Source organism: Paramormyrops kingsleyae, chromosome 2 (genome assembly GCF_048594095.1).
Source record: "Paramormyrops kingsleyae isolate MSU_618 chromosome 2, PKINGS_0.4, whole genome shotgun sequence".
NCBI lineage: Eukaryota > Metazoa > Chordata > Actinopteri > Osteoglossiformes > Mormyridae > Paramormyrops > Paramormyrops kingsleyae.
The window spans coordinates 26636239-26688803 of NC_132798.1; the positions used below are offsets into that span (position 1 = coordinate 26636239).

Genomic DNA, 52565 nt, shown 5'->3' on the forward strand with positions numbered 1-52565 from the left:
CGGTTGGCCTTCCTTGGACCACGTTTGGTAGGTACTGACCACTGCATACCAGGAACATTCCACAAGACCTGCTGTATTGAAGATGCTCTAACCTAGTCGTCTAGCCATGACAATTTGGCCCTTGTCAAGGTCGCTCAGATCCTTACACTTGCCCATTTTTTCTAATTCCAACATATCAACTTCCAGAACTGACTTTTCACTTTCCTGATGTTTCCTTGACAGGTGCCATTGTATGAATATAATCAATGTTATTCTCTTCACCTGTCAGTGGTTTTAATGTCATAATTAACAGGTGTATGTATGCAGTGGGCTATCCGCCTTACTTGGATGTCTATTAGGACAAATGAAATGTGTTAATGTAACAGAAAAAAATACTGCATGAGCAATAGAGAATGCAACTTTATTTTGTACACACAACTGCTTTGAAATAATACCACGAAGAGTTTTTTGGCAAATAATTTTATACCCACTTCTAATACTTTATAGAACTGTTCTGTACATCATCTCCATCCCTTGGCTGGCATGCTCTCTCACAAACACACATTCTTTTCAACAGAGAACCAAGACAGAGAAGCTAACAGGAATGAAACATTCACATTTTATCAAATTAACATTTTTTTTCCGCTGTTCGAAAGAGCAAGGAAACACGTACACAGAACACCAACTAAAACAGGTACTGTAAACGCATGCACGGCTTAAGAATCTGGCGAGAATGCCTTCAGTTATTTCAGTGTAAGTACAGATGAAGACTGATGGAGCCCTGTGAGGTCTGCAGTTCCACGAGTTACCCATAGCTTATAAATAAATGAGAGTACAAATCAATAAATGAAACCCTTGAATAAAGCAGCCCCCAATTGAAATTATTGATGGCGTGGTATTTTTTTGTATGACACACACTGTCTTGCAGGCTTCGTTCCTATGTAAACTAGGAGTACAGTACAGTCACGTCTGAGTTGGGATTTGAGCTTTTTGTGAAACAAAAGTGGGTCTGCTGTAGCTGTGTAAACCAACATTGCTTGCAGCACTACAGCAGCAAACAAATATTTGATGTTACTTGGGTCAAAATACAACAGCTTTTTGGTCATTGCATACAAGTCTTATTATATTGAAATATGTTAAAATTATTTAAATGTGTTTATTCAAGCAATCCGTTATTAAAGAAAACACATGACTCATGCTCCATGTAGTTTTATATCTGTAGCAAAAGGTACCTTATGTGGTGAACTACAATTTTTATAGATGAGGTATTATTTGCAAAGAGCCTGTAATCTAAGAGGCAGTATGTAGTCTTGTGGTTCAGGATGCTACTTTTAAGATGCAGCATAGTGAAGGAACAGTACCCCTGAACTTCTGTCTGTAAACAGCTAGTTAGACAGCTGTGCATTGTTCTAGTGCTGTAATATTGCAAGAGGGTTTCATCAATGTTCTTTAAAGCAGTGTTTCCCAACCCAGTCCTTGGGGGAATACCGGCCAGTCCACGTTTTTGCTTCCTCTCAGCTCCCAGCGCACCTGTGCCAGGTATTCGGTGTTCCTGATTGGCTGGGAGCTGGGAGGGAGCAAAAACGTGGACTGTCCGAGGTCCCCAAAGAACTGGGTTGGGAAACATTGCTTTAAAGCATATAAGGAAATTATGTCTAACAGTAACCCTTATTGCGAGCTTCTATTTAATAAAAAAATGAAATACACAAATGCTGACACTAAATGATATTGTACAAGTGCCATCTTAAGATACAGTATATATCTCTTAGTGCTGCTTCTTAGATAGCAAATATTGTTATCATGGACCTCACTACATAAACACAGAGCAGATGGAAAAAAGTATGTCCAGTGATTTGATTTAAAACGTTACTTTTAAAAAAATGTCACTATCAATTTTTCCTGTAAGACATTCATTCATTCATGATTTACTTACTTGCTTACTGGTAACCCTTTACTTGATGGGGGTAACTTAGTAACTCAGTCAATACTCAAGTACAAGTTATGAACAAATATGGTAACTGCATGAAAGAACTGTTATGACTGATTAATGATGATTATACCACAGTTAGTTCCGACCAAGAAATCTGATTAGACAAGAGGTCACAGTACAACTGCACTCGGACATTTCATATCAGCTGTATCACTCCGGTTTTCAGGTGTATCTAAAAACAATTACTTATTTATTTCAATTGTGCAAAGTAGTTGGGCGGCAAGTGAGCTGTGTTGTGATGGAATGTTCATGTTGCTTGGCAGCAATCAACAGTTGGCTGGTGGGAACAACTTTTTTCTTATTTGTGGTGGCCCGTAAATGTTTAAATAAATAATCAAGCAAAGTATTATCTGTTATGTCTTATAACTGTTATCTTAGAAACGAGACTCGATGAACTGTTGTATAAAAGTAATAGTATACTCAAAGTCGTGTGGTTGTACTCCAATATATCATGGCTGTGATTATCTTTGGCTTACGACTGAATCACAGCCATGATATATTGGAGTACAACCGCACTCCCTCTTGTATGTTATTGCTTAACCGAACATGGGATCAGTACATAACTAACACTTTCTGATTACTGAATATGTTAATTAACAGAGTACTACTACATCATTTGTGCCCCCTCAAGTGAAGTGTTACCTGCTTACCTACTAATTTAGGTCAGCTTCCTTGTCTTTTAACGAGACACGTGTCTGTCCAGACACATAGTTTTATGAACACTGTCAAAATCCGAGGAGAAAGACATTTTACTGAAGGAGATACTGTAGATGTTTACAAACATGTTGTAAAATGTTGCAGCAGTGGAGACTGACATGACAGGACCCCACCTTTCACAGCATGTGCCACTGGACAAAACTAAGGTCCTTTGTGTACAGCATCAATTCATCAGGAAGAGAAACAAGAAAAGAAAATGTATTGTTATTCCAAAATTGTTAAATGAATGCCAACAAAAACAGGAAATCTTGTTACAACACAGAAATATGTAACCCAACATTTCACTATGCATCTACACATTAATAATACTTGAAATATAATATGTTTTTAATGTAAACTGGTTTTAATGGCTTAAAATACCTATCTTCCTATTGCTTAATGTAAAATGCTCAAAATGCTAGCACACATCAATAATGTAACATGGAACCAGTTCACACTCACATAGCTGTGATAAGCTATATCACAGTCTTCCTCATTCAACCGAGCTGGTCTGCTGTTGCAGCCAGGCAATAGCCAAGTAGTAAAATAACGGATTTGAATCCCCCCCCCCAGCATTCAGGCACCTAGCCGGGTAGTTAAAGAAATGGAGTGTTGGCGGACCCCCCTACAAAATTTATTTCTACCTACAGGCCTATTTTGCAGCAAATGCAATTCTGATATTTTGTCAGATTCAGAAAAGGAAAGCGAGCTGCTTTCGATCAGAATAAATTATCATAGCTTATGTGGATAAACAGCAGCAGCTTCTATGACAATGCACGGAAAGCTCAGTATGGTCTGTTTTCAAGTTCTTTTCAGGCACCGCTGCTGTCCCAGCTGCTGAGTAGCCAATGCAGTCACTAGCACATTTGAAGAAGAGGCAGGGAAAGCATGTTATCAGTATGGAATAGCCATGGATTCGTCGGAACCACACTATGACGCACTGATTGCTAAGTGCTGCACTGGCTGTGTGGCAACAAAATGAAAACATCAATAAAGAGGAAATAAATAAGCAGGTATTTAGTGACACGGATACTGCCATGCTTCAGGTCATTCTGCCGCTCCATGCCATCTCCGCTGCAGAGAGAGGGCCCGTCTTCACAGCCGGTAGCAGGTTACATGAGGACGTTGGGTCTGGTGTCTGGCAGCCGCAGCCCCACCAAGCCCCCACAGACCAGCACGGAGGAGGCCAGCAGGATGGGGATGGCTTTGGTGATGCCCACGAGTGACCCGAAAATCAGGTTCCCAAGCACTGCTGCAAGCTTACACAGCGCATTACAGAATCCAAATCCAGTCCCCCTACCACACAAAAGGAGAGAAGGTGAGAGTCGTACCCCAGTCTTTGGAAGAAAATAGCTTTTTATTTACAGGCAGCCCCCAGGTTATGACGAAGATCCGTTCCCTATGTCTGTCTTTAAGTCAAATTTGTAGGTGAGTTGGAACCGGTACATATATGGTTCTGATTTAGCGTCATTTAGTCAAATGTTTGTTTTAGTATGTGTTTTACTTTTCGGTGCAAATAAAAAAGTTGAGAAACACTTACAAATACACTAAAACATCTATATTAATAATAATAATGATAATATAGTAATAATAAAAGTAACTACATATCGTACTGTATTGTACCTCAAGTCCAGGAACCGCTGAAGTGTCACAAAGCAGTGTGTGTGTTTGTTATTACGAACCATGTATTTTTTTATATAATAGGCTTTATGGCATTCTGTAAGTCAGATGTAATTAACTGTCCGTAAGTCAGATGTAATTAACCCAGGGACTGCCTGTATATCAAGTATATCAGAGAGCTGTGAATCTCAAAAAGCAGCTGTTGGATTTGGCAATATCATTATAAATCAGACGGTCCTGATTCTCAAGTTTCTTCGATACTGTTAAATGTTACATACATGTTATGCAAAACCTGATTCTGGAAAAAAGAAAAATGAGACAACGTATGTGTTGTATGTTGGCACGGGTGCATGTAGACAGACCTCCTATCTGTAGGGTAAAGCTCCACAGTGACCACATCCAATGAGTTCCAGGCAGAGATGCTTAGACCATTGTAGAGGCATAACATGCCAATCATCATGGACTCACTGGTCCCGAACCAGAGGAAGAAACAACTGATTCCTGACAGGATCATAGAGCCACCTGTCGACAGCAGAGAAAAAGCCATTACAGAAATCAGGAACAGGAACGGAAACTGGGTTTTGACATCATAGTTCCTGCATTTGGTAAAAATTTTAGTTGAACCTGTTAATATGTAAATGCCCATGTCATGTTATTCCTTGCTTCTGTTTTGATTTTGGATTATTTTATTGCTCTGAAAGTCATGCTGTAGGAAACTACACCCATTTCTGAGCCTGTTTCTCAGTATAGTTCAGCCAATACATGCCTTCTGACAGGAAGTTCTCCTGGTGCAATAAGGCAGAAAACTGCTTCACAGCCAAAAGGAGGTAACATGAAACTTAAAGCTGCCACATATTAACATTCTGGAAAAGTGTCTATAATCTCTAAATGTGAAAAATAGCCATCCGAGGGTGGGGGGTGATGCTTGGATCATATCCCATATGGGAACAGCCTAGACGGGATGCTAGCCTATCGAAACATCACAGTCTTACTGGAAGTGATGGTAACACTGTGTTTTTGGTCATTTATAAACACATTCATGACAAATAATAATGCATTCATGAAGATTATAAACATGGCTGTAAACATTCATCAAAAGGCATACACATTATAGCTATGTTTATCATGCACTATGAATGCTCTATGTGGCCTTCGTCTATAATGTACTATAGTTACCTTTACAATGCATTATAATGGTCAGTATAAACATTAAGGATGCATCTATACTGCATTGTAAAGGTATCTATAGTGCATTATAGATGAGAGATTCATAAGGCAGTCATAATGCATAATAAACATGGCTATAATGCGTTATGCCTTTTAATAAATATTTGTAGCCATGGTTATAATGCTTTATGAATGTATTATAATGCATTATGAATGTGTTTGAAAATTACTACATGGCCTTAAGTAAACTGTTACCGAAGTGACTGTTGTAATTAGGTTTATGCCATTTATTATGTCATATGTTAGAGATGGGTTTATTAAAACACTCCTATGAAATTTTATTTATAGTATAGAAGATGGATGGATGGATGGATGGATGGATGGATGAATGGATGGGATACCGCAGCAATTGAAAGTAGATGTAGTGGGTTGGACTGTTTAGAATCATAGAGGGAGATATGCTGCAGTGTTGCTTTCCACCACTCATACCGCACATTTGCATAGGCCCCTAAGCTTTACTGGCCCCCAGTTGGCTACAAACTGTCAGAACACTAAGTGAGGCAGGGACCCAAAGTGACTTTTTCAGTGGGGTTCCAGAAACACAATGGTGACACAATCACTACAGCTTGCTTAGGACATAACTGGATGTCCTTTCTTCAGGCAATAATACCAGGTTTTACAGTTTATTCTCCACCATCCGTACTCCAGCACAGCAGATGGCGCTGTGCACCTTTTAAAAATGTCAAAACCATAAAGATGATGAAGAAGAAGTGAAAACAGGCATGGATATTTTTTGGATCCCATTTTATCTGCATATGCAAGATTATCGTGTTTAATTACCTGTTAATGGAATCTGATGATTATATGAGCAGAAGCTCATTACCAGAATAATTCAGAAATAGTATCATATTTTCATAAATTTTGTAATTTTTGCCATAGCTGAGGCTGAGTATTCAATACTCTGGGCAGCCTGGTGACTCAGCGGGTAGTAAAGCTGGGCATTCAAATCGCAGCTCTGCTGGAGTTTGCATGTTCCGCCTGTGACGTGCGGGTTCTCACCAGCTGCTCTGGTTTCCTCCCACATGTTCTTAGGCTAAGCAGCATCTTTAAATTTCCCACAGTGTAGACCTGCATGTATGTGCCCTGAGATTGAAGCATCAAACCAGCTCGTTCCTCAGACTTTTGCTCCCTTCCGCCTGAAAAAGGCTTCAGGCTCCCCATCAATTCTGACCAGGATAATTGGTTGGATGGATATACTAACCTCAATGTAAAGTCAACGTGTCTGAAACGTTTACCAGGTACAGAAAAAAAGAAAAATAAACTCTTTTCATAATGGTAATAAACTCAAAGTTGCATAACAATGTAAGGAAATGCTCATGTAATGGGGTGTGTGTTTAAATGAAACTGAAATTTCACTGATAAGCTTCTTCGTGCCATTGTCCTTTAGTTTTTGCAACTACTGTACATTCATTGCTTTTTTATCATAGTAATAGTAATTTGGAGATGTCATTCATATGACAAATGATACAACTTGTCCAGCAGAAATTCATAGGTTCTAAAAGAAAAATATGTTTAAATCAAGGAAAATATAAACTGCATATACATATAAACATAAACACATGCACTGCAACATTATAAGAAATATTGGACACTCGGTATTGCAAGTCTCTCCATTTATCAATATAGAAGCTATGGACGTGAAAGCGTGAAGCCTGGTAAAGGGTGCTACACAAAAAGCCAAGCATAAACCAATATGCAGCTGCTTTTCTAAGCTGATCACATTACAAGCAGCCAAGAGAGTGAAACACACCCACCACCTGCAGAGCTCATGAAGCTTACCTAACATGGTCAGGCGGCCTATTTTGTCCATGAGCAGTGCAGATACTATATTTCCTGGTAGAACAGCTAACGTTCCCAGAAAGTTGACAAAATAGACCCAGTAGGCACTGTAGTCATCGTCAAATGTCATCTGACAGCCCGTCTTGTTGTGATGGAAGGTGCTGTTAATCACCTCTGTGTTAATCAGCTTGCTGTCATCAATATCTATAATGAAGCAGGAAAAAAGAGGAAATAGATTAAATGACTCATAAGAGCATTCTGTTATACTGTACTTGATCTGCACATTAGGGAAACAAAATGGTGAGTGAGCAGGGAATTACTTTCAGTGTTTGATATGCAATAATGCCTTGTCGATCCATTCATGTGCAAAGTTTCACTGACAGCTGCTGTCAACACTCACAGTCAATATAGTACAGCAATAGTTTTGTAGATATATAGTAAAGTAGAATCGTAAAATGGCCAAGGACCAGCATTGAGCTGCCAGACTTGCCTGAGTTGTAGAAAAAGCCTTCGATAAAAGTGCAGTTCTTGAAGTAGGACCCTACAGATGTGACATCATCAAAGTAGCAGTTTCGGAAGGTGGAGTCAATGAATGTGACCGACTTGAACTTCATGCTGATGAATCTATGGGATGATATTAAGGGATTTAATACAGGCCAGTACATTCACTGTTAGGGTGAGAAAAAGCTGAGTCAGAAAAAGCACAAAAGAAATGGTAAAGTACAATCTGGACTGGATGCCAGCCCACAGCGTCTAATAATGGTCATTTTGAATCACCAATATACCATAGTGGCATATTTTGGTTGTGAAAGGACATGGAATCACATAACTCATTTGGGAAATTGCACAGGTACAGCTAGGCATGAATTCACCGGCAAATCTCTGGAATAATAATGCAGTAGCATCATGCCACAATGATTAATGGTGGAATGAGTCACGGGAAGCATGTATTGATTTAAATTAACATATCTTTATTCTAAACAATACGGGTGTATATATAGAGTAAACAATAGAGTGCTATATATATGTATATACATCTATAGCACACACTTCTAGACCCTTCTGAAATACATCAGCCATTACTGTCTGATTTCTTTCTTTTTTTTTCCTTTTTATGGCTCATTCTGTGAACCAATAGTGCAGTATTATTATTTTATTGGATTATTTGCTTGCCCTGATGATGAATGTTTATATATTGACTTGATGCATACCGCCTACAGGAAAATACAGGCTGCACAGCTACAGCATGCTAATATGCTTTGCTGTCAGACCTTGTGGAGACCTGAGAAATGCCTAAGTGTCTAAAGATGAACCAGACAAAATAAATATTTTAAGTTTGTGGCCTGCGGTTCCCACCTGTCATTGATGAACATCCCATTGGTGTGAATCTGGTTCTCCAGGGTGAAGTTGAATGTGAAATCCTCTATGCGCTCATTGTTGTGGGTCTTCACTTTGGATGCATACTCATCTGCCTGTAGGTGCTTGATGACATCTGGAAACCAGACAGACAGGCCATAGAACCTAGAGCCCAAAATAAGAAAAAAAACAAGCATAGTCTGGGGTTAAAATGGGCGAAACCACTCAGATTGGCCTGATAATATCTGATAACGATAATAAACAACTTTGTTACTAGTTTATGTATTTACTATATTGTACTTTTTATTTTTATTTTAGATTGTACTTTCTATTTATAAAAAAGTTTATTGTAGCCGAGGTGTGTAGCAGGCTGTACCATCTAGCTTTGTGTCAGTACACTCTGTGATGCTCATACAACAACCAATCACCTAACAACACATTTTTCAGAATGTAACCCTGTCATTAAGAGACACATGACTGTATACACTAAACCCGAACAGTGCACACAAATCGTGTTACCTAGGTAAAAAATAAAAACAATAAATCATTAACAATCATTTTTAATTCATGAATCTTTTTTTTCTTATTGCGCTCTAGAGCAACACATGTACACACAGGTATATGCACATACATGCAGCATCATGTGTGATTCTGCAGGTTAGACCTCTGTGTCTATGATAGGAAGGTTGCTTGCTTGACTCCTGCAGTCAATGGTGTATTCATATCACCGCTGGGCCGGGCAGCAAGACCCTTAACCCCCCCCCCAAAATGCTGCAGGGGTGCCAGATAAATGGCTGCAGTCTGACCCTAAGTTTCATTCCTACCTCTATATGTGTTTGTCTCAAAGGAGAGCAAGAGGAGAACAAATTCTTATATACTAGTACAAACCTTGAATAAAATATATCCATATCCAATAGGGGTGTAGAAATGCATTAATGTATCGTGATGAATTAATAATTTAAGGTGGCGATTCAATGTATCAGTTTGTTAAATATACATAATCCTATTTTTGTGTTGTATGCTCATGTGCTCCAAAGTAGCAGTGCCAGTATGCAAATGTCTGAAACATAGGATGGGAGGGGAAGGTTAATTAATATTCATAAAAGAGGTGCTACCTGATGATCTCTGTGTTACGATACTTTTGAGAAATGTTTCTGTTTTGCAGTGCATAAAGTTGTTCTTTTTGCTAGATACGGTAGCAATAGTCAAGACCCTGAGGTAGATAATTAGCTAGCTATGTAAAAAGTAATGTTAGCCTTAGAGATGCACAACTCATTTATCAAAATAGTTATATATGCCATCGAGTAATGCTGTCTTCCACTTACGTTGGAGGTCAGAAGTTGGAGCTGGGAATGACATCACACCCTAGTTAACCACATTCCAGTACAAGTCAGATTTAAACAGAGGTGGAAATTTCAGGTCCATGAAGTAAAAATCCAGACCAAGATTTTGTTTCAACTATCCAGTCAAGTACTCTGTGACTCTTTATACTCAACTGACTGGTTGAAACAAAAACTTGGTGTGGATCTTTACTTTCTGGACCTGAAATTTCTACTACTGGATTTAAGGTACCTCAGTTTAAATGGCCTTTATCTTCATTCACTTAATTACATTTAGCCCAGACTACCTTAAATCCGACAAGTTACACTGTTAAGCAAGAAATCCTGCTTTCCAAAAAAGGCCACAGTTGTAGCCAAGTTCCTTGTTAGACATTGTAAGAAATACTAGTTGATAACAAGGCATTAAGCGGCATTTTACGCATACAAACACCCTAGCAACAAGTCAACAGGTAGCGTTTGTTAAGTACTGTCTGTTTGACTAATTTAATGACACACAAATGATATCTAAGTGCAAATAAGCAGTATATAACTACATCTTTCACTTCTGAAATGGCAAAGCCATCTTGAATTTTGAGACTGGGGTTGCAGAGGTTCCTCAAACTTTCTGAGTTCTGACTTCAGGGGGCAGTCCAGTTGAAATTTCTGCCTAGGAACTTGGAAATTCTGACTTCCCAGTTCAAATGGAATGAAGCACAAGATATTGCCATCAAATTTCTTTGTAGAATAAATGCAGCCGTTAAATGAATTGGAAGCATCTTTACAGCACAAATGTGCGTCCACCACAGAACTGCAAAGGCACCAGCTTTTAAGTTCCATCTACTGTTTAGCTATCAGAAGAGACATGATGAGATATTGAACTCTGAGCCGTTCAATGTCAACATTAAAGCATGTCTGATTAAAAGGTTCTGAAAGTTGCTTTTATTTATGGCAGTGTCGTTTCCATCCATGACGAAGGAGCCTTTGATCTGCTGATGAAAACACACCGACAGAAAGGGTAGGCCGGCTCAGAGATGGCTCCCTTTCACTGCAGCCCACAGCAAGGTACACAGGATGTACAAGGGCTGATGACAGGAACCCCCTTTGGGCCACGTAAGCAGGATCAAAACTGGGAATCTATTTCAACACATTGCATTCATCTATTGAGCTGTGAGATCACATGTCCATGCTTCACATATTATTCGCTAATTAATCAAGTATACTTAAGATGAGTGCAAAACCATATTGACACTGACTGGGCTTTTCCTTTAGTGGGATAGATAAAAACAATATCATATTATGCCCTCAATTTATCAACATCACCACCTTCATCATGACCATCATCATCATCATCATCACTATATTATTATTGTTGTTGATGTTAATAATAATAATAATAATAATAATAATAATACCAACAACATTAATAATAATAATCATAATAATTATAATGTTATTGTGATGCACTGATTCACATTCACGTTTTCACTGTGGTGTTTCACCTCTCTTGTGTTCATTTAGCCTTAAAAACAGAGAGCTTGAGATGTGTAAAGGTCGGCACATTCATCTCCTGTGGGCCCAGGTCAGCCCAGAGGCATCAGGTAAATCAAGATTGAATTCCATTCACCAGACAGTTGATATGATGGAAAATGTGCCTTAAGACAAATGCTGCAGAAAGTGTCGTCTCTTTGCTGATATTTTGGCATTTTCAGCAAATATGATTGGAGCTGCTGACTGCTATCAATTTCAACTACCTTCCATTCATTGCCAGCCAGGATGTGGTATTGTAATAATACTGTTTGAATGGGAAAACCATCTAAAGTGCTTTTCAAGTGCAGAATTTTTATACCCATCAACAAATTCATGCAACCTTGTCGGCTTAACATCCAGTTCCTGTACTAAACAGTCAGATGTAAAATCATTTGTCTGTCTTTTTGTCTTTCCTGGGTGAAGTAAAAAAAGAGTACAATTAGGTTCTGTAATAAAATATTGTTTTAAGATGTAATTTTGAATGTAAGTAAAGCTAAAAATCACCTTAGTGGCTTGTCCAATCAAAACATCACTATGATTAGGTTCACACCAACTGGCAGCCAAGCTTCTGTGATACCAGCCCTTCAGACAATCCACACATTTGTTATTTGACTGATTTTCACGGCATAGTCAGAATCTGACCATCCACAGCATGAGTTCTGTGTCAGCAGCCCATTTGCCTGATCTGATCACCCCAGATTTCCCTCTGACCATTCAGTAAATTTACATACAGTATCACATGATCTTTTCACCCTTCTTTCTACCCACTCCTTGACGATATGTTGAGGGACCTTTTCATTGCCCATAAAGACAAATAATCAAGGAGCCCTCTTACACACACCGATTACACCAATTGCACAAAGAAATCTAAACCATTGATGTGTACTGTAATAATAAACTGACAAAGACCCACAGTAGAGTATTTAATCTTTTCTCTTCATGTACTGTACTCTGGTAAATGAGGAGCTACTGTCAAATATAATATATATATATATATATATATATATATATATATATATATATATAGATATATATGCTAAATATGTGCATGTGTTGTTAATGGGATCATTCAGTTGTCTTTATAATACAACGACACATACAGTGGATTTACTGTAGGTCTATACACCATTATTGAATTTGCAGGTGTTTGCACGTATTCAGGTCACTCAAGGGATGATTTCAGAAAAGGAAGATCAAAGTCTTGTAATAGTCCAGCCAATGCCTAGACCTCAGTCTGATAGAGAACCTGCAGAATGGCTTAAAGACGACTGTGCACAGGAGATCCCCAGGCTATTTGTTGGAGCTTAAATTTTGCAAGGAAATGGGATAGAAAGTTTATGCATGCTATGAGGTTTATATCTAAAGACTTACTGCTGTAATAAAAGCAAAAGATGATTCCACAAAGGATTACTTGTGGAGGGGTAGGTTTTTTTAATGTCCTTGTCAGGGTCAGCTCCTGTTGTCTCAGTCTTTTGTGTCCCTTCCCTGTTTGGCCAGCAGGTGTCGCTGGCCATCCTGTCCCTCCTGTCAGTCTTTGTGATTTCTTCTGCTCCCCATCAACTGCATGGTTCAACATGTTGAGCATGCGTCTACCTGCAAATCCCTTTCTCGCGTGTTCGAATCCCACTTCCTCTGTTTTTGCATTTTGTTCCCTAGTGTTTCATTTCTATGAGTTTTTCTAGTTCCTGTGTCTTGTGATTTGTATTTGGTTTTGGTTTCATGCTTTGTGCCCATGCTTGTGTTTTTACCTGCCTGTTATTCCCCTAGTGTAGATTCTGTTTCCTTGTTTCTGTCAGTGTCTTAGTTTTCCCCTCCCAGTCCCTGAGTTAATTATTAATTCCACCTGTTGCCTGTTTTCTTGTGCCTGCTCTTGTGTGTTTTCCTGATTGCTCGTTGTCCTGCACCCTCCCGATTGGTTAATTGTCTATGTCTCACTCCTGCTGTCTCGTTACCCAGTTCAGTTTTCGTATTTAAGTTCCTGCCTGAGTTCAGTTCCCCAGTGGTTCATTGTTGTTTTGTTGTTTGCATGAAGTTTGTCTGCTCTGTTATTTGTAGCATGCCTACCCTTTGTTGCCCTGACCCGATTGAAAATTAGTCTTTGCTTATACATTTTAGTTCTGACCCCTCAAGGTCTTTTTTTGTTTGTAGTGTTTTCTGTTTTGTCCAAGAAACCCCTTCTGTTCCTGTGAGCCACAAGTGGGTCGTCCACATTTCTGTTCAGCCTGCATCATGCCTTGCCATTGCCCCAAATCCACCCGGATCCTTCACAGTCCTAATATTTCTATTATTCATCTATTGGTTTTTCTTGTTTCTTTTAAATATGTCTTACATGGTTTCATCATGCATCATGAAAACTTCCGGGGTGTGTACACTTGCATGTGTTTGTGTAGCATGAATGGTGCTGGGTGCTGGGATAGTTTCAAATGGTTTCTTAAGATTCCTGTATGATAGTTCCATTCACCTGTCCCTCTTCTATAATTGCTTAACCAAATACCCACACACAGTGACCCTAATCAAAACAACAGGACACCATGGATAGGATGCCGGCCCAGCAAAGACACACCAACTCGCTTAAATACATGTTTTTTTGGGTCGTTGGAGGAAAAGTAGCCAAAATAGGGAGAGCACAGACTGAAGATTGTACCAAATCGTGAGTATATACCAAGAAATATGAATCTCCAATTCTACCCACTGCATCGCCATACCAGCCTACACTAGACATGTTTAGATATTATTCTTGAAATGAAAATGAATTACATTATGTAATAGCCCATAACTGATGTATTCACTTAAAATCATGTGTGTAATAATTCTCTTGCCTTTGATGAAGCTTACCCAAAAGACAGAGTGAACCATACAATAGCAAGCTTTATTGTGTTGTCTTTCACTGGGTAGTTGAAGCACCTCATAAAGGTGAACCAGATCTGCAAAGAAAAACAAAGCACAGACAGGGGACTGGATATTAGTATATCTAATGGCATAGCCTCAGCCTCAGTGGGTCCATAGCTCAATGAACTGACCAGATATCAGCAATGGACTAGAGGAAGACCTGCAGCCACAGCAACATTAAGAACTTAGTGAAGATCAAGAAGCTGGTTCTGGTGTGTAAATGACAAGGGCTCAACCATGACTCACCCCTTGCAACTCGGCTTTAGTCCTGAACAGGACCTTGGAGATGGGGTTCCCCGTCTCAGATTGCATCTCCACCAGCTCATCAATCTGCTTCGGGATCTTGATTCTGTTCACCTGCATTGAAATGCACCTGTCTGCCATCGAAGCAAGCAAATGATCACCGTTCGATACTGAATCTTTCTGGGTTCACACTGAATACTTTGAGTTTTTATTCCACAACCCCCAAACTTTTATGACAGTAGCAAACCAGTATTCATCCGGTCCGTTTAATGTCGCGGAAAGAATATGACTTGATAAAAGCCAATATGATACAGCCCCAGGAATAAAGGTCCTTTTAATGGCCAAGACATTAGAAATTAGTGCGCATGAGAGTCGTCTTGGATTTTAAGATATTCGGCAAAGACCAATGCAACAATATTGACAATGTTAGTCAGTTATTATTGTCCTTTGCTTCCCTGTTATGTCACAAATACTACAGGAGATGTTTACTTTTGTATAGCCAAGTTTAGCTTGTGGGAGTTGTACTTAAAAGCATTCTGAGGGCAAAATGAAAAATGACTGGTTCAGAGAGACAACCAATCAGGCTGTATAGGAGGTAGGTACAAGCAACTAAAGGAGGCCAGACCAAGCTATCTGATTGGTTATCTCTCTGAACCAATCATCAGGTGGCAAGGGTCCAACCGAGGCTTTACTACCTCATCACCTGCAGACCAACTTCTATCGGTCAATGACAGAGAGCCTCCTGACTGCTGCACAGTGTGGTTCACCAGCTGTGAACAGAAAGGACCTGCAACGGGTGGTGAGGGCGGCAGAGCGTGCCATCAGCACTACACCGCCTCCCCTCAGAGACACCGGCTGACTTCAAAAGAAAGCCAGTTGCATTTCAAAGGATCCTACGCACCCTGGACATCACCTGTTCTCTACACTGCCCTCTGGAAAAAGATAGAGAACAATTAGCACCAAAACCAACAGGTTAAAAAACAGCTTCTTTCCACAGGCAGTCAAATGCAGAACCCCTCCTCCCCCTCCCTCGGACTGAGACATAATGACCCCCCACCCCAAGAACTGGAAATTCATTAACTCCCTTAAACACTCTTATTTCTCACTTGCACTTTATGTTACTATGATTTTGTACTAGTACTTCGGTACATGTTATCTCACTTTGTTACAGTATGTTATTTATGTTTGTTCATATTTATGCTTACATTTGTTATGTCATTTTCTATGCTGACAATCCTAAAGCTGCTAAACGGTATTTTCTTGTTTTTTAAAAACAATGACAATAAAGATCTATTCTATTCTGTTCTATTCTAGTTTTCGTTCTGCCCTCAGAACTCCTTCTGTGTAAGTAAAACTCCCGTCAGCCTGCGAGTGAGAACTCGTCCAGTCCCAGGGCCCTTAAGCTGGGAGGAAGTCAGCGGGGACTCACTGTAAAAACTTTTTCCGGCTGCCCACGTGCCCTCATGTTAGTGTCATGGATCTGCTTGAGGATCATCCAGGCCTCATCATGCTTCCCCACCTAAAACATGTTTGGAGGGAGGGGGGGGGATAAGGTTGGGGAGAATCAGGCTGAATATCATCGATTCCCTGTTACACTGAAAGGAGATGAGATGGTAAAAATACTGAGTTAGGAGAGTCACTCCCTGGCGGCTAGCTAGCTGTAGCTGTCCACGAGGATTTGTAATAGCCAATGGCACATATTTTTTATGTAATGTTCTTTTTAACCTTTTTTCATCTGCAGCTTGTTTGTATAAAACCAAAAGAACTTTTCTCTGTAGCAAAAAAGAAAAGTAGATCATGGTGTTTCCCACCTCATCCTCACTTAATCTTTACCTCGAGATAGAACCTGGGGCTTTCCGGCATGAAGGTGAGGGCGACGACGGCAAAGACGCAGGGCAGGGCGCAGACGACCACGAACACCCTCCAGCTGTGGAACTGGTAGGCCGAGCCCATGCTGAAGCTCCACCCTGTGGCATGAAACCAGGGCGATAAGGTGCTGGCAAGGTTGGCCGTTGTAGAACAGAAGTATTTTGTCACAGCACTTCAGAGAGCATGGATGGGTAATGCACACAGGCTGAGCATTAATGTCACATGGCACATGGAAAACACACTGACATCATGTCAAGTCAGTTCTGAGCACTAGAGTGTCTGCAGCAAATAAAGCTCAGTGGCTCTGAACAGGACTGTGAACGCAGTTTTGGTTTTGCCAGGCACTTTGGCAAAGGGAGGAGGAGGAAATCGCCAACACACTGAGAGGACTTGCTGTGAAGGTGATTCTGGCTTAGAATAAAATGTTCTAATCTAAAAGCAAAAATGCACAGGAGCCTGTAGTAAAGAAGCACAAAAAATAGGAGCCAGTCAATGTAAAGTGAGAAAAAAAACAAAAAGAAGACGGTTCTTAAGGAGCTGTAAATATCACACAGTGATATAGGGTTAGACTGTATATACAGTCAGGGTGTTCAAAGTTTCTGGGGCTGGAACTTCTAAACGTTTCCCAAAACCTATAAGCAAGCCTTCAAATGGTGCTGTGTGACCATCTCTAGATGTTCTTACACTATGTGGCTGAGAGCAGGTGTAATGGTAGGGGAGAGGGTCCCCGTTCAGGACCCTCCAAACTTATGAAATTGTGTCCCACTAATTAGGGAAAGGGCTGAAGAATCACGGAAAACAAATGAAATTCAAGTTGTGATCGAAATCCAGTCCAAATATACCAATGTCACAAAGTTCATATGGGTCATACAGAGTTCATATGGGTCATACAGAGTAAACATCCAAATTCAAAATATAAGACAAAGTATGAGAAATAGAGCAAATGGAAGGACAACTTCATTGTAAGAGCCACATTTGGTATAATGACGTATGATAAGGAATAACATTTGGGAAGGTTTTGCTTTTAGGCAGAATTGATTTGTTTGTAATGTTTTACTGTTTAGCACTAATTTAAGAATAATGTAGCAGTATTGCATTATTGTGATAAAAGACGCTTTTATTTTGCAAAATACTTTTATTTTGAAATGGTCCTTTATGGATGTAACAATCAGTTGCTCTCAGTTGGAGTTAGTGGTTGCAGGAGCAACACAGTTTTTTTGACCAGTGGAAGAAGAAATAATCTGTAATTATTTTTTGTTTAGTAAAGTTTTTTTAATGGAAATAGGAAATAGACTGATTGCTTACCAAAATATTAACACACTCATGAAACCATACATTCCATAGCATATTACACTCAATACTCCACAAGGAGGCACCAGAAAGAAGGTGCTTTTATACAATACCAATTATTTTACAGGTGTGCTTAAGGGAGGCCTGACTAAATGGGGCTGGGTGGACATTTGGGGTGATGCTTGTGTGACGGCAGGATCTCAAACATAAATGTATTTTATGTGTCCATCAGCATTTGGTACAGTACAATCTTCATGCTTCCTGCATTATCCAGTATTTTGACATTATTGTTATTAGGTTTCCTGTCCCCATGGTTGGGGGTAAATAGGGTAACATAGACAAGATGACTTAGACTTGCTGAAGTCTTTCAATCGAAATGATGTCATACTTGTCTGTAGATACTGTTCTGTTCGAAAACACATTAAGTTAAAGTGTCCCTGCTATCTTGCTCCAGGCCTGTGATAGGGTAATTAATTTCCCCAGTGAGAAAATGAAAGAGTGGCCATGGATGAATATAATGGCTTTAGTGGTGCAGCAGGACCCCTGCAATGCTCTCTGACACCACTCATGTGCAAAATCTCAGATTTAACAATTAACAATGAAATTTACACCGCTAGAATTTACCCAATTAAAACCGCCTAAAATCAGGATACGGTATGCCCAAGCAGCTGCAAAAGGTTACAGCATCATTAGAGAGTAACTGAGTCTAGGTTGGTCTTAGCCAGGAATGTGCCAAAAATCATGCCAAGATCAAAGGAACTCCCCGAGTTTCTTAGAGAAAGAAAATGGCTGTAAAATGCATTTTCTTTGCTGTTTGCTAAATCAAATTACCTTTATTTAACAGTAATGCTGAAATGATAATAAAGTGTTACTGTGTCCAAAAATGTGAAATAAGACAATATGTTCTGTTTACTTTAAGCAGTATTTTATTTATCATAAAAGATTCTAAGCTGCTATACTTCTTCAATTGGATTGTCATTCCTTGTAATTTTTTATCAGGACTATATGGATTTTTATATCTGCACTGCAATGACATTTAACAGAACACACCCTGAAATAACGTTATGCCATTGTACGTATAAAATACAGTCAAGCTAGCAAAATGTTTTGGTGTTACTGCAACTACAAGTAGTGTGACTCTTCTAGCTATTCCAACCAACACAGGACACCTCCGATACCACAGTGCCCATTGTCTACTGTTGCTGAACTATGCTGAACCAAATCAATCCACACCTGATTGTGTGGCAATAAAACATCTTGAGTTTTGTATCATTTTGACATTGTACACTGTAATAAACTGGGCTGAATGGATCACAGATGTAAAACAGTTTATATACACTGACTAGCAGCTTCTAAAACCTTTAGTGTATTAAGATGTATTGCAGTGTCTTGTCTGAGGCTTGGACTGGTTCTGCTCGGTCTATGTGCCTGTGGTAATGGCATCCTGTTGCTCTACATTTTGAGGAGGCTGCACCATTTAATCCTTGTTCACATAAGAGAGTCTTGTTCTTCCAATAAAGAGATAATAATCCAGGAAAGAGCCAATAGTAATTAAGGAAAAAGTGTTTACTTAGCATGTCCTGCACTTGCAATGAAGTATTGTGGTGGTACGTGTGGCAGTAAGTGTGTATTCTTTTTGTTGTACTTGAACAATGGTTGATGGGAAAGATGAGGGTCATTAGGCTGGTATTGAGAGGATCAGTGTATGTTGGTGTTTGTGTCAGAGTGTGTGTGTCTCTAGGTATGTGTGTGTGGGTGTGAAGATTCATGTGGGTGGATTTGTACTGGGAGTGTTGGTGGTTAGTGGTAGGTAGCATGCCGCTGGTCTAGGAGCTTGTGTAATCACCCAGAGAATGGGATTTGCTGATAGTCCACGTGTAGATCCAGAGAATCTCCGCTTTAATTGCCTTTTTTCATGAAATGTAATGGAGAGCCCCCAAGGGCAACTGTTTAAACCATGCTGTCGAAAATCACATTATGCGGATTAATGTACACATGCGAATGAGTGCGCGGAGGACAGAGAGAGCCAGTTGAGATTTATGGACCTGCAATGCACCAATACAGTCCTTGATCACGACCCTCTGAATAAAGCCCACAGCGACTGCATAGAATACAAAAAGCACCATTGGAAAAAACACAGTTGTACGCTGTCTGCTTTGGCAGCACAAAAAAAAGCTCTGGAGACGAAAGACTGGTGCCTCAGACAGTTTTGGGGACGCAGCCAGTAAATTTATCCATTGAGTTTTTCAGAGAGCTGTTAAACCTCATCGATCAACCTCAATTACAAGCCAAGGCTCTTAATAGCACAGAGAGGGAAAAAATACAGGAAGGTTTTTCTTTCTTTTGCTAAATTTGAATTGTAACATAACAGTGTCATTCACAGGCCAGATCTCCTCCATATGAAGCTGTAAATGATTAAAATAGGAAGTGAGAGCAAAGAGTCTCAGAATGATGATGAATATTTGCTGAAAAGTTTACCGATCGAGTATACAAAAGAATTAGGGCTTTGTTTTATTGTGCTTTTTAAATAAATGAGCTAATCTCATCTTTGAGACCTTTCATAAATTACAGCACTACGTCATCTGGTCGATTCTTGGTGGGAAGGCATTGTACTGAAAATATCCTGATGCCTGGCCTTCAATAAGGAATAAGCTCCGCCTCTTCAGGTTGGCAGTCTTTTAGGGAAAAGACTCCACTCAGGACATCACACATAATTCAATGCAACATCTGTTACTGGTACAAATGAATTCCTCTTCAGTTCTTTAATCTCTATAGCAGCCGTGCTGACAAACATTTTTTTCCATCATTTATTGTTACTTTTTTGATTATTTCTTGCATATACATTTTATCCCATTGGTTGCATTATTTACAAGAGAATTGCATTATGTGTTTGCTAAGACATTATACCAACACCAAAAAACAAATGATATTATCATGTTATCAAGTAATGGTGTAGAGGTTAGCTAATGTTTCTTCTAACTGCTTTTTCTTTAGTTAACTTCTTGCAACAAACAATAATAACTAATAGTAAGGAGTAAAGTGATAGTAAGGTAATAGTTAATCGTCTGTAAACACTACTGACCACATGGTTAATATTATAAACCACAATACTCCCACAATACTCATGGCGTCATTGGGAGCAATGGGCTTTAGGCAGGGCTACTGACCGTAGTGCGGGATAATGGCCCAGGCCATAGCGGAGGCGTAGATGCCCCCGATCATCCAGAACATGCAGAGCCAGCTCAGATGCTCTCCCCGCTTCTCCCGCGCCAGCACCTCCGCAAAGAAGGAGAAGACTATGGGAACCGCCCCTCCGATCCTGCAGGGCACACAGAGCGGGCCACCAACATCATCAGCCCAAACATGCCTGTTCCAGCACCCATCTGAACACTCCAGTGATTGTGTACAGAGATCAGGGCAGCAGAGCATCAAGCACAGAAAAACAGAATAGAAATAAGGAATGATGGTGGCCTGAGCATTGAGTGTTTTGTATTTAAGCTATATGAATGTTTATAAAATGTAATTGTAATCATAGTTCAACCCACCAAGTATGCAGGCCGGTGGTTGTTGCTATTTGCCCAAAACAAATTGCTCAGTACATCTGAAATTAAGCTAATCGAATATGCATTGAAATAAAAAACTAATATATATTGGTATATTATCAAAATATTTTTTATCAAACAGAGGAATTCTGGGGCAGCATGGTGGTGCAGTGATTAGCACTGTTGCCTCACACCTCTGAGACTCTCTACTTCTTAGTTAAGGGCAACTGGAAATATCAGTATGTCTCAGTCAAAGGGGGTAATAACTGAAACTCAGATAAGCAAATTAACAAGCTGCATATTTTTTGTTGGTAATTTGTTTCTGTCAAGGCTAATTTCCATTATTGCTAAAAGAATTGTTGCATGAGTCCATTAGCAAATGACATAAATAAAAAAGTAAGAAACAGCAAAATCAGACAAATGTATATTGTTCATTGTTAAAGACAAGCAACAAGGCCATTAGTCTGCATACATCAAGCCATCCAGCCAGCTTAGATTAAATCTGAGATGATCAAGTGGAGCCTCCAGATAGAGAGGAAACCAGAAATGGATCCAATCATCTGCCTGAAGCTTCAATGGTGTCACTGAACACAAACTCTTTGAAATTGTATGGTGTCAGTGCTTCCTAAAACCTACAATTTTGCCTAAAATTCACTTAGTTTGTAAAAGTGCCGAAATTGAATATCTGGCATGTCTGGTGTTCATTAGGAGAAACGCCAACTCCAAATCAAACAAGCTCTATCTCTGGATGATTGGCAAACCCTATCAATAGCTCTCCCGCCTGCAGGAGTGATCTGTTAATGCTCTCCTGGCCATTGTGGTGGAAGCTGGTTCTGGGGCAGCTTCAGACCAATGCAATCATGAGCATAAATATAAGCCATCTGTGCACTTTCTACGGTCTCTTCTCATTTTTAACATTCTTCTTTTGCCAGAACAAATTTATGATTTTTGGAAGCATAGAATTAATCACATGAAATGCTGTTGATTAAAAGCACTAACCACCTTTTATGGATGCAAGCATCATGACAGATGTACCCTCTATGCTGCACCAGTGGTGTCCCATTACAGCTGAGCCAACAAAGGTTTAGCTGAGGTTTAGTTGATGTGGGGATTGTAAATGGTAGAATTTAGCATAAACGTAGATGTGTGTTTGCTCTGCGATGGACTGTGGTACTCTGGTTATCACTTTTCATTTTCCCTCTGATTTAATGAACTTTGAAGACTTTTCCTTGGAGAGAACTAACTGGCTGCTTGCAGATCAATAGCCATTATCTTTATTCAAGCAGTGCGATGCATTTGTGAATTACGACGTTAAATTAGAACTATTCTTCATTCTGGGTAAACAGGAAGATACAGAAGCTGAATTTGTTGCATTTTTAGTAATTGAACTATAAAGCATTTATCTTGCATTCGAAAGATAAAATATGGTGTCTGTTATTTATGGAAAAGCTCAACCTTCAGTATATATGTGTGTGTATAAGTATATGCATATGTATGTATCTATGTATATGGAAATTGCTATGCAATAATGAGCTGAGCTGATGTGCTTGCTGAGTGCCAAAAGTAAAAGGCTTTGCCGTCCCATTGCCACACATTCATGCGACTTTACAGTAACTGGGGGCACTCACCCAAACCCTGCAAGCAGGCGGCAGAAGAGGAAAAGGCCATAGCCCTGAACGAAGGAGGACAAAAAGGCGAAGAAGCCATTGATAGACAGGCAAATGAGGAGGCACTGCCGGCGACCCGCTTTGTCCGACATGCCCCCCCAGAAGAAGGCCCCCAACATCATGCCCAGGTACACCATGCTGCCTGGGAAAGGGAAGGAGGGAGGAAAGCCACAAGAGTCAGGAAGCATACGACAAAAGAGCAATGTCCTTATGAGTATTTTATACATGGCAATATCAAACAGTCCACTTTCATTTTATATAGTGCTATTTTACAACAGTGTGGAGATTTTTGAAGGTAGGCCCGCAAAACAGGAAGAGCGACCATGAGAAAATATGGTCAGAAATCCAGATATCTGAAGCTGTGATATAGTAACTCCTGAAACGCCGCGATGCATTTCAAGATATGATTACACAGTAAGAATGAAGCTGCGTAAGACACACACAGGGACTGCATGTAGGCGAAATACCCCGTCAGTTACTGAGCAATCCAGCAGCGCCATGGCATTCTGGGAACACTTTGGTGAATTTGCAACAATGCCATGTATATTTACAGCAGACACACGCCCCCCCCCTCAATCGGCCAGGAGGTTAAAAAGCTACAGCAGTGTAATCCATAACATAAATTAATACTCTGTCGTGTTTCACAACTCCATCCATCCATCCAACAACTTATCCTCACATCAGCACTGGGCACAGGGGTGGCTTACACCCTGGATAGGATAGAGGTCCATTGGAGTGCACACACCCTCCGTAGTCATACATTGCAGCCTTTTAGGAAACACCAGTTAGCCTAAATGCGTTTTCCATGGGCTGAGGAAGGAAACCCATAAAATCCAACTTCCATCCACAAATATAGATCGGCTTGCTGGAGAGCAGAAATGAACAGGGGACTTCCTGAAATGGGTCACTACATATGAAGCCCAAAAGCACTGCTGCTACTCACATTCCTAAACTGAGACACGGCAAAAAGAGAGCAAATGTGCACTAGAGATGAGCTTCATGTGTTGGTTCATTGTAGGGATGCAACAAGTCATTGATTATAATTTATACATCGATTCTTAAGGCCACAATATGATTTAAGAAACTGAATTAACAAATATCAATTCTTATCATAAAAGCATGACGATATGCCAAAACAAAAAATTGTGAAAGTCGCTCACACAAAGCAATCCAAGACTCATCTTAGTAGACTGTAGAGACTGTTACAGTACATTTAATGTGGTTTTACTATGTTTCTATGTTTTCAGAAAGTACTGTATGCTATACAGATTTATTTTTGTTGTTAAACTACACATACATGACAATGTTTCTTATACAAACATTGTTTGTGTTTTTGTTGCGTATTGTCTTTTTTCAACATTTTCTGTTGTTAATAGGAAAAATTAAACATCTATTGTTAAGTGTTTTTAAATTCTAATAAATTCTACTAAAATCAGGGTATGTTTCCATATATTGAGAATATTGATGTATAACTGAATCGAACCAAATATCGTATCGCATCAATATTTCAAATATCGCCGGATATCGAATTGCTGCCTTGCAAAGTCGAAACTGAATCTTTTCCTGCCAAACCTTGGGATTTACAGCCCCAGCTCACTGTTCGTGTTTGTTTCTTGCAGGAAGGTAGCTAAGTGTTTGCTTGATGCCTCATCTGAGCCTGATCAGCTTTGGTTGCCACTGAGGGGAGAATGTATGATGCCATGAAGACTCAGAAGGTCTGAAGACTCCTGAGCGCGACTGCTGACGTATCCCACAACCCCCCTGGGAAATGCAGTGGCTTGTCAATGAAGAACTGCAATGGCACTGAACTGAGGCAGCTCTTGCAGGCTCTGCAATTCATTATCCATGACATGTGCAGTGGTAGGAGCTCAGTGCGGCAGCAAGACCCGGCCAGCCGAGAAGCAGTCTTGCCGCTTAATTGCTCTCGAATTCTGATGTTGTTAAGACTGTAGAAATGCAGTAAAAGCCATATTTTCCACAACTGGCAAACCCGTTTGATAAATACCAATAATAATAAAGCACAGAAAGGGAAGCTGACTATTTTTTAATGTCATTAATTTTCTGAAAGACTGGAAATACAAATTACAAAACACATAGGCTGACATTTGAACTAAGGCTGTAATTGATCTTTTGTTTATAATGAATTCACAGACCCAAGAAAAGCTATCAGCCTTCTTATTACCGCTATAAAACCTGAAACACATTTTTTTTTCAAAAGCTGAATGCGACATTCCCCCAGAGTATCATCTCGATATACAGCTATTGTAGAACAACATGCTATCCTCTCCTTGCAATAATTAAGTGTTGAATTTTTAACCCCATGAACTTAAGGTTTTAGATTATCCACATGTCAAAATTTGTAGCAGGAATAAATAATATTGGTCAGTGCTTCCAGTTGAGGAGTATTGTCATTCCACAAACACAGACAATGGCACCCTAAACATTATTCAGAAAGAGAGAACGACTAAAGTAGCTCCCTCTCAGCTGGAGGTGACTCTAATCCTGTAACAAGAGTTTTAAAAAGGGAAACTCCATGATCAGGCACCTGATAATATCTGAATGATATTTTAAATATTGTGTATGGATATTCTGATATTGTTATGGATATTCTGGATATTGTTGCACAAATACTGCATAGTGAATGCAAACCACTTTTACCTTAATTTATCTTTACAATCACCTGCTAAATCCCATTTTATTAAATAGAGCCTAGCAACCTGCCAACAGCCAGGATACCCAGGTGATGTCACAAGATGGAGGAAATTGATTCATTTGTTTAATGCTGATCTAATGCAGTCCTGGCTGTCTTGGGTATGAAACTAAAATATACTGCTGGCAGTCTGCAGCAGAGCTTGTCACAAACAGGACAAGATTTACATGTCTTGTGACGAATAGTTAACAGTCTACTCTTTCTTGTAAAAAGGAAGTCTCTGCAGAAAACTCCCACAGAAATTAATAGGACCAGCAGCTGATTAATTACACCAGCCTGATATAACAGAATTATAGTGCACTAATTTTTACACTGAATACTTGAACAGATACATAGAGGTAGTCCACTAATGAGTGCACATATCATCGTTTGTCATCAATATACAGTGTAAATTTGTTGTTCTCTTTTTATAAAGATATTTATAATTGCTTTATTCACAACTGAACAATAATGTGTACACCATGTTCTTAGTTAATGTGTGACAATCCAAAATGTACGACAGAGCTTAATGTATGAACTGTAACCCAGTTCTTAAGGTAATGGCCTTGATTGCCCCCTTGCCCTGCGTCTAAGGAGTATAAATGGGTTCCCTGTCTGTCTTCAAGTTTCCTTGACTATACTGGTTTCCTCCCATGGTTCAAAGATGTCCGCTGTAGGTTTCTCTGTTAAATCCCCACTGTATGATCCTTTGTGCCATTTATTAGACCTGTGTCCTGTCCAGAATTAGCTTTTTGTTTTCTACCCCGTGTTATGGAATACAGTGCTCTACCAATCCGTCAAAAAGATTCAAGGGATCTCAACTAGGCTTCAGCAGTATGACAGAGAGGGGTGGGGTTACATTTTGTTGCCAAGATTCAAAATACAGAAATAAGGTTTCTTTTGAATGTACGGTCAAAAAACCATGTCATCTATGGGCGGTACGAATAATTAGATACCGCCCAAGCCTAATCTTGGTGCAGCTGACTATCACAGTCCTTGTGATGTGACATTTGAATGTGCATATCAAGGTTCTGGTTAGTTGATCACTATCACTTGGTCTACTGTAGTGCTTAAGGACACGTGCTTTTAAGACTAGAAGCATGTGTGTGTGTGTTTGTTCAGATATAATTGCTAAATATACCCTGTGTTGTAAAAAGTGAAAAAAAATAGTAATATAATTAGCAGTCTTCTCATGCAGCAGCTATAAGCAGCGACTTCCCAAAAGCTGACTTTGTGTGTAATTTGCATTGTAAAATCTGGTCATTGAAAGTAATGCCAGGGATGGGGATCCTTACAGATGGGGAACAGCATTTATTATTGAAAGCTTACATCAGCCAGGGAGATTGAGCTGGACAGAGTGCAGATGATGAAGCTGAAAGAGAGGGAGGGAGATGCCAAAAGAGAGAGAGAGGGAAGAAGCCCTGGGGGTGTGCAGTGTCAGATCCAATGAAAGGTCCCCAGATACCAGAAGTCATTCAGCTGCACCATGGACTCCATTTAATTTGACTTCTTTTTCGCTTTGATGTCTTTTCCCCTGGAGGGGAAGGTTGGGCACGTCAGCTGCAATTACACCAGCTCTTCTTTATTTACGTCACCTGTGCCCGCAGTTAAAACGCAGAAATGTAAAAATGCACCTGTTTTGTGATGCAGAGTCATTTTCTGTAGTGGGGGTTGCTGTTCTTTTCGCCTTGTTCCTTTCAGCTGGGTTGCCATGTAATTAGATTTGTTCTTTTTTTTATGTCCCATTTCTACACTCTGTTCACAAACAAACTTTTTACAGACTCGGCAAGGAATATGGTGTACTGCAGCCCAGGAATTTATTTTTTAAGTGCATAACTAAACTATTAACTTTTTACCTTAGCTATTCCCAAAACATAATAGATTTTCCACTGAAGATACAGCCAAAGAAAGCTGAATGCAATTTAAACATAGATAGGGTCCAATACGATCTGTAACATGCATCAGCTGGGGCTGGAAGTATATCTTTTGCTTGCCCTTGCGTTATCTGGTGCAGTAATTGGGCTGTAATCTCTGTGAGTGTGATTGGCTTGCAGTTTACCCATGGTTAGCTCCTCTGAGCCATCCAAATCGTATCTACAAGATGCCTTCAAGCAGAGTGGATTAAAAGTAGAATATAGCAGATATCTGATGCAGCATCTGCTGACAAAGAGGAGGCCATATCTGGACCTGCTTCCCATTACAGGATGTGTCATGTGATCCTGTGGTCAGCTTGACCGGACATGGGATTATACCAATATAACACAACTATATTCTTCCATCTTCATATTCCACTAGTGTCATCAGTGCAAAGCAACGAAGAATTCACAAGTGAAGCACTTCTTGGAGAACAGGCTGTTGCACTGCGGAGTTTACTCTATTAAGTTAACATGGTTATAAAATACAACACAGTGAGGATCTGAAAAAACAATCAAAACCAATGATTCGCCAGCAAAGTTCTTTTTGTAACATATTTTCAGTTTAGCTACCTCTGAATTGACCATAGCACAGACAGTGCCAGTTATCAAAATGAAAAATTTCCAATACAGTGCTCCAAAGGTTGAGATCACGTGAGTTGATATTGAGTGCTTCTCATTTTGTCACTGTAGCGACTTTGAACAATTGCTGATTATAGACAGGATTCATCTGAGTACTACCCATTACACAGCAGTTTTTAAAGTTACTACTTTCTGCAAAAAGCATAATAGCCACATCTGAGACTTATACAACTGTCCAGCTTGCTTTTGTATAATTTGCTGCAACCAATAGGCCTATGCCTTTCCAAATACTTAGAAATCTATATAAAAGAAAATTTCAAAACAACTCAACCAAGGTTGGTTCTCTTAACGCAACTGTACCCAGAAACACTGTGGCAGTGAAACATACCTGGCATTGTTGGGAGTTATTATAGAAATCCCAAAGCAGCTCTCTATTACTCATCCTAGTTTCCAACAAGCTTGAAAAATGGTGCTTGTGAATTGTTGCATATTTTTCTGTGTAATTCATGATAGTCTTAAAATAAGTAGTAAATCCAGTAGTAGTAATAATTCTCAGTCAGTATATCCCTTCTAGGGGGAATTGTGGTTCTGTGGGGTGTACTGTTGCCTTACAACTCTATAGTTGTGGGTTCCACCTCTGCTCTGTCTGTATGGAGATACCCCAGTGAGTTACCCCAGTGTTTGGTGGGTGTCCTCCTGCTGTCCAGAGATGTGCAGTTAGATTAACTGCTGTCGCTCAATTGACTATACAGCTCTGGAAAAAATTAAGAGACCACTCAATGTTTTTTAAATATCTGCATCCATAAATCCTGGTTCAATTCTTGTTCTACTGGCAGAAAGCTACACTGCAAGGCAGGCTGCTTCCAGGCTAAAAAAATTATGAAGAGAGCAATGCCCAAGAGCAAGGTGAAGCATTGGTGAGAACCAAAAACCAGCCGGACAGAGGGCAGAAGCAACTTTCTAATGCCAGAGATGGCCATCAACTTATCCAGCATAAATTGGAGGATGACCTCAAGTGACCTTCAAAAAGAACTAGAGACATTAAGCATAGCATGTTAGGACAGTTCGTATCAGGCTCCTAGAAGCAGGACTGAAGACCGATAAAGCAAGGAAGAAGCCCTTCATTAATGAGGATATATGGGTGCAGAAGTGCTGTGAATTTGACTGGCATCCCATCCAGGACATTCCCCAACTCTGTGTCCTAGTCTGCCTTTGTAAAAATCTGGTGCAATTACAATGTGTCTATAATATGGGATATGTGATCCACTTGCTACCTGTATTTGTGGTCTTATGGTTTAATAGCATGTTTAACTTTAGCTAAAGTAACAAGAAGCACATTCTATAAATAAAAATCTTGTAACATTCTTGTTTCATGATTAGACTATATTTTCTCCTTATTCAGCATCCTTACCCATAAAAATATATAGAAGTGTCAAACCTGAATATTAAGAATAGGCACATAAAATATTTTTTTCCTGCAAACTAGCTTGGCTTTTCAGTATTTCTATTCATTTACTATAACCACTAATCTAATGCAGTCATAGTGAGTCTGGAGCCAATTGAAGGAAGTGCAGAGCACAAACACCCAGGTATCTCCAGGATGTCCCTCACTGATGACACTGTGCAGGCAGTGGTGGCTTGATGGTTAGGGAAGCGCACTTGTAATTACCACTGAGGTACCCTGAGCAAGGTATCGCCCCCAAGCACTGCTCCCCGGGTGCTGAATTAGCTGCCCCCTGCTATGTCACAAAAGTCACATATGGGTTAAATGCAGAGGACACATTTTGTTGTTGCGCACTGTGTGCTGTGGTGTGTTAACAATGACCACTGATCACCTAATTCTAATTCTAATCATCTTCAGCCACCTCAGTCAGAAGGGTAACTTTTACCATGAGCAACTAGAATACAGGTATGTCTATAAATGATGCAGTTCTGCAAGGGGAAAGTACTGTACAGTGCTATCAATATAACATAAAACAAGGCAATAACAGTTTATTTCTAATAAAGTGATTAACAGTATTTTTTCCCCCAGCCAGTTCTGCTAAATCTCACGTTCACTAAAATTGCGTCCTAAGTCTGATGCATGGCTGGAGACACCAAAGGAAATGCCAGCGTTCATGAACTGTCACTGTTAGCTACAAGTTAACTTTAGGACTAATTGCATCATCATTAAATAATCATAGTAAAGGACATCCGGCTCCCTATTTGTCAGCCTTGCAGTGATGCATTTTGTAACTAAATAGAACATCACTAGCACACTGGGACAGTAACTCAGTGGTTGGCACTGTAGGGTCAGTTTTGGGTTTCCTCCTGCAGCCTCCAAACATATCGTTAGGTGACTTTGTATTTCTTAAATTCCCTACCTAGGCTGCAGGCTCACCACAAAATTATACTTAATGGCACATATTGAAGTTGGATGGGTGGGTATTACCACATTTGAAGAATACTTAATGCGGTATAATCTGCTGTTTAAGTCATAAAGTATCTGACAAACATAACATTATTTGAAACGACCTCAACATAACTTTAAAATAGTGACTCAGTTTATACTTTATCTAACAGGATCTAAAAATATGGCTACACCATTAAGAAATAATGTTTAAGATAACACACAGGAGCTTGGATTGTTTAAGAGACCGGAAAGTATGCTCTCACTTAATAAATGACAATCATTGAAAGCTCTGTGACGGACATCGTTCTAATGAACGTGTTCCTATGTGGTGCCCCGAGAGAATGACGACGTGAGGAGACAGAGCAGGGTCTTACCCAGCCAGCCGGCCCCTGAGTTGGGCACACACATGTCTGTCTCGGCGCTGGGCAGCACGAAGCCGACCACAAAGACCTCCACGCCGTCCGACATGAGTGCTATCCCCAGCACGAAGAAGAGCTGCCATTGGAAGCTGCCGTGGCCACACTCCTGGATGATGAGCTCGTACTGCTGCGCCAGCTCTTCCTCGTCGGCCCGGCGCTCCGACTCCAGCTCGCTGCGCTCTTTCGCGCTGTCCGACACCGGCTGCCCCATGGCCATCTGCTTCTCCTGAGCCTGACATCCCTCTGGGATGCCCTGGTATTCCCCCTCATACATCTCGTCCTCCTCATCGTGGCCCTCAGTGGCGTCACTGGAGCCCTCGTCTTCATCACCCCCATGGTCGTCCTCCGGCCTATAATAGTAATACTTGTCACCCTCTTCTTCCTCTTCATCCTGGAAGCGGCTATAGGAGCGCTGAGAGTACTCGTCTGAGGCCCGGTCCACGACCTGGGTCACCTTCTTCACTGCATGCCGCTTGGCCTCCTTAGCAATGTCCTTAGCACCTTTGGCCAGTGACGTCCTCTCCCTGTGGGCATTGTCCATTTTGCCAAGGGCGGTGAGCCAACCTAAAAATTACTGGGCAATACGGAGGGCTCTGCTGGAGGGCTCAGGGCACAGGAGGGTCTGCTCAGATCTGAGGGAGACGGAACAGAAATGCCATAACTGCATGGCAAAGTCTTACAGGCACTGCTCACCGTTAGTAAAGAGAGAAAACCTCAAAGTAATGCAAACTGCAAATAATGACAGTGACCTTACATTTCACAGGCTGCCGATTTTCCTAAAAATATTTTTATGAAATAGATCAAGAGCATTGAATCTGTCATACTTATGAGATCTTCACCACTACCACTGATGCTTTGGTCTCATGTTTGATACCACAATGATGCCATTATGGACATTATTTAGTTTTTGCCCAGTCTTACATAGCATCGGATATGTTCTCGGGATTGTGATAAAGACAAGGATTCCTAATACATGTCACACAACATAAAAGCATTAGCACACATACAAATATAATAGAATTATACTGTTTATTTACCCTAAATTCTAAAAATAGATATTTAGATGAGTTTATAATTAATTGATCTGGTAACCTTAATTCTTTTGTTTCTGATGTCTGTAGGCAAAGAATTAATTTAGATGAAATATTTATTTTAGATTATTTAATTTTGATTAAATATTTTCATTTTTGAGCATGTCACTTTGCTTTAAAATAGGAAATGGACAAAGATGCATGTGCATCACTTGTACTCCAACAATGTTTGAATGCAAGTTACTGTATACTGTAGGGCAAGGATTCTCAACCTTTCCAGCCACAAGACCTGGCTGTTGCATTGACCATTAGTAGTTGGCGGGTCCCCTTCTATACTTTTTCAGCAACTGGGGGGTTTCTCCTCAGTACATTGCTTGAGAAACCCCGTTGAACAGCACCTAATGAAGAGCGATACTAATGCCTGGAGATGGAAGGATTTATGGGAGTAGAAATGTAAAAAAACTGCTTCCCTGATTTCCAGATTTTTCCTCCAAACCATGTTTAGCCTACTTTGGGTGGTGCGTCCTAACATAACAGGCTACATGTTCTAAAATATGCGGAATATCTCCATGGAAAACCTGGCCCTTTGTGTTGGCAAACAGAGCCTCAGGACGTGGCAGTTGGCGGCTGATTTATTGGTGGCCTGGGGACAAAACGGACAGGTGAACTGAGCAACATACAAAACAACCATTTGGTTTCCTAACTTAAACAAGCCAACACATAAAGCCATGAGGCCTGGGCCATTGGTTCTGTGGCCTGTACTACGAAGCGGGGTTACTGGCTTATCGGGGTAACTTGTTGGATTTAAGGTAGTCTGGGCAAAATGTACAGTAAGTGAGCGAATATGAAGTCCATTTAAACTGTGGTACCTTAAATCCGACAAGTTACACCGATAAGCCAGTAACCCCGCTTCGTAGTACAGGCCACAGGTCTCTCTCCTCTCAGCCAACTTGCCTTTTACTCTTAACAGTGTTACTTCATGGTTGGCAGTGTTGAACCTCACCCCACCCCTGTAACATCCATTTCTTCCCCCTGTTGTAGATTTAAAAACATAGTAATGTAGTAATGTTATTTTCTTAATAATAATAATAATAATAATATTGTTGTTGTTGTTGTTGCTTTTTTTGTCGTTGCAGAAATAACAAAACTCTGTGAATTTCTGTGATGAGCAGGCCCTTACCTTATCAGGTAATTGCAGTATGTTTGTACCCCAATATTAAGAAAATGCCTTTTGTACAAAACAAATTGGGTAATTTAAACACAGTAGACGGGCCACTGAAGCTGAAATGACTGCAAAAGCTGTTATGTGAGAATCTAAGCGAAAAGAATTGAAATGAAAATCATGTAACCCCAGGATCAGGCGCAGACTGCAGGTTCTAGCCACCCCCACAATGGCTACACCCCCCACAATGGCTACACCCCCCACGATGGATACACCCCCCACGATGGCTACACCCCCATGTTACAAACAGGGCTGGATCTAAGGTGATCTGTAGCCAGAAATAAATCTTGGTGCGGGCGAAGGGGGTGGGGGTCCCCTCGGCAGATTTTATGAAACTCGTGGGGGGGCGGTTTGGTATCCACGCCTATGCCTAGATCTGGCCCTCCACCAGCAATCCTGAAAAAACGCTCTGTCATTCTTATTACCAGGCTGTTCCATGCAATGCTATTCTCAAGTTCTTAATTGCCAACCATCACCTCACCTATTTCCATATAACACTCAGACCTCATTTTAAAATGTCTTAAAAATATCCAGGGATTGACATTAACTGGTACGCAAATAAACACTCACTGTATAAAGAAGCGATTCCTTGTCATAACAGAGCAAATGCATACTTATTTTTCAAAGCGATCCCAACATAGCAGATGAGGACTGTAATCAGTTACAGTTAAGTGTCAGCAGGAATGTTTCGTAGCATTTAAAAAAGTAACGACAGACTGTCAGAATCTTGTTGTCTAAAAGTGACTGCAGTTCCTCAAATGTGATGCCCAGTACTACACACAGGTACTGATGTGGCCCTTTGGGTGTGAATGGGTACACTGAGGCGCTGTCATGCTCACAAACTGCCTCTTTTCCTCCTAGCTGAGTAGAGGTTCCCTATCTGTCTGTCAGTGTGCAAGCCAAGCATGGCTGATACCTCCTGCTGTCAAAAGTGGTGAGCTTCACTTAGGCAAATAGCTCAGAGAATGGATAGGGTCAGCATACCTGTCTGGGACTGGGGGGGGGGGGGGGGGGGGGCAAGTGCAAAACATGCAGACCTTCAAAACTGGAGAAAAAAGTCATTTATGGAAAACAAACTTTTTTGTCATCACAGAAGACAGTTGATTCCAATGCTGTTTTAGAATGCAGTTAGTGTAACAGGTGCCCTGACTGATTGACTGGCATTTGTTCCAGGGTATTCCCCTGCCTTATGATCCCGGAAATAGGCTCCAGTCCCACCAGCAACTCTATCCAGGATAAGCATTTGCAAGATGGATGAATGGATGGATGTGTACACTACACTGGAGGGAAAAAAAAACACTGGAAAAAGTGTTTAACTGCAGCTGCAATTTTAATTATATGGTTGTTTATGTCCTCTAGTTTTTGCATTTGGATTCATAGTTTTAATCCTGATTATGATTATGCACCACAAGTTTTTGATGACACAACTGTTCGTTAACCTCAAACGTCTTTCTAACATCCTAACTTTAAGCTTCTTGCTATATGTTTTACTGCGCTAACAGCGCATGTACCGAAGGTTTCTGCAAGAATAATGCTGAACCTAGTGATGAAAGTGGCGAGGCAATCGCTGCCCCCCTCCCCTGTCTTTCATTCTTTTTATTTTATCTTGGAAGGTTTGTCTGTCCTGTATTTTACTAGTATAATTCAATTGCGCGTTATTACTGCGAATAAATGTTGCACATTAATAAAGAGCACAACAGCAGCTACCCTGCTGAGATTTTGTCCTCTAAATCACTGAGCCCAGATTCAATGCTACAGCCACTTCACTTCCTGCTGCTTTTGGCAGTCCGGGGCTAGTGCAAGGCATCCGTGTCGAACCATTCCAGGCAAAGACCATCCTCCGGCAGCAGGGAGTAGGAGGTGAATTCTTTCACCAGATGGCCATTTGAGTCCCTGTCATGGCCCGTTGGTTGCCCTGGAATTTGAGCGGTTGTCGGCCGTGGGCGGGCTGCATGCGAGTGACCGCATGCCTGTGCAGTCACCGTTTTCACTGGACGACCGCCTGAGCACCCCCTGATGAGAAGGCATACGGCTGATGGCCGTGGAGCACTGAGAGGTCAGCCGATACACGGGCACTTGTAAATCCGTGATCACTGACCAGCGAAAGCCGCTCCCTCGCATGACTTTGCTGACTGGAGACTGTCAATTGGAATTAATGTTCTATCTGTTTCTATTGCATGAAAACGAATTCATTTTTAATTTACCCCAAGTCATACCTGTAAGTGAAGGGTGTGATACAGGTTAGACATAGCACTTGTAATATGCATATGTAAATGGTGAAAGGGCAGCAGAAAATGGCCATGTTTATACAGTGGTACCTCAGTTCTCAAACTCATTAGAACTCGAATTTCTTAAAAGTCGAACCAACAAGTTCAGAAAAAAAATTACCTAGAACTGGATCTGAATTTCAGAAGTCAAACCGTGAACGCCGACCTAAGATAACTTGTACACGCGGGGAAATGAGTCACGCCGAACGTCTCTCAGCAAACAAAGGGTAAAGCTTCAGTCTCAGCCTCGCATTTGCTGTGATAGTGCATGTTTACACTAGCTGAATACATATATTTAGATAGTAAAAATACATTTAGACAATGATAAACAATAACAGTAATTATTATATAATAAAATACATTTTAAAATAAAGATTTCTTATTAAGTATTTTAATATTAATAATAAACCATTAATACATTTAATTATAATAATATTGTCGTGCGGAGCGGGACGGAATGGAGACAAAGGCGCAGACGTCAGGGTATCGGAGAATACTGGGTTTAATTACAGGTAAGGCAGGCAAAACGCAGACGGACAATACAATGACTGGACTGAGGAAACAAACTGAAACGCGAACTAAATACAGAGGACTAATGACAACAACCAGAATCAGCTGATCACACGGGGATTCCACACGGGGTTAACGAGGGGGTGTGGCACACGGTAGGAGCGGACAATCGGGGCAGGACACATCGTTTTTTTTTTTGCTTTACACATTGTTTGGATACATTTATTTTCTTTCTTTACAAATTACTGTTTTGATAAATGTGCTTAGATGTGTTTAGTACATTATATGCTCTTCTTGTTTTATCCTGTTCATTTTGTGTTTAAATGCTAAAAAAAAACATATTTAGGTGTATTTTTTTGGGGCCAGGAACCAATTAATTGGTTTTCCATTATTTCTTATGGGGAAAATTCGATCACAACTCGAACTTTTTAGGATTTGATCCGGAGTTCTGAACGGATTAAATTCGAGTTCTGAGGTACCACTGTACTTCATAAAGGTTCTGATTGAGCCTGATTTTGCAATATAGGTTCAAAAGGTGCAGGCTAAGACCATGATAAAAAGCATTTCTGAATTACCAAATTGTTTTCTCACCGAAATAATATGATTTTATTTAAGAATTATAACCAGGTAGTTGGCAAAGAACATGAATCAATGGGATATGGATATAAAAGTAAAGCCTTTATGTGGCATTTAATGAATGTACGTTCTCATTGCTGTCCTTTTGCCATTAAGTCATTGCCAGAATGTCCAATCAGACGGATTATCTGCAGTTATGGCCCCTGCACCTAAATGACATCATCTGTGAAGGGAGGAGGGAATCTTTTTATCAATATTTTATCAGTTGCTGATGCAATTAGCAAGACAGGACTCAGTGGTGGCTGGGAATGGAAGCTCAGAAGCACAGGAATGTCTTATTAAATCTTTACTCTGATCTGCTCTACTTACCAGTTGGAAGAAGCATCACTTGATCTCGGTATTTAAAGGAATAAACAAGTGACCTATAGCTGTATAGTTCAATGAAAATTGTATTGTTCAATTGGGAAGTTTCTGTACTCACTGTATTTATGATGATGACTCACTAATTTCATAATAATGGCATCAAATGTGAGATACTGCAGCACAACCTCAGTACTGTTTTCAATTTCAGCTCAAATTGTAATTCTGTTGGGGACATGAGACAAACTGTATACATATATATATATGTGCCCAGTTAACCATAGTACACCATTTGTGGGCAAAACATACATCTTAATTTCATTATTTATACAGTATATGCCCAATACACCACTCACTGAAGGTGAAACCTCATGAGGCTCTGAATAAGAGGTCAGATTTACTACAATAGAGCTTAAGAGCCAGTTTCCCACTAATCAAGGAAGGCATTTAAGTTGAGTGCCTGATTTACCTCTGGGACATCAATCTAAATGTCTTACTATCCAATTAATGAACTCACTAGTGTGTTTTTTTATGTCTTGTACACAAAAATATAGAAGCTTAATGCTGCTTTCCATCCTATAAGGCGGTGCAGTGAATTATACAATGAGTACCAGATGCAGCGAATTATAAAATGAGTACCAGATGCAGCGAATTATAAAATGAGTACCAGTTTTCTTATTAATATATGCAGCGTATCACAGTGTGCTACAATACTACACATAAGAACACTTTGTGTTGAGAGAGAGGTGATGCAACAGCTTTGTACCTCCAGCACAGACATTGGGACAGAATCCATCTGGGACACCTGTGCTTTAGCGTGCCAGTAATTAAATAAGCAGGGGCTGAAAAAAAACTAAATTACAGCATGAGCACATCTAGCACGAGCAGCTTCCGGAATCAAGCGTACAAAGGGAGCAGGTCCGGTCTAAGCAGTGGACATATGTTCATTCAAATATGTCAGCTTTTACTGCAGCAGAAGAAGTGAACACAGGATATGCACCATTTTCACATTTTCTTTGTTTGCTTGAGTTTTTTTTTGTTGTTGTTGTTGTTGTTGTTTTGAGACATAAAAATATGACTGATTAAAAATTACAGATACCTTCTGGAAAGAACCAGCACAAATTATCTGTGACTAAAATATATTTGCAGTTTTGTGACACAATGCTTTGCAGCCACCAGATTAAATAAAATTGCTACACGTTTACTCACAAAATCGCAAATTTGCTTATTTACATTTTTAAATCCATTGGTGTTCTGTACTTTTATAGAAACAGGATTGTGCCTAAAATGTCATTTGCATCAAAGCTGACAATTCAGGACGCAGTAAAAGCAGTGAAAAATCAAGCCCCATCCAATGATCTTTACTTCAAAACCGGTACATGGCAAATTTTCTCTGGTCCATATTTATATACAGCATTTTTTGCCAAATCAAAGCTGAATAAATGCAGCAAAAATACACGAGGCAGTCATATGCAACACCAGGGGGAGCTGCTTCAAAAAGGGGGGAAAACTCAGCAAAGAAAGATGTGAAATGCACGCGCATGGTCCCCAACTTGGCACTATAGTCTGTTGCAAGGTCCCTGTACTATTATAATACAATTCAGCTGTAGGCTTATTTCGCAATACGGGTTACCTTGTCATAGAATGCAAAGCCCGAAGAGAAGTGAACGTTTAAATTGCAGCATTTACCTGTATATGTTTCTATAACATACACAGCGCGGCAGCAAATGTGTGACAAAAGCAAGCACCAATACCTTGGGTAGAAAGTAATTTCATTGTGTAATCAAGTATTATTTTGCGTAGATTGTCAGATCTGGGCAAGTACACAAACTTCACGAAAAATACCGATTAAAATTGAATAACCGAGACTATCGGCTTATGTAATTATATAAGGATGTGTTTTTTAGTAATCGCTGTATAATTCGCAGTTTTGTATTCTGCCACCGAATAAAGTTAGGGAAATCCCTCGTGGATCCTTGCAGAATACTTTAACAGGGGAGTACATGCTTTGACGCAGACGGGGCTTGGGTGTCTAGCACCCTGACATTATGATTCACCCAAGTCTGGCCACCGTATAGCTGTGTTACGGAGGCGTGAGTTTATACCCATATAGTCTTGTGCTCGGGTTTTTGGCACAATTCTGAGTGCTGTATTTGCCTTAGGCTCTTATCCTGTTTGGTATGTGATGCCACGACCGCGGCCCCTTACGATATATGCGGCACTGTTCGCGCTTCATTCAGCGCCGACAGTAAGATTTCACATAAAAATAAATAATAATTTAGGATCAGAAGTTGCATGAGATGCAGTTTTTGGTAGGAAACTGTCTCTTTTGGTACAATATTTGGAAAACAATTGCAGTAGATAAAGCTGAGTTCCAAATATGATCTGGTACCACTTCAAATAAAACTATTGGAATATGTCAGTCATAACTTTTATATAGATTTGAATCATCCCGCCGTAAGGTTTCTAGTTGTTTATTTAGTTCAAAAGAAATTTGATAGTATTTAGTTGTAAATGTATATAGCCTAATGATATCTCAATATCGCTGGATAATTAAGAAAGTGACTCTTGTTCATTGTAGAAGCTTTCCTTATATAAGTTAATTTCTGTTTCACTTTCATCTTAATTCGTCGATGGTCAGCGTTTTCTCTCCGATGATGAATCCAGTAATACAGTATTCAGAGGTAAAACAATGTTAAGGATCAACGTGTTAAGCACGAAATATCTGCAGAGAAATTGAATACTTCCATTTTATTTTAACAAAATAAGCACTTACCTATTAGTAGAACGACGCTGGGAAATTATAGGAATATGCTCTCATAGCAAGAATTAATATTTGTATCTATAGGTTTGTATCCTATAGGAAAATATTTGATGGTATCCCACTGGGGTGTAAAAAGAACTGATACAGTAACAGGAGATTTTTACGGTGCTGTTGTGGCTCTGCAGTACTTCAGGGAAAAATGCAATGAATACCAGCAAGCGAGAGAGAGAGAGAGAGAGAGGGCGAAAGTGAGAATTACGCTGTATGAAGCAGAGTGGGTATTCCCTTCTGATAGGGCTAATACTGGCGCGGACGCAATTCCTACAATAAATGAAAAATTTACCAAATGGTTCACATGCATGAAAGGATCATTTTTATTGGCGATTGATATGGATTTGATGTATCTGACACGTACAGATAGTATTTTATAACAGAGTACAGTGATATCATGCGCGCTCCAGTAGCTCCCCTAACGGGCTATTATTGTCGGGGATTGCAGTGGGATCCCGTGGTGCAGAAAAGAGCCGCAGAATCCTGTCTATACATCATTTATACGGAACTTGCTGGTTTCACACGGGCACTTAGTTACTGAAACCCGCAAAATTGATAGAACTAAGCTTCATTACCACAGGCATATACATTTATGTATATTTGCGTAGAATTTCCGTGAAAAAGATGAGCGTAATGGATGGATGGATGATGGAATACAGAATTATATCTGAATATTTGGTTAAAGAAACTGATACAATAAGGGGAAATATGTGAATATAATACTTAAATCTATCATTTATAATTAAAAATAAACTTTTAAAATGATGAAAAATTAGTATATTAATATGATCTATTATTATGATTGTTAGTTTGGTGCCGTATGCCGTGTTTTCGGCGTGAATCATAATCGTAATGCCATATGTAGGAATGTTGTCCGGATAGTTATTTTGATTGACGGTAACGTTTAGGTGCCGAGGAAATGGGGATGGAGACTATAGGCCACGCCCATTCCAGCAGTGAATTTTTTCAGAATTGCAAATCGCACACAGACAGGCAAGAATACAGTATATATCTTATGCCAATTTACTGTTACAAACATAAGTCTATTTTTAATTTACATTTTATATGTAAACTATAATGCTAGGAAAACAACGTAACATGAATCATTTTCTCCTGCGTTGTTCCTTGTATTTCCGTAGTAGGGCATATATAGTCTGACGTTGGCATGAATATTGTTCAGTTGTTATGTTATCATTAAACCTAAAGTATTTTTGCTTTACAATCACTACCTCATAATATAACTTTGGTGAGCGCTCTTTGATATTAATACGCTTTTCATGATGGTGTTACAGTAGTATAGGCTGTAGCATGACAGACCATGTTTTAGGTCTTGTTTCAATATGCTATTGTTAGAAATACAAATTTTATGTGCAAGTAAATATTTATCTTCGCATATTTGCCTTTAATTACTATTCAACTGATAGCATGCACATTATGGACCTGAACCCGCTACTCAGTGCCGACAAAAGCAAAGAACTCATTGTCCTTTTTAAAAGGCACTGTGAGGCAGGGCTGGTCCTGGGTGTTCTGGCACCCTAGGCGAGATTCTGCCCCCAAAGACAACAAAATAAATAAGCCCACACATAGCCCACCTATGCAACACAAGATTCTTCTCAAACTGCTTATTTATTCAAAACACCACCAAAATATAAAGAGAAAGTTATTAAATGCAATAAATACGACAAAAAAGTGCATAATCTTTTATATAATAAATATTTATTATAATAAATAAATAATTAATATAAATATATACATCAAAGCATTGAAGCACACAGATCTCAGCTTGGCAATGTACTGTAGTGTACAGTATACGGAAGTTTAAATGTAACATTGTGCCTGTGTTTTTCAAATAATAACCTGTGGACCGACCCAGCACTCCATGCCTCCCTGAGCGTTCTGTTGCGTGACGATGTATATTAAAAACAGAAGGATTGTGTTTACCTGGGGCTTGCAGTGAAGAATTTTAAGTTGGCACATCTGACTATTAGAATTGTTGAAAAGGTTGCATTATTTGGTAGTGCTTAAAATCTTTTTGTCTTTATCCTCCAAATACTGATCATCCATAACATTAAAACCGCTTGCCGAATATTGTGTAGGTTTCCCTCATGCCAGCCAAACAGCTCTGACCCATCGAGCCATGGACTCCACAAGACCCAGGTAAACAATGCATATGCACCTGGACGTCCACATGATGTAACAGAAAATGTGACTCATATAAGACCAGGCCACCTTCTTCCACTGCTCCATGGTATAGTTCTGACACTCATGTGCCCCTTGTGGACACTTTCGGCGGTGGACAGGGGTCAGCATGCACACTCTGACCAGTCGATATCTACACAGTCCCTACACATCAAGCTGGAATGCACTGTGTGTTCTAACACCTTTCTATCATAGCCAGCATTAACGTTTTCGGCAATTTGTGCTACAGTAGCTCTCCAGTGGGATCAGCCCACACAGGCTAGCCTTCGCTCCCTACGTGGATAAGTGAGCTTTGGGAGCCCATTACACTGTCTCTGATTCTTTTCATTTAAAATAATCCAACTGACTAGCTGCAATGACAAAATACCTCGAAATTGTTTTCTTTTTTCCCCTCTCTTCTTTTCAGCATTTTCTTCCCTGCATCCCCACTTTTTTGACCATTTCATTTTCTTGCCAATTCGGTGACGGAGGTGACTGATGTTTAATGAGGGTTTTAAAGTATAAATATCTGTAATGTTGCAGAATGTAACCACAGGCATTTCTTCTATTTTTTTTCTGGGTGGCACACTACTGCCCAGAACTGGCACTGAAGGCATCGAGGACCGATTTATTTACAGCAACTTCACCATCTCTGTCATTAGGGGAGGCCCCCTGCCAGGGAATTAGGGCCTCGCTTCACCAGGTTAGGACCCCCTCACCGCCAGCTTCGCTCAGTGTCCGGGGACATCATCCTGATGCAGATACAGCTGGGGCGAGCAGGCATCTCATATGAGATCTGGTTCACTGTCATCCAGGAAGTCTGCATCATGGGCACAGACCTCGTCATCAGTCAGCCTTAGTGAGCGGGACAAGGCCCAGCTGCAGAAGCTGCTGAAGCAGTTTGCAGACATCTTCGTGGCCCAGAATGAGGATTACACCCACACTGACCTCGTCAGTCATGACATCGACACGAGTGACGCTTGCCCCATCCACCCCCACCGACTAAGACTCGCAAAGCGATCCGGGTGCCACCCCTGCAGTCCTAGTCCAGAAGAAGTACTCCTCCTGACAGTTTTACATGGACTACTGCAGGCTCAACACACTCAACAAGGTTGATTCCTCTCCCCTGCCACACATTGACGAGGCCTTGGACACCTTAGCTAGCACACGGTGGTTCAGTTTGCTGGATCTCCTCAGCGGCTACTGGCCAGTCTGTAGGCCCGGGAGACGATGGCCTTTACCTGGGAGCAGGGCCTTTGTCAGTTTCCGGTTCTCCCTTTTGGGCTCTGCAACGCCCCTCCTGACCTTCGAGAGGTTGATGGAGCAGGATCCCGATCTACTTGTCCACGTCCACATAATGCAGCAGCCAACCTGTGGCTGGTGTTTAGAGCCATCCGGTGGACGAATCTCCGGCTGAACCTGGTGAGGTGCAGCTTCCTACAGAAGGTGGTCAGGTTCATGGGTCATGCGGTCAGCGAGAGGAGCTGGGGGCCTGGCCAGTCCCATGACGGCCACAGAGCTGTGGAGCATCCTGCGCCTGGCCTCCTACTGCAGGAGGTTCGTCCGGGCCTTTGCTGGCATTGCAGCCCTTCTGCACCAGCTGGCCTGGAAGGATACCACCTTCCAGTGGGGCCACGACCAGGTAGCTGCCTTTGACCCGCTAAGGGCTGCGCCCTGTCCTGTTGTGCCTTGACTCCACCCTGCTCTACATCATAGACATGGACTCCCATAACTGCAGCACTGGGGCAGTCCTGTCTCTACAGTGACCTAATAGAGAGATGGCCATCACCTACTTCAGCCGCTGTCTTAGATCCAGGATGCAGCCAGAGCTTCTGCCGGTGGTGGCCCGTCTGTTGTGCTGGCTCTGCGGGGACAGGAAGCTAGAGTGATTGGAGCTGAGGTCACTCAGCCCCACTGAGAGGGCATACTACTCTCATTGGGACAGCCTTGCCCTCTGTGATGGCTCGCTGTATCAGTGCTGGCAGAACCCTGTGCCGGGGCAGATCATGTGGCAGCTCAGGGGGGCGGGGCTTGACTACATACAAGGGCTGCCGCTTTTGCTTAATTGTGAATCCTTAAGAAGTCCTTGTAAAAACTGCCTTTATTCTCCCCGTTATAATGCCTGGGTCTGTGAGACGTCACACAAGACCGAAGCAGAATTTTATGAGCTGTGCTCCATGTTTTGTGCTAAATACCCAGATGATCTTGCGTGCACAGAAAAAGGAACATGTAAGCAATAAACTGTATAAAAATGTTTATTTGCAGGCAATTTTAATTTATAACTTATTCATTATGCTACAAGAGTGGGGGCAACGTGGGTATTTTGGGAAAATGTACACTCATTTTTTTATTTTTAACACATGCATCAAACTTGTCAAGAATTTAACTGCTAAAAAGCATGAATAGAATAGAATGGAATAGAATAGATCTTTATTGTCACTGTTTTTAAAAAATGGTGAAACACTGCTCTAGGATTGTCAGCATAGAAAATGACAACAAATGCAGACATAAATATGAACAAACATAAATAACATAACACAGTGAAGTAGTATGTACCAAAGTAGAGGTAAGCAGCATGCAGTGATTACAGTGCGTCGCCGCAGCCGTCACATGACCAACCACCTCAGGGGTGAGAACCTGAGTGCAGCCGTGTGGCGGGTGATACCTCAGCACCACACTAGTACAAAGTATTGGTGCAAAATGATAATACTGTTAATAATCTGTTAGTTTTGGGTTAGGGTTAGGGTTAGGGTTAGTCTAACCCTAATCCTAACCCTAACCCTAAATCCACTTTCTCTTCACTGTGAGTCAAATGAAGCACTTCCCTGGCTTGTGAGAGGAGGCTGACACAATACCACACACAAACACACACGCAGACCTGTACACATACTTTGTGGGGATCGTCCGACAATGACAAACTTAACCCCTGCCCACCCCTAACCTTAACCATAAGTAACCAAACAAAACCCAAGACATTTGACATTTTTAGTTTTTTTATTGCAGTCACAGATTTTTATAAAATTCCCATTTGAATTTCCATTTGTGGCGACCGAAAAAATTGTCCCCACGATTTCAAAATAGCAAGTTTTTATCACATTGTGGTGGACATTTGGTCCCCACAATATAATGTACATCTGATCCAAACACACACACGCACAATATTTGAGGTTGGAAATCAAAAGAAATGTGTGGAAAGTGAATCGCATGTCGTTGGTGATATGCTTGGTCCTTTAATAAATTTCAGTTAGAGTCATTTTTGACTTTCCTTGGATGAGGTATCTACGCTGGCCTCTCGGCAAGTATAATCGCTTCAGTGTAAAAGATGCATTGTCATGCTGGGTCCACAACTTTATAATAGCAGAGTAATATATGGGTTTGTAGCTGCCATCTTTATGTCCTCATCCCGCAGTTACCAATGCTGGGGACCTTCTTCAGTGTTATTAACCTCCAAACTGCAGCATACAGTGACTGAGCATACACTTAACAGACAGCCCTGCTGGATGGGGGATCACCTCAACGCAGCAAGCCATCTGCAAGCCAGGAGACCTTTATGTTTGTGTTGCTTATAGATATTTCATCATTAATTATTATATCCACCTGTATGGCCTTATTTACTGTGGTACCCACTGCAACTCTGGTTACCACCAACTGGAGCATCATGCAGTGATCTTAGCACCTCATTCAAGGCAATAATCGATGTTTTAATGGAAGCCTGTACCTCTCAGAGATAGTTATTATATTTCATGTGCATATATTTAGGGGTGGGACCAAGAGGACAGGCACTGCAGAGAGAGCAGAAAGAAACAAATTTGTTACACGTTGGGGACAGAAAAACAAATGTAACCTTAAACAAAGTCAGCCCCTAATACCCCATTGTATAATACTGGCACTAAAATTTCCATGACTTGCAGGACCATTTTTGGCACATTTGCATTTGCATGAAAAACGTTTCTGTAGAAACCTCTATTGTTTCTCTTGCAAGCCTTCAGTCTGCAAATGATGTCTGATTACAAAATACCTGGAAAGATACCCTTTCATTGGCAATGTGCAATGTAAGCTGTGTCTTTTAGAGCATCAGAGCTGCTTTCTTGCCTTTTTATTTTTTTGGCGATATTTAGAGATAAAACTGACTTTCACATTTGATGGATCGGTCTTTCAGCCTAAGCAAAAGTTGCCATCATTCACATCTTGAGCAAGCAGTATTTTTTTCCTCATACATATTAAGTATTTAGTGCTCTGAGAGAAAATAACTACAAAATATAAGGAAAATGATATTGTTAAACATCACCATACTTCCTCCTGGGTGTCTGTGATATACACAAAAATAATAATAATCATTTTTTTTTTTTAAATCGAAAGAAAATTAACATTAATTTGTATTTTATCATTCCTCTGAAGAAAGCCTCAGTTGTGGCAATGGTGTGTAATCAGGGGACACAGCTGACTAATAACATACGATGAATGCAACCCAGAAATGGCCTCAGCTGTAGACTGAAGCCGTTCAGGCTCCCAGGAGTCACCTGCATTAGACTGTGTCTGCATGGAATGTCTTAACCATCTGTGCAGTATGTGACACATGGCTGCAGGGGTGTCAGAATCGGAGTCAGCAGCGAACAGGGGCGCATGACAGTGTGGCGGCGGAGCCCCAGTTACCCACAGCTAGTGGTTAATAAAGCCTGCCAGCTGTGGCCCAGTTCCAGCCCGTCACAGTTTCCAGGAAAGCAGGAGAGCAGCGGCGATGGGTGCGTCTTCTTATATGAAGGAGCCAGCAGCAGCTTGAAGTCAATTCAAAGGAGGTACAGAGATTTAAGTAAGTAAGTAAGTCAAACTTTATTTATAAAGTATTTTTCACAGACAAAAGATACAAAGCATTGCACAAGTCCAAAGCAGTCTCCCTTACAGTACATATACACATAAAGAATAAAAAACAGTCAGAAAAGATCAGGAGGGAAAAATGTCAGTGGCCCCCCACCTGTTAAACTATTCCTGTTTCGGGGGTCGTCTCATTGTTGCCCCTCTAGTGCACCTGTTGTTAATTTCATTAACATTAAAGCAGCTGAAACTGATAAACAACCCCCTCTGCTACTTAACTAACCAGATCAGTTTAATTGACTTGATGCTATACTCTGATTAAAAAGTGTTCCTTTAATTTTTTTGAGCAGTGTATGTGTCTATATGTACAGTGGTGCCTGCGTTTCACGAACGCTGTGGCCTACGAACAATTTACTTCGCAACCAAAAATTTTGTGAAAAAAGTGCATTGGTTCGCATACAAAATTTGGTCAAGAAACAGATTCCTCGACCAGATTACCTTTTTTTTTATACTGGTGTAGCACCAACGGGGCACATGTCCCAGCATGCCCTGCTTGCAATTGTAAATAGAAGGACCACAACAGACACAGAACGAGCACCGAGCCCAAATACACAGATGGGAAACACAAGGTTATCAGATGTCAAAATGCAAGATGCACATATGGTGGAAGATTTACACACGCTAAATACATGTGAGGATCGGACCGGGTACACACAAGACACAGGCAAACACACAAGCAACAATAGGGAAATGCAACCATTAACTAATAATAACAACAATACAAGGACTGTTAATAAAGAGTGTGATTTCCCTGGCAAGCAAGTCTACATGTCTCTCTCTGCTCCCACAATGCCTTGGTCCGCCCGTCACCATACTATACTGTATTGTGTTTAAGTTCTTACTATAAAAACCAGAAAATTAATTTACAAAAATTATTATTTGGTAGGCTTGTGAACTAATTAATTGCATTTCAATGCTTTTGTATGGGAAAGATTGCCTTGGTACAAATTGGGTCGTGACCACATTCCTGGAACAGATTGTGTTTGTGAAGTGCAGGCACCACTGTGTGTGTGTGTGTATATATATATATCCAAACTTTTGCTTCAGGCCCTTTTAATGTTTTTGGTATTCTGTACCTGTGACGGATGGAAATAAATTTTTTATCTTGCTTAAAATACTAAAGAAATGTGTCAACTTTAACTTTATGCCTTTTGGTTATAGTTCATCTTCTGTTGACTTAAGTACTCACAGTAACAGACGTTTTAAGCAAGGGTGCCCTTTCTCCTGAGATCTGACCACTCGAGTGGTTTCATAATTTTTAAAGAGATCTGTTAAATACTTTGGGGGTTGACTGTTCACAGCCCTGTAGGTAATCGCAAGGATCTTAAACCTTATTCCAAAATTACCAGTAAGCCAGTGCAAATATGACAGTACAGGTATTTTGTGCAGCATTTTACTAGAACATGTTAGAAGCCTGGCTGCCACATATTGAACTGCTTGGAGACGGGAGACAGTAGTTACATAAGAACATAAGAAATTTACAAACGAGAGGAGGCCATTCGGCCCATAAAGCTCATTTGGGGAGAACTTAACGAATAGCTCAGAGTTGTTAAAATCTTATCTAGCTCTGATTTAAAGGACCCCAGGGTTTTAGCTTGCGTTACACTAGTAGGAAAACTATTCCATACTCTAACTACATGCTGTGTAAAGAAGTGCTTCCTCAAATTCGTTTTAAAATGTTCCCCCTTTTATTTAGTCCCAAAAATAAAGCATTACAGTAGTCCAAACAAGATGAGATGAAAGCATAAATAAGCAGTTCAAGCTGAGCTCTAGATACTACTGGGTGGAGCTTAGAGATTTGTCTTAAATGAAAGAAAGCTAGACAGTATAAGTGATTTAATATGAGCATCAAAAGACAAAAACTGATCTAAAACCACTCCAAGGTTACATACACTAGGCTGAGCATTCGACGAAGTACAATCACCCGACTGGTAGCCTCCCGAACAATGTGGTGTGATACAATCATAATCTCAGTCTTCTGATGATTCATGAACAAGTAATTATTAGAGATCCAATTTTTAATCTGCATAAAACAATCATAATAGAGAGCTTATCAAGCTGGCGGGGTTGAAAAGAAATATATAGCTGAATATCATCTGCATATATATGATAAGATATGCATTTAAAAGACCTAATAATGTCAAGCAAAGGAAGAATGTATAAAGAAAAAAGGAGGGGGCCAAGAATAGATCCTTGAGGTACTCTGCTATTCAGTGTTGCTGTATCAGAAAAAACTTCCCTCACATAGGCAGAAAAAGACCTGTTTGATAAATAAGACGAAAACCAATTAATGCAGAACCAGAGATCCCAACCAAATTCTGTAACCTATTACTTTAAGTTTTGTGATCAACTGTATCAAACACGGCAGCAAGGTTAAGGAGTACCAACACTGAACAGTGACCATTATCTGCAGCCCTTAAAATATCATCAAAAACATCAAGAAGAGGTGTTCCAGTAAAATGCTTTTTAACTGACTGAATCAAGAAACTCACATTTCTACAGTCCCACCCCAGCCCTTTCATGAAGGTATGCGGCTGACTGGCATAGTGGCGCAAGATGTGTGAACATCCAGGAACGGTCCAGCACTACCATACACACACTGTGTGGCATCCGTATCTACAGTAAGTGTGAACCAGTCCTTACCTTGCCAGGGAGAGTGAGACCAGCACCCATGCAGAGAAACTGCATTTTGGCCAGTTGTGCGTGCAATATTTTTCTTTTAGTCAGTTTCCATAACTGATGAGCATAGTTGAGAATAGGGACCTGAGGGAGGCCCTCCGGACTACATCGTTCAACATAACCAGTCAGTTCATGTTGTTGTTGTTGTTGAGTTTTTTTTACCCTTCATTGAGGGTCTTTCTTATATTGTAGTTTGTCTGGCCTAGGCCAACCGACCTGATCCTGAGGGAGGCCCTCCGGACTACATAGCTATGTTGATCATCAAGGCACACAACCCCTTCTATCACATCAAGGTTAAGATCCTTGGAGGGGTTATTCACAAAATTGTCTTAGCAAAACATTTTCATATTGTCATACCTTTTATCTAGTTTATATCCAGAGTCTTGGTGTAAATGATGTAATTGAAGTGCATTCTTCTGCTTCTGATTTCACTTAAAATACTGTCTGTTATTACTGCAGGGATTTCAAGTTTGGTCAGCTGGTTGGCATGAGATTTTCAATTTGAGAGAGGTCTGCACACATATGTACATGTATGTAACAGTTTTAGGATCTCGCAAAAAGTTTGTAGGATTTGCAAACTGTACCAACACATTTGATGTAGCTAGGTTTTTAATGGAATAACATAAATTCACCATAACATTTCTTGCACGAGCATGAGAGTCTGAAAGCATGAGTTGGCGACCCTGTTACTGATATGCCATATTTTTACCAACACCCTATTTTTATTATTTCTTTTTTGTTTGTTTTTTTACAGACAGTTGATTTTCTTTATGGATGGTGAGTATAATTCAGACTGTCCTTTAATTTACAAATGTTTGGCAATCCTGTTCCAGAGATACAATGATAGGGATGAGTTAAGACTTCTTTGGATGCTCAAGACTGGTGGACCCATTATTTTGTCTGACACCAACAATTATAATGTGCTCAAAACTACTTAGATCATACAGGTTCTAAAGCAAAATGGTAACTGAAGTCACAGTTGTTTGTAGGATATTGGAATGAATGAGCAGTTATAGCTAATTAAGTGGCCTTTAAGTGCATGTACAGTGAGAGCTTATTTTAGAAAGGCCAGACAAATTTTTTGTCATGCTTCTAAAACAATTTACTCCTGTCAATCATCCCTGCTGTAAGATTATTTGGTGGGAAAGGAAGCACTGGAAACAAGGGTGCAGAAGAATACCCCTTGAGAGTCAAGGTTTTTTATTCCCATACCATACTGGTGCTCCTTACTTCAGAACACAAGGTAACCATGGTTACTTTGGCCCGCGTGCTGCTGTTTGCCCCCTGCTGGTGTGTAGTGGGTTCCCAGTGAGCTATCCCATCACAGCAGTGTTCTTCCTTGGCAAGGTGGAAGATGAATCTGCAGCATTTTATTTCTAAAAATATTACAGATTTGTTGTATTCTAGTTTACATTATAAATATATTATATTATATTTAGGGCTGGGAAATTTGTTGAGCTAAGACATATCGTTAATTTTAAAGTTATAACACATCAATGCATGTAGTATTTTGGTACCCAAATGGGACAATGGTATAAACAAAGATATATTATACTATTCCTACCTCATTGGTTTCTTTTGTTTAAGAATTTGCCAGACAGGTGCACATATGATTTAAAAAATATCGTAATTTGCAGTATTTCTTTTGTTTTATTAAAGGCTTATGATCTTAAGATCTTTCATGTTATTACATGTACTTCCAGTGGTTTTTAGAGTCATTTGCAAAATATATTTTAGATCGATCATCTGGTCAGAATTAAATAGTATGTCAAGCCGCCTGGTTGAGTACCTGCGATTATATGGACATGTGGTATATGCCATTAATCACCAAGGTGTGCAATTAAAAAAATGTTTATCATCCCAACTTGTAATTCAGTGCCCCCTCTTGTCTTATTGTCATTTGTGCATCTGGTCTAGAAATTCAGCTTGTTCGTGGCTGTAGGTAGTATCTTTATTGGAAATGAATAATCTGTACATCAGAAGTAAAAGTTAAACCATTGTATAAACATGGGTCATTCTTACGAAGTTAATGATGTTTCGAAAAACAATGTCACTGTCAGACCAGGTGGACAGAGAAGAGGTGGACCCCGAAATGCGGGAGAACGGAGCTTTAATAGAAGAACCAGGTACACCAAATGCCAAAGGGAGATTCCAAGAGAGTGGTCGGGTCGGTTGCCAGGGGTCAGATGCCGTGGAAGTCAGTCCTATGAGTAGTGACAAGTCGGGGCGACAACGAAACGGGAGGAACGATGAGGACAGGTCCGGAGAGCAGGGCGAGGCAGGCAGGTGAGGCAGGCCGGGCAGGCGAGACAGGCAGGGCAGGCAAGACAGGCAGGCAGGCGAGACAGGCTGGGCAGGCGAGGCAGGCAGGCAGGCGAGGCAGGCAGGGCAGGCGAGACAGGCAGGGCAGGCGAGACAGGCAGGGCAGGCGAGGTAGGCAGGGCAGGTGAGACAGGCAGGGCAGGTGAGGTAGGTAGGACAAACGGGGAAGGCATAGGACAGAGAAATGCTCAGTAAGGCTCATTCTCATGACAACAATACTTCGCAATTTGCGTTACGTTGTTTCCGCTTTAAGTAGTGGAGCGATTAGTGGCAAATTGGCTACAGCTGCCCTGTCCTGCCCCTCTGGGCGTGATAGTCACAATGAAATACAGTACTTGTTTTTTTTTGTGTAGAGCCATTGACATTACCTAAATTTTTTAGATATATTAAAATAATGTCATTTGTTGGTCTGATTTGATGATTTTTAAAACTTTTTTCCTGATGTGACCCACTTTAAACAATAAATTTAGATAAGATCAATAGTTTTGATCACTTTTTGGTTAGTTTTGCCATTTTTGCTTCTGTTTAATAAATAAATAAATGGTAATATAATAGGTGTGGTTAATCACGATTAATCACTGAATACTGCAATGAATTCATTTTTTTTTTTAAATAAATTCAAAGCCCATATTACATTATATTATATTATAATATATTATATTATATTATATTATATTATTCTGTATTCTTCATACTTTGTAACAGCCACCAGAAAAATAAAGCACTTTTTACATGGACCAAGTTT

General features: G+C 40.4%; 1 protein-coding gene across 2 annotated transcripts; it reads right to left on the reverse strand.

Moving 5' to 3' along the window:
• Nucleotides 1-405: 405 nt before the first annotated feature.
• Nucleotides 406-39918, reverse strand: sv2ca (synaptic vesicle glycoprotein 2Ca). Of its 2 annotated transcripts, XM_023797022.2 has the most exons (13): nucleotides 39731-39918; nucleotides 30944-31620; nucleotides 22955-23135; nucleotides 20952-21103; nucleotides 16459-16592; nucleotides 16055-16144; nucleotides 14629-14739; nucleotides 14329-14417; nucleotides 8648-8812; nucleotides 7782-7915; nucleotides 7292-7495; nucleotides 4648-4807; nucleotides 406-3961 (listed from the first exon to the last, which is right to left on the reverse strand). In XM_023797022.2, exons 2-13 carry the CDS (start codon nucleotides 31527-31529, stop codon nucleotides 3778-3780), a joined length of 2190 nt encoding a protein of 729 aa, XP_023652790.2. In that variant the 5' UTR covers nucleotides 31530-31620; nucleotides 39731-39918; the 3' UTR covers nucleotides 406-3777. The 2 variants fall into 2 exon arrangements, with proteins under 2 accessions (XP_023652790.2, XP_023652791.1); XM_023797023.2 differs by lacking the exons at nucleotides 16459-16592; nucleotides 20952-21103; nucleotides 22955-23135; nucleotides 30944-31620; nucleotides 39731-39918 and having other exon boundaries at nucleotides 14629-14759; nucleotides 16055-16125.
• Nucleotides 39919-52565: the final 12647 nt, after the last annotated feature.

What these genes read in the sequence shown, in the direction of transcription:
- sv2ca (XM_023797022.2), bottom strand. Translation starts at nt 31,529, where the DNA reads ATGGACAATGCCCACAGGGAGAGGACGTCACTGGCCAAAGGTGCTAAG. An exon ending in CTCAGGGGCCGGCTGGCTGG is followed by an intron (nt 23,136 to 30,943) that starts GTAAGACCCTGC and finishes TCCCTTTCCCAG; the next exon opens with GCAGCATGGTGTACCTGGGC. An exon ending in CTAAAGCCGAGTTGCAAGGG is followed by an intron (nt 14,418 to 14,628) that starts GTGAGTCATGGT and finishes TTTTCTTTGCAG; the next exon opens with ATCTGGTTCACCTTTATGAG.